The 61,174-nt window shown below is 33.6% G+C and overlaps 2 protein-coding genes and 1 long non-coding RNA gene across 3 annotated transcripts; 1 reads left to right on the plus strand and 2 right to left on the minus strand.

Moving 5' to 3' along the window:
* Window positions 1-39,168: 39,168 nt before the first annotated feature.
* Window positions 39,169-42,561, minus strand: LOC139527530 (E3 ubiquitin-protein ligase TRIM71-like). The gene is made up of 2 exons (XM_071323036.1): window positions 42,520-42,561; window positions 39,169-40,927 (listed from the first exon to the last, which is right to left on the minus strand). Exon 2 carries the CDS (start codon window positions 40,918-40,920, stop codon window positions 39,259-39,261), a length of 1,662 nt encoding a protein of 553 aa, XP_071179137.1. The 5' UTR covers window positions 40,921-40,927; window positions 42,520-42,561; the 3' UTR covers window positions 39,169-39,258.
* A 2,634-nt stretch (window positions 42,562-45,195) lies between these two features.
* On the plus strand, window positions 45,196-54,245 carry LOC139527531 (uncharacterized). The gene is made up of 5 exons (XM_071323037.1): window positions 45,196-45,251; window positions 47,336-47,585; window positions 48,789-48,933; window positions 52,398-52,572; window positions 52,953-54,245. Exons 2-5 carry the CDS (start codon window positions 47,342-47,344, stop codon window positions 53,442-53,444), a joined length of 1,056 nt encoding a protein of 351 aa, XP_071179138.1. The 5' UTR covers window positions 45,196-45,251; window positions 47,336-47,341; the 3' UTR covers window positions 53,445-54,245.
* Window positions 54,246-56,514: 2,269 nt separating this feature from the next.
* LOC139527532 (uncharacterized) lies at window positions 56,515-58,938 on the minus strand. The gene is made up of 2 exons (XR_011665374.1): window positions 58,884-58,938; window positions 56,515-56,822 (listed from the first exon to the last, which is right to left on the minus strand). It is a non-coding gene; the product is annotated as an uncharacterized lncRNA (long non-coding RNA).
* Window positions 58,939-61,174: the final 2,236 nt, after the last annotated feature.

Genomic DNA, 61,174 nt, shown 5'->3' on the forward strand with positions numbered 1-61,174 from the left:
GAACCAGTCCTAATTCTAGGTCACCTAATCAAGACAACAGGTATTCTGATTATTCGCCTAGACGTAATAATGGCAGCAGTCGTGGGCGAGGGAATAATTCAGGTGACAGGAGATATACCAGACATGATTATTATAATAACGAATGCTTTAATTGTCACCAGCAAGGTCATTATATTAAAGACTGTCCAGATCTATATGTACAAGATACAGGACAGTCAGTACACAAAGAGCCAACATCTCAACAAGTATCTTTTAATGAGAATAACAAAGATGATTTTTATGATTCCGAAGGAGTAGTGTCTGGAATCAGTACAGTGAGATCACTAGGAGCAGCCAAACTCTTTAGAGTTGAGGTAAAGATTGCAGGAAAGAAAGTACTTGCTCTAGTTGATTCAGGTTCTGAAGTAACTATTCTTAAGGACACAATTTTTGACACTTTGGAGCCTAAGCCCTATGTTATCAGGGAGACTACCATGCATGGTGCTGGTACCAACATGACAATGCCATGCAGGCTTTCTAGTCCTATAAAGTTTAAGATTGGAGATATACAGATCAATCAACAACTGTATGTAGCTCCAGTTTCATGTGATATGATACTGGGATGTGACTTTATCATGCATAATAGAGTTGTCATGAATATAAGAGAACTAACATTAACTGTACAGAATAGGAACATGTCACTATTACAAGGAGATGAAAATATAACTCATGAACCTAATGTCAACGTTGTTCATGGAAAGAACACTTCAGATTCATCGTCAGATAAGAAACCCAGAACAGAAGGGTCAACGCAAAGGTTCTCAGCCAGCAGGCAAAATGCTGAATTTCATCTTGAAACAGTCGTTCCTCAAGTAGATTCTAACCTAGCCATGAGGGCCTCAACATCTACACAGGGATCTGAGCCTGATCAATGTAGAGACAGTAGGGTTGACAAGGTAGAATCAAGAGAGAGCCTTGGGTTTTATACTTGTCCCAAAAGTGGAAAAAGGGAGAGGACTTGTGTTCAAAGTCGAACAGACCGTAAATGTCCTGTAAAGAACTGCCAAGTAGTGGTCGATAGAAGAGAAGTAAAACGACATTGTTTTGAAGAACATCTTTCTGATATCTTTCAGACCTATCATTCCAAAAGACTGATGGAGGAGAGAAGATTTCACCAACATAGAGCTTATGTGGTTATGCTCCTAGCAAAATGGTTAACCAGGCAGGAAACAGTGACTGCCAAAGAATTGGTGAACTTCCTTAATGAGAAGTCCTTTGTGCCCCGTTCTACACATGTTACAGGAATACAGATGCAAGTCCATCGTACAGTTTGTAAAGAGATGGGATGGACAGATTATTTCAGGTATAGTTTGAGACCAGTAAACAGCCCTGCTTGTTTACTCAATTGGAGAGTCCTAACTTCTGTTCTTCACTTTTTAACGCCTGAACAACAAGATATGGTAGCAGAAGGATTTAACTACAATTCTAGAAATCCTCCAGAAACGGAGGAACTTGCTCAGATGAATGCCAGTTTCTGGCCAGTGTTTGTAAATATAACTCATGCTGAGTCAGCAATCCTTCAAAAAGAAGGGGAGGAGGACAATTTTGTGTCTGAACAGGAAGGACGTTCCATAGTAATGGACGAAATAGAAGCAATTCACTATGAGAGTGAAAGTTTGAACACTGAAAAATCTAGCAAAAAGAGAAAATTGCAGTCCAATATTGCTGACAATGACACAAATGCACACCATACTCCGAAGAATGAAACCGCACTTCTCCTGGAACGCCAAGTTTCACAACTAGCTGAATCCCAGGTAGAGCACTCTTCTTCGCAGCTCAAGTTGAGTCAGAACCCTCAAGTTCCAACACTTGTGGTTATACAGTATGAAGGTTTGCAGTGTATGGCAAGAGTAAGTTCTATGACGGAACTGTACAAGGTAGTAAAAGACAGATTCCCTGAAAGTGGGAATGTTTCACTGATCTGTGAGGGAACAGTATTAGAAGATAGTGTATGTTTTGACCTGTTAGGTCACCGTCCTCACATTGAAGTGAGGCGCCTTCAGTAATAAAATTGTAAAAAAAAAAAAAAAAGAACAGTTTTCCCAGTTTGGGATTTAACGCCTTTGAAATTATGTTGAGTGTGAACCAGTTTTGTATTTTCTGTGATTTTTATTAGTTTCACACTCTCACATGTAAAGTGTACAAATATGTTGAATAGTTGAAACAGATATATAAGAGTGGTGTCATGACCCTGTTATTATGTAAATTTTGGTGATACTAACTATTAAAAGTAGTAAAATAGTTAAATGCATCCTTATATAGAGGCACTATATATGTGGTTTTTTTTTTGACAAGAGTCAAATTATTTATGATCATGTACATCCTTCCCAGTTTTGGGATTATAGACCTGTAGTATTTAGTCGGTTGTAAATTATGTATAAAGATATACATGTACATGTTAGTTAGTTTCATTTGGAAATTCAGGGTGGTATTAATCAGTCGGGGCACTTAGCGAACTCCATAATATTATGGAATTGGCTAAATTTGACTGTTTTATGAAAATCCATAATATTATGAGATTAAATAATATTTCCAGTTATATTATGCGTATCCATAATTTTGAATATTATTGAATTTCATAATTATGCATGAAAAAATTAAATTTGATGTGTCCGAAAAACAATGTTTTGGGTACTGCTAACAAGTTCCGTAATTTATTAATCTTAAAATGCTATTTTTATGATCATCTATTGATTATATTCATCCGACAATCGTCGCCTTTCTCGCGTCATATTTAAAATGCTTTCGTCTTCAATGTCTTTTATCTAGGACAGTATTTTGTACAAGGGAGACAAATCGTGTCGTCTTATAAGCCATATTTTTCTTAAATGTATTATCGTTCCTTAAACAATGAATAAATCGTGTTTTAGAAAATAAATGTAGAAAATAAGTGTGTCAGTTGACCTCGTTTTCAATACATTAGTTTTATGAAGGGGAAATGTTACAAAAAAATAGTACACATCCTTCAGACGTCTTTATAAATTATAAATGACTATGTACACACTAGGTATAGAAACACATTACTTTCACGTGTTTATATGTCTTGATTTGACGAAATTTAATTAATGGTCAGATCCACAAAAACTCATTACATGCAATTGTTATTGTTTCAAATTCAGTTTATGTTGCAGACCGTTTTAATGTTGCTTATGTGTATTTGTGTATATTGGGTAAGGTGGGTACATTAATTCGAATACACATGCATACAACGTATTTTTTCTGTCACCATCAAATTTGAAATGTTTCTTTTCAAATCCATTAAAATTAAAATTGTGTCTGTAAAAGAAAAGTCTCTTGTGTTGTCTTACATGTAAATAAAAATTACATCTTAGAATAAAAATCGAGACATCAAGACAGAATTTAAAAAAAAATCATAATCTATAAACATAGGCAGGTAGAAATTAGATATTCATTTTGATGTATTACCAATACATATTTATTTCGACGTCGGTCAATATTTGATGATAGATACACCTGAGTATTTAAAACAGCACTATGACATGTATGATTGTTATTTTCCTACATAACACGTTGCATATCAAAATTCAGTTATTGTCCATTTGACTTCTATATATCTGCAGAAAAAAATTCTTAAAAAATTAAGATAACATATTGGTTCTTGAGAACCACAAAATTAATTTATATACAAGTATAAAAACAGCAGAAGAAATAAATTGTAATTATTAAACTATTTCAAAGCGAAGCAAGGTCATGTAATACAATATTATTTAGTTCAGCAGTATGATTAATTGGTAAGAAACAGATGACATAATTTACGTTTGATATGAAAATTTATACACATTGCAGAATGAACTCATAATATTAATGCCTAGTTGAAATTATATCACAACGTACTAATGGGAGTGCAACCTGTCAAAATAATCTTTTGGGAATAAATATATAAGTACTGTATGAAATGTGGATGATGACTTATTAAAGACGACATTTATAATAGACTTTTATTTTTGTTTGTTAATATATAATATTAAAATCGAAAAAAAAAATTCTATTTCTATTTATCCAAATTTATTCGTTGACTTCTTTGCACATCATACTAGTCAAAACACGAAGTTTGTTAGTCAAAATATAATATAAATAAATATATTAAATATTTATAATATAGAGATTTGAACACTCCAAACAAATATCAATCACTACGTGTTAATCGCAATTCATTGAATGGTAAATCAGTTGATTCAAACAATAAAATATAATATAAAAGCTACGAGAAATGTTGTATAAAGGTTTAAAAATTGTTCTATTATCTCAGCTAATATTCTAAAACTACACTGAAAAAAATACCTAGTAATCTCTACTAGGTAAACTAGTAAACTTACTGTCCATGAGATTACTAGGCCAGAAGTATATTTACTAGCCTACTTAGTAACTATACTAGGCCATCAAAGTAAATTTACTAGGCTACTTAGTAATTACACTAGGAGTCCCTAGTAATTTTGCTAGACTGCTTGGTGACTTTACTAGTCTGAATAAGTAATTTTACTACCTTTTAGTAACATAACTAGGTCCTCCTAGTGGCAAATACATGGTAAGACTAGTGATTCTACTAGCTTCAAGTAATTCGACAAACATTTCCTAGTAGGAATACCTCCTTCGGCTAGTAACTTTACTAGCTATAAGTACTTGTACCAGGTCATCCTCGTGTCGTACTTTTTCATACCTACATGTAGCAATGTTACTGGATTAAGGATTCTTTTTTATTTTGTTTTGTATGCAGAGTTTCATAGCAGTGCAATTTCTTATAGCTATTTTTCTATTGTACTGGTACAAAGTTCAAATTTGATAAATCCAATTTTTTTAATAAGGGGGACTGCCATAAAAGGGGGCTCACTCAAGTCATAGTTCAATTTTTCACTGTATAATCAATTAAATTTTTTCCATGAAAGGTGCCTAAGGGCCCCTAAATCCATCACTCAGTAAAATCAACAGGAAGCTTCTAGGTAGTTATATGTGTTTGTGATCTTTCAATTCAGGAAACACAATGACAATAGTAATAATTGTGAAAGATAAATATGCAACAATGACCTGAAAAGACTAGCAAAAACATCAGCAATAGGTCACAATATCCTCAATATGAATTGACTTACAATGTATACTTTGGTTGCCAATGAATGCAGATAAAAATTTGTTGCATCTGTAGTGATAATTGGTCTTCAATGTCAATAAAAGACAAAACTATTTCTTTTCACTCCTTGTTCTTGTTGTTTTCTCTTTCACACATTCTCACTTAAATTTCACCATGTTAGGCCTGAAAGCTTTACAGTTACCTAACTAAATTTGTCAGTGTGTGAGGTTCAGCAAAAACAGTTTTAAGATAAATCCTACATATTTTATTTACATAAGATGCATAACATCAGAAATGTACTATACATTTGAGTAGACAATACAAAGTAGTTAATATCAATTATAGAAAAAGGTGTCCAACCAACAACAAACAAATAGGTAACATGTTATCAATTTACTTCGAAATAACCATTTAAATTCATGTTTCAAAACCATTAATAAGCTGTACCCTAATCAATATTAACAATATTTCATACATGTATTTAGAATATTCAGTTTACAATTCTAAAGTTATTTCGATGAAAAAAAATAAAACATCAGTTTAATCAATTATAACCCATCTAGTTATTGCACGGCCCCTGTTTAAATCAATCAGCTCTCCCTGCAAAACCAAAATGAATAAACTCTCCCTCGAATATATATTTAAAAAAAAAAGAACAAAGTAAGTCTTATCAGTTATTTTATGTCTTCCTACTTCAAAGTTTACATTTTAAAACACTTAGAAGTAAAAAATAAAATTGTCAGGAAGTAAGTATACAAATTGTACCTAACAGTTTATAACTTTATAAAGCATGATCACTTATCATTTTTTAAAGCACTGTAAATTTTAGTTCGAGCAAACAGATCCAACTCAATGTCACCCCTCTAGAGCACCAGGATCTAAATACATGTCACCCATCTCTTATTGCACTAGGATCTAAACCATTTTCACCGTTTGCTCCTACATTGATATTTTATATTATGAAACTTTGTTTTATTTTATTTTGACCTTAATAAACTTGAACAGGCCTTGGTAAAAACTGATTTTATAGTCTTAACCTATTGAATTCTAATATTAGCTTGTATCAGTTTTTAGACGAATGAATAAATTGACACAAAAGTTTGTTAACATTTTCACGGAACTGTCATGTATACAGATAACACTTTCTCAAAATTGCTTATACTATACATGTATGTCATAGATCACAACAAAAACAAATAATCATACTTGTACTGAAACATCAATAGATATATATATAAATGTTCATTAAATAAAACTTTTCATGCTATATGTATCTGCATTGTTACATCAAAGGTCCCAATTCTGGATTGAACTTGACGGGAGAGCGGACTCCTATTGACAGCCTTGGTGAGCTGTTTTGAAGCTCTCAACTGACTTGGCGCACACTACGTCTTCTTTCAATAAAGCACAGTTTTGACGAAGAATGTGTTTTAAATTGCTCGTTTTCACAGTTTGTTGTTTCAATAGCCTTAACCAAATTTATAAATTACCACTTTCAAAGTCTGCAAAGCGTGTCGGCTTGATGTTCCTTTTTGGTAAAGATTGCTTGTTACCAATAATTTGTCAGGTTTGGATAGCTGGGACCATACCCTCAACCACTTTGTACGGTAATACTAGTCTTTGGTTTGTTCTTTTGAATTGCAGGTTTTTCAAGTTCCAGTAAGTGTAGCATGTTGGTGGTCGATCCTTCTTGTCTAAATTTATCATCCCCTTTGATTTTTTCAGAACCTGAAATTATACAAAAATCCATAATAAACTACATGTAGTGTTGTCAATATTAATTAATATAGATTAACTAGAACTCTACTGTCAATTTCTACTAATACATTGTATTTAAAAAACTATATTTCACTTTGTTTCTTATGTGTGATAGGTGAGTCATCATGTCAGACATATATAAATACACACTGTACATTTATGTGCTTTTTTTTTAGCTTTTTAATGCAAAATTTTTCGTACAAGTATTTCAAGTAAGACATTAACGAGTGTAATATGTATGCATTAATATTAAATTTACAATTATACAGCTATACAGAGAGTTAAAATACTGGCAAAAACAATAATTATCCCACAGCCATGTTTAAAATATACTTTTATAAATATTTTCATATTTAATTAAAAAAACAGTTAAGGCATCACCATTTCTAATCCAGTGTTGGTAAATTATCCCAAAAAAAACATTAGTAAATTAGGAAAAATTCTGAATTCTAACACTTTCTACTTTCATCCTGAAGCTAAGAGACGGCTAGCTTTTTAGAAAAGCTATTACTTGTTTGAAATTAGAATGCATTTGTGCACTCAGAGTCAAGATGCAAGTGTACACCTACATGGTGCATGTTTGTCATCAAGTACATTCTGTGGTGCTTTCAAATGTTTCTCAATTTCATATTTGATGTGAAAATATTGAAGATATACCATGTATTGACTGTGTTAGTTTTGGCAGGTTAATATTTTTTCACTACATGGGCGCAGCCATATTAATTTCATAACGAGGCGCACTTTCATTATATAATCATAAAACGTTTCGGATTTAAGTTACGACTTTCTGTGGTGAAATAAAAGGATTATTAATTAGTTTTCGTATTAAAAAAGAAGAAAAGGTGTTAAAATTAGAATAACGAAATCTGCATCTTGTAAATCTTAACTTAAATAGATAAAGTTTATTCCACGTGTCACAAGCTTGACCATCTTCTGTAGTACATTTTATTTTACGTGAAAGGCGAGATGATGTGGTTCTTTTTTTTTTGTAAACAAGTTAAGACGATAAAATAAAACACAATTTAGTTAAAATACTTACAGCTTTTCAATGAATCAGGCAAAAAATCACTCAGGTTCTTTATTCGTTTGATTGCGGCCATCACTTCATGTACAACAGAACTTGGCCACGCGAATATGATATCGTCCGGCGGGAAATCCTGTTATCAGTTGCACAGCTGGTTCCTGGTAATACGATGCTTCCACGATAGTAAATATACTAGTCTAATTAGTTGTTTGATAATCTACTAGGGACTTTTAATGAAGTACTAGCCAAACTAGTAATATTTACTAGGTATTTTTTTCAGTGTATAACACCTGTATTCCTTAATTTCCGAATTAAGTAGTATTTTTTTATTGAGAGTAATGACTTATTGCTCCGGATTCACAATAATATGTCCGAGTAGGACGTCATGTCTAATTACATAAAATTGAGATCGAAATAGGGAATATATGTAAAAGAGACAACACTCCAGCCAGAGAGCAGACAACAGACTGACACTTTGTGAACTAGCAAGACTTGAATCCTGGTCAACATTTAAGACTAGTAAAAAGCCGGGTTGATATGGTATTATCGTGATTTGTCGTAAGGAAGCTGTTTTTCTCCAATTTAAGTTTAGAAAGGTAAATTCATATAAGATATATGACGTCCCATTGAATTGCTTTAAACTAATACAATAATATATTACATATATGAATGTTACTACCTATTAAGTTTACAAAAATGTCGCGCTTACAAAATACTAAAACAATATAACCACTCTCTGTGAAAGATGGGCGACAGATTCCAGAGGGACAGTCAAACTTATAGATCGAAAATAAACTGACAAGGCTATGGCTAAAAAAGAAAAGACAAACATTCAAATAATAGAACCCAATACACAACACAGAAAGGTAAAAACTGAGCAACACGAACCCCAACGAAAACTGTGGATGATATCAGGTGCTCCGGAAGGGTATGCTGATCCTGATCCACATGTGGCACCCGTCGTGTTGCTCATGTTATTACAAACCCGGTAAATACTTAATTCGGTATGTCATATACGTGAAAAGGAAAGGGGATTTTAGTTATGAAATAAGGAACATATCCGATATCATCTGTAAAACGGTTAATCCATAACTATCATTTATCATCTACAAAATACCACATTTAATAAACATACTCTATCGACACCATTCAAACTGTCGTTAATGGTCATCTTTGAAAAACTAAAGCTAATGATTGAAGAGTTTTGAAGAAGGCTTATTTTCTTTGGTAAAGTGCTAGTTACATTACACCATAACGAATATTATGGTACACCATAATTTAAGATATATTATAAAAATCAATAATATTATAAGCTAGCATAATGTGTGGATTAATATTATGAAATCAAATAATTTTGGAAATGCTTATAATGCATCAAGATATTAAAAAATCGATCATATTGTGATAACGATTTTATTGGAATATGTTTTTGTTTCGGTAGACATGTCTAACATTTGGTGCTTTCATAAGATAAACACTGGCAATGTTTTGAATTTGACATAGGTAACAATTTATTTAAAAATAAACCATTTATCCGCTATTTCTTTTACTTTAAAAAAATCATAACTAAAAAACAGGCAAAGGATACCCAGAGGACATAAAAACCCACAAGTCGAAAATAAACTGACTAAGCCATGGCTAAAAAAGAAAACAAAAAAAACACTCTGAAAACAGTAAACATTACAGAAGAATAAAAAAACGTAGACAATTTCATCTAACCTTTACAACATACCCAATTTAATAACCATACTCTATCGATGTACTCTTCGATTCTATTATATAAGTGCATTAATTTTAAAGCAATGTACTGATTCGTTCATTCAAATAAAGCAGTCAATATAAAAGTTTCGACACCATTCAAACTCTGGTTCATGGACATTTTTATAAAACTTAAGCTTATGATCGAAGAGATTTGCAGAAGGCTTATTCTCTTTGGTAAAGTGCTACCCAAAGTATTTTTTTCGTGAAAGCAGCATACCATCCGTATATACATTGGACATCCGTTCTGTCCGGACATCTTTTTTTTTTCATCCGTTAGGCGTCCGTTCGTGCTATCCGGTAAGGTGTGACCGAAGCACGAACGGACGTCTAACGAATGAAAATAAAAGTTGTCCGTTGACAGAATTGTTATCCGTTGGGAGTCCGTTGATGTACTGACCGAATACAGCGGACGTGTAACAGATGCCTTACGGACACATACCGGATATGCAAAGTACGAGAAACGGAAACGTACCGGACAGAACGGATGTCGAACGTACATCCAACGGAAGAGTACCGAATAAAACGCACACCTAACGGAAGCGTACCGGATAAAACGGATGAACAATATATACGGAAAAATAAAAGGCAACAATAATAATACATGTACATCGCATAAATATTCAAAATGTTTAGGTGTAACTGTTTTTGGTTTATTCTTCAAAATACCGCATAAGGTCAGCGTCTGAAATAAGAGCTGCTTGATTGTGAAGAATCGCCCTTACTTTAAGGTTGATTATGAATAATAAGAATTCATGAACCTTAAGAAACCTGACATACCAATAATTGGCATTTCTGACGTAAAAATTTCAATTGGCATATATCCGTTTCAGATCCGTTGATCATCCGTTTTATCCGTTATACGTCCGGTAAAAGTCCGATCTCATTCGTTCAACATCCGTTTTATCCGTTATACGTCCGGTAGAAGTCCGTTGGTGAGTTTATCATCCAGACCACCAACAGATGTATAACGGACACGTAACGTATACAAAATGGAAACGAAACGGACGAGTACCGTACAAAATGGACGCCTAACGGACGTTCAACGGACATTTTATCCGTTGGACGTCCGTTCAACGTTTTGAATATGCTCAAAATTTTCGACCGGACAGAACGGACGTCGACGGATAAAACGTACGCTTAACGGACATGCAACGGATATGGACGGACGTCTTACGAATAAGAACGGACGTCTAACGGACATGAACGGATTGAAAAAAAGGTTTTCCGTTAGGTGTGCGTTCGAGATATCCGGTAAGATGTGACCGAGGCTTTTCTTGCATCCTTATTTGCAACACACTATAAAACACGATTTTACATTTCTAGCGATAGACTTTACATCTACAGCGCTTGTATTTACATCTTCAGTGCTAGACTTTATACGGATTTGGCTATACTTTTTGGACCTTTTGTATTATAGCTCTTCATCTTTTTTTATAAGCTTTGGATTTCAAATATTTTGGCCACGAACATCACTGAAGAGACATGTATTGTCGAATTGCGCATCTGGTGCAAGAAAATTGATAACGTTAATTTTATTACTACCACTGGGTCGATACCTCTGGTGATGGACTATTAGTCCCCGAGGGTATCACTAGCCCAATAGCCAGTACTTCGGTACTGGCATGAAAATACGGATTTTTTTATGTGTTATTAAAATTTGCTATTACAAAATGATAGAAATTGTTATAAATTAAGGAATGTATCTCCCTCATGCAAAGCTCTGATTCCTTTCACAGATTTGGCTATAATTTTTGGACCTTTTGGGTTATAGCTCTTCATCTTTTTTATAAGCTTTGGATTTCAAATATTTTGGCCACGAGCATCACTGAAGAGACATGTATTGTCGAAATGCGCATCTGGTGCAAGAAAATTGATACCGTTAATTTTATTATATCTTCAGCGCTAGACCTTACATTTTCAGCGCTGGACTTTACATTTCCAGCGCTTGACTTTACATCTCAAGCGCTAGACTTTATATCTCCAGCGCTTGACTTTACATCTAGATCTCCAGCGCTTAACTTTACATCTCCAGCGCTTGATTTTACATCTTCAGCGCCAGACTTTACATCTCCAGCGCTTGATTTTACATCTCCAGCGCTTAACTTTACATCTTGAGCGCTAGACTTTGCATATCTCTAGCGCTAGATATTACACATCTCCAGCGCTAGACTTTACATCCCCAACGCTAGACTTTACATCTACAGCGCTTGACTTTACATATCCAGCTTTAGACTTTAGATCTCCAGCGCTGGACTTTACATCTCCAGCGCTGGAGTCTACATTTCCAGCGCTTGACTTTACATCTCCAGCGCTATACTTTATATCTCCAGCGCTTGACTTTACATCTAGATCTCCAGCGCTTGACTTTACATCTCAAGCGCTTGATAGTACATCTTCAGCGCTAGACTTTACATCTCCAGCGCTTGGTTTTACATCTGCAGCGCTTGACTTTACATCTCCAGCGCTAGACTTTGCATATCTCCAGCGCTAGATTTTACACATCTCCAGTGCTAGACTTTACATCCCCAGCGCTAGACTTTACATCTTCAGCGCTTGACTTTACATATTCAGCGCTAGACTTTAGATCTCCAGCGCTGGACTTTACATCTCCAGCGCTAGACATTACATCTTCAGCGCTGAACTTTACATATCCAGCGCTAGACTTTACATTTCTAGCGCTAGACTCTATATCTCCAGCGCTAGACTTTACACATCATCAGCGCAGGACTTTAAAAGACACTTTATAATCTGTGTGAGACAAAACAGGGCTTCGTACTTTAGAGCCTCTAGTTATTTATTATAAAGAAATCGCATGTATAGGCGCACCTGTATTCTGGTTGATATTCGCATGTGTTACGGAGAATATATCTCCCAATTGAAACTATATTCCGCGCTTGTATGACAGTTATGAATATTTTTATATTTTTCTCATAGTATTTGTTATATGATATATTTTATAACAATTGCATTAGGATTTTTTGTAATTTCACATTTAAATTTGCAAAAGTATCATCTCCTCTAAAGCAGTGACATCGAATGTTTTCTTATAACTAATATTTTTTATCCAATATTTACAACATTAATTATAATTTCACAACATTGTTTTCGCTGTAATAAAAGCGAACTGTTTACGTCTGCAACATTAGACAGAAAATTTCACACTAAGTTAACCTGATTCCCAGAGATTATAAAAACAATGTAATTAAATATCCACCAGCTGCATTTGCAGACGACTATTATTTGAACTCTTAATGACTAGACTGACCTACTGAAGGTGTCATAACATTTAGGAATCCCGTAAAGATTAACGTTCAACTTTCTACACTGTAATAAACTATTTAAAAAATACTGTTATTTTTAAAAGAAATTGTAACTTTGTTTCAACATAATTCATATTGAACTGAAAAATAACGATTAGATTAATTTAACTTGCAAAATTATAAGTAAAACTATAAAAACGAGTTCTACTCTACTTAAATTCAATCATACTCCTTAAAACTATTTAAAACTATTAACTATTGTTTTTCAATAATTTAAAACTATTTAAGTTAAGATATCTAATCGGGTCCTACTAAAAAGCGTCGGGAGCGCCCGGATGAAGAAAAAGCGCCCGGGGAAAAAATTAGCGCCCGGGGAAAATATATAGAGATGAATGTTTCAATTTTAACAATAATAGATAAATACTATTTCGAAAAGCTAATAATGGATCACAGTTTATGCTGAAGATTCATAAATCGTTAAACACCGACAGATACGTTTCTCAAATTTCCCAGATAAATATTAATTTTATAAAATTAAAAGAGTTGCACATTATTTAAGAACGGTAAAAGTAATTGAACAAGTGTTCACCATGCAGTTGCGAATATTAGACCTCGGGCACTGAATTTTTTTAAACTAACTAAATATACGTTTTCATCGAGGACAATATCGTTCATGATTCTTCTATATACTTATATTTACCAACTTATATACAATTTTTAAATCTAAAATGTAAAAGTGCAACAACTCTATCTAAACACTTTAGATTTAGCATCGTTAATATCCCTATTTACACGGGTGAAACACGCAATGGTTTTTTTTCATTCAGGAAATCACTTATTCTCCCGGGCCTTTTTTTCTTCCTCGGGCGCTTTTTCTTTTCTCGGGCGCTCTCGGGCGTTCCCAAGCGCTTTTTAGTAGGACAGATCTTATCGTATTATTTATTTATCGTAGGACATGTAGAAAAATATCCGTCCTTTCGGATAAGTAGTTTTATACATATCACCCCAAGGTTATCCTAGTAACGTGTCGAGTAACGAGTAGCAGCATGAAAACAAATAAATGGTGGTGTCAAACTGTCAAATCCAATGTATCTGTGTTTTCCCCCAAAATGTTTTTATACGGAGCACTCAGGGGAGGACAAGATAACTTCTTTAACACCGAAAAATATATTAGAAAAAAAAAAATGAATAAATGATATGTTTTAGAAATTGTAATCACAATTACTGACATGCTTGAAATCCTAAATTGGATGCGCAGTTGCTTATTATTTTCTTTTCTTCAATTTTACCCCACCCCCTTTTTTTTAAGAAATGAATATATTTCATAGATTAGACTACATCCATTTTTTTTGGGTAAAATATGGGTCTTTAACTCCCAACATTGGTAGAGCCTTCAAACATCAAACCCTGGATCAGTGCATTTAGTCTGTTATGATTATGGCAGAAGACATGCAAAGAAATGACTAATGACCAGTGCATTATAGGATTTACATTTTTCCTTTTGGTCAATCATCTTGCAGGGTCCAAACGAGTTCACCTGTATGTGTGCCATTTGTTTTCTTAATTTCTTTATCAGCTATTGACTTGGTATCTTCTTATCAAATAATGTGTGTGAAATTGAAATCTCATTTAGATGTACATGTTAGTTTCTTACCCTTTTTACTTTAAAAAAAGCCATTTGCCAATGTAATAAAAAGAATAACGAATCAAAGAATTCAAATACGCTGCGCGCATTAGCAAATTCATGTGTTGTTCGGTCACTCGTTGAATATTTTTCTTTTTGGATTCTTCGATAATCTATTCTATAAATCTCATTTTAATTTCAATTGTACGTACACGTACTTATGTATATATGTTTGTTAACTGGAAAATATTTCTCGGTCTTAAAATCAATTATACGTCGTATACTTTTCTATGTTAAACTTATATAGTTAGGCACTTTTGTTGTATGTTTATATCATTCGGTTTTTTTAGACATTTATTTCTTCCATTAGTTCACTGTTGTAGCCTAAACATATATTCAAAAGGCTAAGTCTAAGAAATCAAGTTGAACCCCATCATGAGTTGAAACATCAATATATATAGTCTTAGGTCTCTACTTTTTATATTTTGTTGTAAGAGATGTATAAATACTCTGTCACGTCCGGTCTATGTTTTAGTTAGTTTTTTTTTCTGTTTGTATCGATCTGATGAGACAAGCCATTTTCAACTGGCTTCTATAGTTTGTTCATATGTTAGGCTGAGCGCTCACAAACATGTTTAAACCCGCCACATTATGTATGCGCCTGTCTTTTGTATAGAACCTGCAATTTAGTGGTTGTAATGGTTCATGTCATTAATTTTTGTTTTTCCCAATTGATTTGTGAATTATGCCGTTATTTTTCTCAATTAATTTGTTTCACTTTTTATTTATGTCGTGGCCTTTCATAATCGACTTTAAGGTATCGGCTTTTGTCATTGTTGAAGGTCGTACCGTTACCTCTTATTGCTAACATCTACTTAATATGAACTTTGGTGGAAAGTTGTCTCATTGGCAATCATACAACATCGCCTTATATTTATAATCTTAGGAAAGGTATAGGAAATAGTAAGGAAATTGGAAATATATATGCACGCCATTTAATAAAATTCATGCTAGTGCTTTATTACAGAAAATAACATGCAAAACATTAAACGTTTGAAGTTGTAAATTGTGTTAAAGCTTGCGGAAGAATATCTCAAAAACGTTTTACGACACTCCCGGTAAGGACCGGTAACTCTGTATTTTTTTGCGGGAAAATATGAATGGCTTCTCATATCTAATCTTTCAGAAAAATCGATTTCTTACTAAAGAGTGTCCACCATGCACTTACACTGCACTATTAAAAGCATAGTAGAATATATTGATATACAAATGGATGAAATATAAAAAAAAGAAGATGTGCATGGTATGATTGCCAATGAGACAACTATCCACAAAAGACCAAAATGACACAAACATTAACAACTATAGGTCACCGTAAGGCCTTCAACAATGAGCAAAGCCCATACCGCGTAGTCAGCTATAAAAGGCCCCGATAAGACAATGTAAAACAATTCAAACGAGAAAACTAACGGCCTTATTTATGTTTAAAAAATGAACGAAAAACAAAGAGGTAGGGACAATTTGTCGGCAATTTGTTTCATTCGATAAGATAGGTAAATCATGTTTTAAATAGCCCGATAGATGCTATTTATAGTACATAAAAATACGTCACATCATTTATTTTCATACCTTGAACAGGTATTCCTACAAAAACAAGGCCATGACTATTGATTTTTTAATATTGATTTTATTTTATTATTAACATCCTTTATGCAAGGTGCCATACCATGTAACTTCTCAAGGAGCCAAGTTATATCGAACTAATTCAAATCGTGATTTTCTCATTCTGAATATGTATATCTGTTACACAGTATTTGTCCTGGTCTTTTAAGGCTTTATCGTCTATAAGATTAGACAAGAAAATACATGTACATGTATATATTTTAACCGGAGAACATCTTACATCAGTTGGTCATAGATCACCCTGTGTTACTACTTCATGTTGTATTGCCTTTTCTGTAATTTTAACAAATCGGCCCTTCGTTGTGATACAGATGCAACAGCTTCTTGATGTTTTACCTACAATCACGATTTGTAGTGTAATTGATTTGTTCTGTTATGTTGTTTTATTTTTCTGATGAGTTATGTACCCGTGTATAGACGGTGGTAAAAATTTCAGTACTAGTATCTTTACAGTTTGTGATTTGGCGACAAAATTGTTGTTAACTGCATTTGTTACATATAATACCATGTTCAAAAAAGGTTTCGACGAAATGTGTTTTGTTGTTATGAAAATTGTATACAATGGCCTTATTTTAAGTTATGTGTATATTACACCCGCAACATGTAGGCTTAATTTCTATAGAATTAATTCTCGTGTTATTGGTTATGTACAGGCACCTACATCAGCTTGACGGCAGTTGTCCCTTGGATATATGTAATAACGTAAACACATGAATAGAAAGTAATTCAAGAGTATGGACAGTCATAGGATTGCACACAATAAGCGATACATTGTTTTTTCTTTGATACACGTAAAATTATTTACTAGTACACTAACTGAATAGTCAAAATGAACCAAAATGACTCTATGAATCAAGCAAACAACCGAAAACATATGATAGAAACTTTAAAATTTAATATAACAACACAAAAAAATGCAAAAGTTCTGAGCGAGGTTCGAACCCTTTCTTCAAAACCTTCATTTATTAGTAGTACTGTGCTCTACTGGTGGAGCCACGGCGATTCTTATCATTATTAATCTTAATATTTAGAAGCTATATTGGTACAATTTATCGATGTTACAATTTTTTCTTTAAAAAGTTGTTTTTTATGTAATAAGGACACACTAAACCAATTTCATTTTTGAAGTAAAAAGTAGTATGAATAACAACAGTCATAAAAAGCATAACTTTTCTTTGGTTTGAAATGTCCTTCTTGGGGGATTCCCTGTTTTTTCCACAGAAAAACATCCGAAAATCCGGATATTGGACTTTAATCCTTTTTTAGGGTTAAATTAACTATTGATTACACATATCATACTGTATGTAAATCGAGATATTGATCAAAAAGCATTTTTATTTTTGGTTTTTATAGGAAATTTTACTCTGTTGGCACTTTTTGAAATTGGCCCTTCTGTGGAAAAAATCCTCTGCATATTAGCCCTACCTCTTTGTAACACTTGAACAAACGACAACCACTGAATTACAGGCTCCGGACCTGGGACAGGCATATACATAAATAATGTGGAAATTATATATACAGCCTTTGGATGGTGTTAACTTTCCAAAAAAAAAATTGTATAGTGTACTGGTGTAATGGTGTAATGGTGTAAGGTGTATGGTGCTGTGGTGTATGTTGTAAGGGGAATGGTGTAATGGTGTTTGAGGAATGGTGTGATTGTGTAACTAGCGATCGGGAATGGTGTGAATGATGGTGTACGACATCTCATTGGTTGAAACGAATTTCTTTTTATTTTATTTTTTTGAGTTGTAAACATACACAATAATAATAATCTTGATATTTGAATTTTAATTGCATTATGGGTAATTTCGGATCGTGTAGATAGAATGGGGAATGGTGCATGGTGTAATGTGTAAGGTGTATGGTGCAAAGGTGTAACGTGTATGGTGTAATGGTACAAGGTGTATGGTGTAATGCTGTACTTAAAGGTGTATGGTGTAATGGTGTATGGTGTTAGTGGGAAGTTTACACCATCCAAGGACTGTACATGTAACTGTTATATTAATAATAAAATAACAACAAACCAGTACATACTCTGTGACGTTTATTATAATATGAGGCAGGCATTACCTGTAAATGGGGACGAAGTCTGTATGAATTATTATTTTGTAACTTAAATATTTGTTCAAAAAAAAAGAAACGGAAATACCGTAACGTTTCCGCTTTTGGTTCTGTTGTTAGGGATTTTAGTTATGACGTTATTTAAATTATGACGTCATATACAATGTAAACAAAGAAACGCTATCATCAGGTAACGTTTTTTCATATCAAGGAATTATGTAAAATGAAATTGGTATTGCGCGTTCCTTCCTATTTTTATACTAGACTGATAATTATATATTTTACTCAAAGATTCATGCAAACGAGACCGGAAAAAGGAAGTACATAGTACATTTCTGCGCAGGTCCGGGATTTCAAAACACGACAAAAAAAATTTTAAACGATTTTGAGTTCATTAGTACAATGAAAAATTCGGGAAATTTTCCCGTATTTTTTTTTTTTTTTTTGAATTTTCTACTGTTATTGGGGACTACGTCCTCATATTAGTATAATAGTCCCAAGTAAACTGATTTGTATCTCAACAATATCATAGTTATTACGGTGCGGTTGAATTTCCTGTCATTTATTCATCATCCACGCAAGACCTTGTCTCAGAAAAAAATATACTCTGTACATTAAACTCAGTTTCAGGTATAGCAAATGTACAGAGGTGTGATCTTTTTCTGTGACATCTGCTTTTGACCATCCACAAGAACTTGAGTCATCCGATGTTCAGTACTTCAGTACTTTGATTAAGTTGGAAGTTTTCAGTTCAAAATCGATTCATGAATTTTTTTGGTGAAAATAAGATTTTTGAAATATCAATTATTGCAACAACAGAAATCGCGTATTTGTCTTCAATAGTTTTAATAAGAACATAACACTTTGTAAATATAGGACCAATTGGCCTATTATTTTCCTTATTACAGTGTATTCAATTTAATGATATACATTGCCTTGTATTGTTTCTTGTGTTCGTCCGGAACCATTCATGAACTATTTGCCACTGGAGTCCAATCAAATCGTTTCCTTTGTTGACTATTATATATAAATCGATTGAAGCTTGTTTATATCAAGTGACTAATTACATGTAATATTTTTTTTTATAAACTGTAGTATCAACGCTACTCTATGCACACAAGACGTAATTTATTATTAATTATGAACTTCTTCCAGTAGTTATTTTATATCTATGTTAATCTTTGGTACACCATTCTTACATGTGATCAGTCCTCTCCCACCATAACACCACTCGATTTTGGTTAATAAGTTGAAAAGTTGAATTTCGTTTATTGTAAGTGTAATGTATCAAGAAAACAAAGACGGGTTCAAACAGAAAGGTTTTGAAATCAAAGATAACTGTGCACCTTAAGATCAGCATGGGTTTATTAGTCGTCAATACGTGTACTTAAAGTCCAGTCTAAAAATAAGCATACTAGGTACTTTGATTCAAGGACGAAACCACGATGTCTAGTCTTACTAAAAAATATAATCAATATTCAAACTCTACTTATGAAGATTAGAACAGATTATACCCATGTCATATCCTTAACCAATTCAATTCAAATATTTATTGTCATATGAACTCTGAACAATAAGTTTGTGACAAATAATATAAACATACACAAAATACATTTAACAAACAAAACCATGAAAACAAAAAAAGCAAAAAAGCAAAACAATCTATCTATATGATATATAAATATATATTTTATAAATAAATCAAGAGTCCCCTGTCCTCATTTCTAATGCCTGTTTAAAATAGGACCCTAAGCTTTCTACTTCTTTTGAGGTTGATGGACAAAGAAGATATGTATTTTTTTTCATTTTCTTGCCAGGACATAAAATCTGGCATATGTTTAATTACATTTCCTATAAAGTTCTCTCTTAGTTTAGCAATTTTTTTGCAGTATAAAATAAAATGGGCTTCATCCTCCATTGTATTACAGGATGTGCATAGTCTTTTTTCTCTAGGTATTTTTAAATGTCTGCATTTTTCTATCATTAAATTATGATCGCTAATTCTCATTTTTGTTATGTTACTTCTCTTTTCAAAAGATTTACAGTTTAAGTAGTTTTCCATTTCTAAATTTTGCTTTAAACTTTTATATAAATACAATTTACTTTTTTTATTTATTTTTTCAAATTTTTGTTCAAATATATTTGTGTAGAAATTTAAGAATTGATGTTTTAAGGTTTTTTTTAACAACTTTACCACTTAATCATAAAAGAATCGCGTCTTGTCATTGCCAGTGGCGATCTATGATAGGGCGTGTGCAAGATGTTCACCCCCCTCCTTTCATCGAAATAGACAGAAAATAGTATGGTTCTCACAGTTATATGTATCTAAAGGATAAAGTAGTCCTTCACCTAGCTCCTCTCGCCAGTATGAATTGCCTTTTTGGGATTTACACTCCCTTTTCACATTTCATGGATTCTCCCTGATTGTACTATAACTATTGTACAGAAATGAGTTAAATCAGTCTAGAAAATACTTAAGGTGGTATGGGAGTCTAAATAAAAATGATAGAATTTGTTCGTTACTTTGCCAAAACGTAGTATCTATTGATACATGTCGAAAAATATAATAAAAATGATAAGTCAACGCGCATTTTCTCAAGCTACAGGACGGGACAAAATGACACATTTTGTATGGATTATACAGGAAAAAACACCATTTTGTGATTAGAAACTAAACAAAATGATAGAATTATTAAATACTTCAGGAACATATAGATTTCGACACTGCTTTGAGAATATCAAAAGAAAAGATAGGGTCACCGTACTTTTTTCCGGCTAAAATACAAAATAGGAAAATTCCATGAATCCTTCAGAAAATGCACTGTTTTAGAGATACCTCCCCCTAAAATGCCAATTAAAAAAACCTAAAAACAAGCCAAAATAGTTAACATTTGCAATAATATTAATATTTATAAGTTCTATTCTTATAAATTGGCTCTTATAAATGAAAATTCACATTAAATATCTGCATGCCTGCATCAAATTTTGCTATCTTGATGGAAAATCTAGATCTTTGGTTCTCTGTTTTTTACAATCCAAGATGGAGGAAGACACTAATACCACCTTAAGACTAGATCATCTTTTATTTAAATTTTCTCAACTTGTAATTTTTTAAGAAAAATATGTATTAGGTTTTCAATCAATATATATATCTATAGATGAAGGCTAGTCATTGGGGAACCGTCGTGTAATGCATTAAATTTTTGCTCGCGTAATTAACATAATTTAAAGAAAGATGTGATATTGTAATCAATAAGTCAATTTTTCACAACAGACCAAGTGACTCAAAAATTAACAACTTAAGGTCACCGTACGACCTTCACTAATAAAAAAAATACCGAACTGCAAAATCAGTTACAAAGACTCGAAATGATAGGTAAAACAATACAAACAAGTTAACAAACAGCCTGACTTATGGTTTAATTGGTGAACGACAAAAAATGAATTATACTTCATATGAAAATGCAATATTTTGATGGCTGATACGAGGGTGTTTATTTACTCTATCACATGGCCGAGAGAGTGACAATTTTTTTTTAATGTTACCTTTTCGTCTAGAAAATCGATAGTTTAAAGGACAATGGGTTGACTATACATCAAGTAAATAAAAACAAGGCTAAAGTTCCGCTACGTTTTGACTCAGATTTTATCATTTGACTGTCAATCCCCCCCCACCCACCCCCCAAAAAAACCAAGACCGTTCCTGTTTGTATATGGTTTAACACTAGTATTGTTTAGGACACTTTATAGCTTGTTGTCCGGTGTTAGCTAAGGCTCCGTGTTGAAGGCTGTACCTTGACCTATAATGGTTTACTTTTATAAATTGATAATTGGATAGAGAGTTGTCTCATTGGCACTAGCACATGCCACATCTTCCTATATATATGTATACTATATAAATAGAAAAACTGATTACCAAAAACAAGATGAATAAAAAATATCAAACAAGAATTACAAATACATCATTTAGTGAAATATTCCATGTGGAACACCTAATAAAATTATTATTTAGCGAAACAATATTGGGAGGAACATATATAAATTTGCATATAGGAAAACACATCAACTTAACATTGAATACAATGTTTCTTTGAGGATTTTATATTAAATGGTCTTCAAGTGAAATATGCCAATTTTCACCATTGAAGTGTTCTGTTAGGGGAACATACAAATATTACACTAAGAACACATTTACATTGTACAAGTTACAGTTTGGTAAATAATTATCTAGGGAACCCACACACCTTTTAAAAGACACATATTTATGGTAAACACATACATGTATCACTTAAAAATGAAGCGATCCCACATAACCCGTTATTTCCTGAGAGACGGACAGAGATAAAGGAACATGGGAAGGGAAGCGGGGGTTAGCGGGCGGGCAGTTGGGGTCAAGGGATTAGGAACTGGATGAAGAGAAGAGGTAAAAGATGTGATATTCTGGTGAAAATGATTTGACGGATTTTCGTATAGGGGTTAAGAAAATTGAAAGTAGGAATCATCCCTCTTTTCTGTAACGCCAAACGTATTTTTTATAAATAATGTAACGACCGAAAATAGCAGATTTTATATAAACATGTACATACATGTATGTTATAAACATAAACATGTTTACCCCCGCCACATTTTTGCGCCTGACCCAAGTCAGCTGCCTCTGGCCTTTGTTAGTCTTGTATTATTTTTAATTTTAGTTTCTTGTGTACAATTTGGAGTTTAGTATGGTGTTCATTATCACTGAACTAGTATATAATAGGGACCAGGACCAGGACCAGGTGCGGGAATTTCTCGCTACGTTGAAGACATGTTGGTGACCTTCTGCTGTTGTCTTTTCCATGGTCGGGTAGTTGTCTCTTTGACAAATTCCCCATTTCCTTTCTCAATTTTATGACTTCCTCAAGTTTTATAAACAAAATGGAAAACAATTTTCATGCAAGTAACTTTTGTAGATTTGTAAATTAAAATTTTACTACAGTTTGGGGATTCCGGAGTGGAGGTGGTGAGGTTCTAGGGGTTGAACCCCCCCCCTTTTTTTTTCTTAACTATTATTGCATTTGAATTGGGACATATGTTGGACCCCCCTTTTTTTAAATGGCTGGATCCGCCTCTCAAGTATACGTCATGTTAGGTTTCATTGCAAATTTGTTGTGTAGCATTTTAAAACAACATATTTTATACAACCTTGAAAATATATATCAAAGTTCACCAATATTTACCGCAGATAGAAAAAGGCGCGTTGTTGAAACAATCAAATGTGATTATCAAACAAGATAGGAATGTTAAAGTTAGGCTTGTTGCTAATTAGAATAAACAGGCTGGGAGTTCCGATAATAAATCTCAGACAAACGCTCCAACTAAACTGTCAACAATTGAGATTTCCTGTCGAAATAATTATCCGCTATATAAAGAAGAAATGCATGTGTTGGACGTTATAAAATGCGAGTTTCATTTTAGTATTATAATACTAGTGTAGCCAAGTGTAGGGTGAGGCTGTATAAAGAACTAGCTTTATACATTTTTTTTCTAAAACATTATTATATTACTACATATTACTCTGACCATTTAGATATTGACAAATATAATGTCTATCAATATTAGAATAGTATAAAGCATGACATTATTCTCATTGGAAACTTTAGAACTTAAATTTGGGAATGAAAATTGGGAATGTGTCAAAGAGACAGTAACCCGTCCAAAGAGCAGAAAACAGCACAGGGCCACCAATTGTTCGACACAGTGAGGAAATCCCACAAGTGAGGTTTTGCTTGCATCTAAACAGTATGTTTGTATCCAAGTTCAGCAAATATGAAATTTAATAAAAAAAAAAAATCTCCGAAACATATAAAGGAACCGAAATAAGTAGTAAAAAAAACCCATACTAAACTAACATAGGCCAGAGAATCCCGACTTAGAATAGCCGCACAAATGCGGCATGTATATATATAATGGCAGTCAGCAGGGTTAAAGAACATCAGTTGTTCGACCTGTTAGTCAAATGCGTTTTGTTTAAATATACTTTTTCACTATTTTGGTCTTTTGGAAAATGTTGTTTGTGCTGTTTTTAGACCCTTCTACAACGAAATTTGGTTTACATGCACGAGTATAATAATTACGGTTTTTATCCAACGCAATCATAGGTTTGAACGTAGTTTTCAATTTAGACTCGTATAAATATATATAATTATATATATAAAACTCGTCTTAACATCAACCCAACAATGTTAGATCTGTAAACTTGCTTTCGCAAATTTTTTGTTCTTCCCTCGCCGGGACACCCAATCGCCTGCACTGTTGCCGTCCTGCTAGACCTCAATTTATATATAACTTGTTTAGTGAAATCTTACCCCCCCCCCCTCCTCTCCCCCCCCCCCATGTATACATCTATCCTATGTGGAATCAACAAACACACGGCAATATGCAAAGTAAAAAGAAGTCCGGAACCGATCTTAGAATAGGTAACACAAGAATATTTTAAGACACGTTCGAAAGGCGGCTATTGTGATTGTGTCAGTTCGACAGGGACACATTCAAATGTCTGAATGTTGCAAAACTGCACGAAAAACGTATCGCTATGTAACACACCCACGAAGAGGCTGCCCAACGGAAATGAACCCTAGTACTGAAATGTTGCAAAACTACAAAAAGACAAAGAGTACACAAAACAACCTTAAATACTGAGTAACAAAACACCTACAAAACAAACAACAGAAAAGTAAACAGATGAATACATCTCTCACAAAAAATTAATTGTTTAGCTCTACCAAGATTTATTCTGAAAGTTATAGATTTTTTTGGGGAAAAAAGATCGTGGATTAAGACTTGTGCCTGATCAAACATATAAATTTAAAATCAGTATTTGCTGCTTGACAGGTGTAAAAGAAAATCTTGTCTGCCAGGAGTCAGAATAATGTATTCGAGTAGAAACTCTGCAATTTCGAACTTTATTCGATCGTCACTGACGAAACACACGAAACGCGCGTCTGGCTCAAATACAAAATTTAAATCCTTGTATCTACGATGAGTTTATTAGGCTTACTGTGAGTACTCTCATATTTGTACTTAGTGTCTATTTGGTTTTGTTTGGGATGTACAAGTACCCGGACACGTCCACGTGTAATTTCATGTAGTATTTGTATCTTTAATCATCTGTCGAGTTAAGACTTTCAACTGATTTTTATAGATCGTTCTTATGTTGTACTATTACACCACTGTTTCGTGTAAGGGAGTGGGTTGCGATCACGCAAACATGTTTGACCCCGCCACATCCAGTATGTATGTGTCTCTCCCAAATCTGGAGCCTGTAATTCAGTGGCTGTCGTTTGTTTCTGTTACATATTTGTTTTTCGTTCATTTTTTGGTACATAAATTAGGCCGTTATTTTTCTCGTTTAAATTGTTTTATATTATCATTTTGGGGTCTTTTATAGCTGACTTTGCGGTATGTTGACCTATAGTTATTAATTTCTGTGCCATTTTTGGTCGTTTGTGAAGAGTTGATGCATTGGCAATCATACCATTTCTTCTTTTTTCTATATTTGCCTTGTGAACTAGCACGCTTAATATCCTATGTGTGTTTGTTAACACACGTTAAAAAAGTGCGTCATTGTAGTACAAAGTTTTGAAAATTTTCAAACCTCATATATCAATTTCCGTCATACGACGGCATGCTGGACTCAGTCGTATCTTGGACTGTTCGCATTCGGGATGCAATCTGGACTCAATCGGCAAAAAAAACAGCAATGGTAAATCTTTCTAGATCATGCCCGTTCCACATGACACTGTCCAGAAAATAGTTATCAAAGACACAAGGATTATAGTTTTTTAAGGCAGACGCGCGTTTCGTCTACATAAGACTGATCAGTGACGTTAAGTTCCAAAATAGTTATTAAGCCAAACAAGTACAAAAAAGAAGAGCATTGAGGACCAACAATTCCAAAAAGTTATGCCAAATACGGCTAAGGTGATCAATTTCTGGGATAATGAAATTCTTAGTCACAGATCATTGTTACGATTTTGATCATCGCGATACTAGAGAATTTGTCACGACATAATAACGATTGTAATTCGACTAGACAAAATTGATTGAGACTTCCCGAATGTTAAGGGACGCACCTTACTGTCGGGGTGCTTGTCCAAATTCTCCGATCCGTAATAATCCGAGTGTTACGAACGTATACTACAGCGTTCAGGCAATACCAGGACATTCCATATCATTGAGGATAGTAATCCGACTTTTTAACTTTTCGAGTCTTAGCGCAGTCTGATCTCAAACGGGAGCAATAATCGCCCTGTGTAAACCCCGCTTTAAAGATCATAGAACGATTCTAGCACGCTCATGCCGTCCTAATCACGCACGTCTTACGACCTTACTACGTTCATATTACGACCATTTTTACTTATAGCCATGCTCGGGCTCATTCTCATTGTCAAATAAAGCATGTAAAAGCTCTCCAGGTTTTATTCGTCTGTATATAATTTGGACCTAATGTCGTTAGTCTCCAACAGCTCAGCCATGCTTGACACATACGTATCATCCCACCATTAATTGTTCAATAAAATATCTTCATTTGATCTTGATAGATCAGCAATATACGTTGTGATAGGTTAATCCGACATCTCATCTGGATCAGGATTCGTATCAGAGGCCCCACTGACTCTACCTCTATCTATATCATGCACAAATACAAAATATTGTAGATTTTGGTGGCCTGTCTGTGTTGTTATCGAGAAATTTACGTATAAATGAAAATAAGGAGGAATGGAACAGTATTTATATTGACTCCGACAACATGATATTGACGTTATTATATTACCGAGAGCGTAGTAAAATCGCCATATGAACATGGTAAGATCGTAGAATGATCGTGATAAAATCGTTCTTTAATCGCAGAAGAAACGTGCTAAGATCGTTTTTTAATCGGATAAAGTGTGATATAATCGTAGTAAGAACGTGATGAGCGTAGCAAGATCGTGATTATCGTAGTGAGGTCGCAGAACAAGCGTGGTGAAAACAGGGTATACTCTTGGCGGAATCGTTGTAGAAAAGTAATGAGGTCGTAGTAGCATCGTGAACTCATCCAAAATTTACATTTTCATGCCGCCCATACCGCGACCTCAACACGATCTGAATACTTTTTAGATCGTGCTGAGCGTGGTGCGATCGTGGTCTAGTGTGACTTGTTCATAAGATAACAGCGGGCAAGCTGAAGAGATGCCGTGCATTTACATTGATACATGTATACATTGTATACTAGTATTTAGTATTGACCATTTACTAAAATAACTATCTATTCTGTCTTTTTGGAACATTACCATTGAACTTTCATTGTAATTCTTTTGCACTATTGAGGAAGTTATATAATATAAAACATCGTAAAGCTTAACTTATAGCTGTTTTGATTTTAGCCAGTGGCTTTATCTCCGAAATCTAAAAATAACAGGAAAGACGAAAACACCTGTTATATTTACCTGAATGTGTGATCTTGGATTGGGTTTTAAATAAAAAGACACTTTTCTATTATTACTGTTACTATTACAAAATAGAAAAGAAATGAATTTCATCTTCAAATTGGTTGCAGTTAATCTTTCTTCTATATATATTGGCATTCTACATTTCTAAGATATCTTCCTTTTTCTATTAATAAATTATGATCTCTTATTCTAGTTTTGTTATTAGTTTTCTAAATTAAAATTTTGAGTAAGTTAAATATTTTTCATTTGTATTATTTAGTCTTACAAGATTATAAATAGTGAGTTTGCTGTTATCCTTCATATCTTATCATTTACTCTCTTTTCATAAAAATCCTTCAATTTTAATTTTATTTGTCCTCTAATAGTTTTATTTATCTTATGAGAGGAATATTTCTTGAAAGTGTCTAAATCCATACCAGTTTCTTCTGATACATGTTTTACAAATGAGAACCAACTGAAGAATAAATTCGCACAGAGTCTAAGCTTTGAGACAAAAAAAAAATGATTCCTTTACAAGAGGATAAATGGCATGAGAATATAAACGTATACCATACAATATAGATTGAAATTTAATATGTAGTTCCAGGAGAAGTCTCTCAAGACCAGCTCTTAGATATAGGAAGATGTGGTGTGCAGTGCCAATGAGACAACTCTCCATCCAAATAACAATTTAAAAAAAAAGTAAACCATTATAGGTCAATGTACGGCCTTCAACACGGAGCCTTGGCTCACACCGATCAACAAGCTATAAAGGGCTCCAAAATTACTAGTGTAAAACCATTCAAACGGGAAAACCAACGGTATAAATTTGATGAAACTATGCTTAAGCCACGTGTATATTTACAAAATTGTAAGTGTGACTTTTTAAAAGGTGGTTTGACATGAAGTGAATCAAATTATCAAAGGGTATCAAATAGTTGCAGGGGCGGATCCAGCCATTTTAAAAAAGGGGGAGGGGGTCCTAACCCAGGACAAAAGGGGGGGGGGGTCCAATTACATGTCCCCATTCAAATGCATTGTTCGTCCAACAAACCCCCGGACCCCCTCCCCCCTCTGGATCCGCGCCTGAGTTGCCACTGACACATTGAGTCTTTTTAGTTTCATGCTCTCTTAATCAACTCAAGATCCAGAAAACTAGTAAATGGTACATATAAGACTGTACTTTGACCTTCAATGGTTTATCTTTAAAAATTATGACTTTAATGGAGAGTTGTCTCATTGGCAATCAGATGTTATCTCCTTATATCTATAAAGGTCATGATACGACTTTCAACTATGAGTAAAATTCGTGCAGCATAGTCTGCTATATGAAAGGCCCCGAAATTACAAATGATAAAACAATTCAAACGAGATGCAATTATGATTAGTTTTTTTTTCAATCCAAGAAAATATTTATAACTGTGTATATAAAATTTACAAATTGCCAATATCTCCTTTTAAGCTCACCAGGCCAAAAGTGACAAAGTGAGATTATTTATTAAACTTTTCTCATCAATTGTCGTCCTTCGTCCGTCGTTGTCGTCTGATAGCTTTTACAAAGATATTCCACTCTGAATCTGCTGGGCCAAATAAAACCAATTTCGGCCTAAATCATTATTAGGGTATGTAGATAAAAAATTCATTCCGATGCATATGACCACGCTTGTGCACCGAGATGGCAGTCATCGCTAAAAACAGAACATCGGGGTAAAATGCAGTTTTTTGGCGTATAAATCTCTGAAACTAAAGCATTTATAGCAAATCTTATGTTCGTTCAGTCAAAAGTTATCTGCCAATGCAGTAGACAACCCGTTGTTGTGTTGTTTCCCCTTGAACTGATAGTTGAAAGAAAATTTTGCAGTTTTTGGCTATCATCCTGAATATTACCATGCATGAAGAAAAACTGTTGACAGCAAACTTTTTCAGCAAAACAAGGTCTACAAAAAGTAGTTATTGCCTTTTACAGTTAATTTCCCACAATTTGTCTTACATTTCGGTAATCCTTTGCCAAAAAATTCTCCTCTGAAACTACTTGTCCAAATTAAAACAAACTTTGCATAAACAATTCCTAGGGTATCTAGTTCAAAAAAATGTATCCATTGACCAAACATCAACCAAGATGGCAGAATGGCTAAATAGTAAATAAGCGGGGATGCAGTGTTTGATTTATATCTCTGAAACTTAAGCATTTAGTCCTAAATAAGATATAAATGAGAGAAACTGAACAGACTTAAATGACCGCCAATATAAGATAAAAAAAACATATCTGTTTTTGTCATTAATACTTTTCTCGTCTACAATGTTGAAGTGTGTCTTTGTCTAATATGATATAGACCAAGATGAGCAACACAGGCTATTTTGAGCCTCCTGTTGTTATTAAACTGGCGTTTTTTTTGTGTTGTTTTAACTCGCACAATATTCCGGGACAGTAGTGAAAATAGAGGTAATTCGAATTTTTCATTACAGTGCAGACAATGAATGAATAAATAAAATTGAAAGACTTTGTCTAGCTGCAATATTCCTTTTTTCCTCTTTCAGTATGCAATGCTAAAAACTCGACATGAAATATTAGTTAGGACTTCGATATGGGGAAAATATCACTCACCTCAAGTTCAAGAAAAACAATTTTCACTGTGTAAGTGATTCTTGATGTTGAAAGATTTCAGAAATTATGAACTAAACTTTATCTTATAAAAAATATGTTGTATGATTGCCAATGAGACAACTCTCCACAAGAGACCAAATGACATAGAAACTAACAATTATAGGTCACCGTACGGTCTTCAACAATGAGCAAAACCCATACCACATAGTCAGCTATAATAGGTTCCGAAACGACAAATATAAAACAATGCAAACCTAAATTACGTACAAAAATGAACGAAAAACAAATATGTAATACATCAACAAACGACAACCACTGAATTACATGATCCTGACTTGGGACAGCTTGTTTGTAGTTTGTGTGATGAATGCAATAATATTGAAGGTCGACTTGTTACTCATTTTTGTCCTGCAGGAAATATTAATTCTCTACCGTATTATTAGAATGAAATTAAGCAAAAACTCCTAGAAAAGTTTAATAAATTAATTGAACATATGAACAATACTGCTTATGTTAAAAGAAAGATTACAATACATGTATTGCAATATAATTAAATGTGTCATGTCATGTTCAAACCGACCCGTCAGTTTCGTGCTGGCATAGACATCTTTCGTATGAGTGATATTTTTCGAGGCAATTAATAAGAACTATTACATTAGCGGATCCAGGGGGAGGGGGTCCGAGTGTTTGAACCCTCCTCTTTTTGGCCGATCAATGCATTTGAATGGGAACATATAGTTGGACCCCCCCCCCTTTTGTTCTGAGTTGGGACCCCCCTTAAAGCTTTTAATATGGCTATATCCGCCCCTGTATTATATGTCAGAGGAAAGACTGTGGTGCTCGCGGAGTCATATTAAGTTTTGTTGACTATTTAAATCTACATGTACATTAGCACGTAAACAAAATACAGCGCTGCTTCCCAGTTTAGTTGAATATGCCATAACATTAGTCATATAATTCAAACAAACGCGAGAAGAAAAGAGTTCTAGTATTTCACAAGCTTTTAGCATTGATTATAAATTTAATTTAAATTCCAGCAGCCTTTCACGTTGAAGTCCGTGAAAGTTAGAACATACGAAAAAAAAAAAAATCAAACGAATTTAACATTCAAACAAACTCATAAATTTGTTGCGAGTGTTTTTCTATTATATAGACTTTTTCAAATGATTAATTTAGTTTTATTTTATTTTGTGTCGTCGATTAGTTTGTTTTCCTTCAGAAGCATATTAACAATTAAAGTTAAAACAAAAATAATAATTTATAACTAATATCTACGCTTGTGTATTATGATGCGTTGTCTGTTTTCAAAGTTGGCGATTATAAATCTCTAAACTTTTATCACAAAATATTATATATTAAAGTGGCAAGTGCAATTTGAGGGATCAGCGTACCAATGTGACCTCTAGCTTAAGAGAAATGTCTAATCGTTGAACTATCATTAGTTATAATGAGGTTTCCTGATGCACTTGAGCCATTAAAAATCAAATACCTTGTTACTGTAGCTTACAGTACACAGATGCATTAGTATCGTATTTCACTTCATTGATAAAACACAATATTTTATAGCTTAGACGATTTATAATTACACAGTTTATATATCTCTGCAGATTATAATGTATTTATAGCACACATATGGAAACAGATACGCATACGTCAATGTGATTGCATCAACAATTTGTCAATAGTTGTATTTATGTCCTGCAATTATACTATCTAATATTTTTCGATAATTAAAATACGAATCGAATATTTCCGCTTAGCTCTCATTTAAAATTCTCCCAAACAGAGGTCAGTAGCACTATTTTGCGGGTTGCGGGCTGCGGGTTGCGGGCTGCGGGCTGCGGGCTGCGGGTTGCGGGCTACTCATTTTTCTCTATCTTGAATTTTCTCAACAAACATACTCATTAATTTTTAATCTGACAATGATAAATCCATAGCTTAATATACTAGCTTTTTATAACAGTTTTGTTAATAATGATAAATTGACTTTATTCAGCATAACGAAAACTTTTACTTTGGAAGACAAAGTCAGTTCAAAGTATCAACAAACATATCTACATTTTAATAATACGGTACAACTACATTCATGTATCTCTTAGTTTGTCTTGATAGTATTAGTATTTGACTTGCAATAAAATATTCAGAACCTACAATGTTTGTTCTTCAAATACATATGGGAATATGAAAATGAAAAGAATGCAGAGAATGTTTCTTGTCCATTCAAGTGCGCAAATTGCAAACATTTATCAGTAAAGTAATATACAAGGATGCGTCTGATGAAATGACATACTAGTATACAAAATCAAACACACACTAAAGTTCAATTCCTAAATTTGTGAGATAATGCCTGTGCTCTTCTGACAATGTTTGTCTTAGTTCATTTGTGATAATTATATCACCAGCCTTAAAATTTGGATGCACTTTTTGCACACAGTCAGTCTGTAAATGATAATAAGCGTTTGACTTTTTTTTATTTGCTGAAATGTACCACTCCTTTTTGTCTTTATTGAAACGAGGACGTACTTCCAAATGTTTTATTATTACATCAAATGGGGTTTTTCTGTTTATATCTGTGTATTTTTTATCACAACCATAGCATTTAGAGATAATGACATGAAGATAGGTCAGTTCAAAAGGGTCACTTGCAGTTAAATGCCAATATCTGTTTTTTAAATCTGAATAATTAGATGTTGAAGGAATGTTCAGTTTTAACAAGTTTGGTTCTAAGTCAAATGCATCAAGTCTGTTTACTATATCCCCCACTTCAGTTAGAGAGTAGCTATACTGTTTTATCATGTTGCAGGTTTGTGAAAAGTCCAAGCAAATCAGTATAAAGAGTCTGTGTTTACATGCCACTTTCCTCAATTTTTCAGTACTCTGAAGTTTGGAAAATGGACACGAACAAGTAGCCTTCTGGTCAAAATAAACTGAATATGTTTCTCCTTCGGGTGAAACAAGGCTCACAGTAGCTTGCATTGGCGAATGAATATTTACCTCAATGCACCTATAATCTCCCATTGCCCTAGCTTTTTCTATTCTGAGGTTAAACTCTTGAATTGTTAGTCCTTGTTTTTCCTATTGGTCGTTTGTCTTTATCAGAACTTTTGTCTGCCCTGTGCGATGCACTTGGTTCAGCCATGAAAGCTGAATTTTTCGGTAATTGTGGAGCCTTACCACCTTTGAACTGACCATCTAGCTCATGTAAAAGACTTTCTGCGCGATTATCGGCCCTTTGCTCCAAAATCATTTGTTTTCGCTGGTATGATGGACCAGATCCAGCTTTTACTACACCCGAAAAGTAACCTTTCACAGCCTGTGCGTACTTAAAGCAATCTGATATATCAAAAACTTCTGTTTGTATTAAATTAAGATTGGAACCACCACAATGGGTTGTAGATGCATGTGACACCTCGGCTAAGTTGGTATTAGGAGCTGAAACATCCCTATACGCATCCATAACATGGTTTCGCCTTTTGTCCCACCATTGTAGCCATTTAAGTAGAGACGATTTATTGTTTTCCGTGATAAATCTTTTAACCTCATTGTACTGTGAATTGTACTGATTAACAGTTGTTGAATGCACCATGTCATTTATCTTCTTAATTCAACTATTTTCTGTTCTTTGTCATCATTTCCTATAAAAACAGAAGATGTGTGTCTATTTCTGCACATGTTAAATGTAGTTGGAAGGTAACAACTTTGTCCTGACAGTAAATTGCTCCATATTTGGTTACCAGTGCTGAATGGAGACCACCTCCTTCATCCATCATCCACCCTGAGGCAGGTCTATATTCATTTATGTTTTGATCGGAATATGCCATGAACAAGATCAGTTTTCAAAATCTTACACTTTAAGCTAATCTAAGTCATTCCCTCTCCATTTATACCGTCAGAGCATATATTTTCATCAGCAGGACTGTTAGTTACAAATAAAGTTGAGAATTAGCCTCATCCCAGGCACAGTTGTCAAGATACTACTTTTAGATCAGACAAATTCAATGCACCTTATGTCGATCCTCAGAAAATGATTAAAGTCATCAGTGATCATCAGTTAGTTCAAACATCACCCCTTTGTTGATTATTTTAAAAACATGTGTTTTTTACGGTCCCTTAATACTGTTGTTTGAGTAATAATTTTTCTATAGATATCACTTTATTACTGGATTAGATAATTGTCAGTTTACATAATAAAATAAGAACATGTATGTCATGTATTAAATAAGCTTTTAATTATGATTTATATGGTATATAATTCATATTATCTAGTCCATTGTTATAATGTTGAGGGTTTTACGTTTATAAGTCCTTAAATTCTTTATTGAAAAGCACTTTACGCCCATATGAGCCAATGTCTTAAAACATTATACATAATATACAGTTTACATATATATAAAACAATGAAAAGACAACGACCCACAACACATAAAATGGATATAATTTTGTGTTTCCATTTTGTAAATGTTTTACCGAGCGAGTACTCTTCACCGAGGTAACATCCCTTCATGTTATTATATATTTTTTTCCATTGTAGTTAAGAAAACAATAAATAGATTTCATTTGTCTCCCTTGTTTTTTTTTAGAGAATCAGTTTCAAAATATAGTTATCTCCCATCTTAAATTTAGCCTGTTAGTCAAAGGGAGACAACTTTAATTTTCCACAAAAATTACGGAATTCCATAATATTATGGAGTTCGCTAAGTGCCCCGACTGTTAATGAACTTGTCATTTAGACATTGAGATAGTTTTATTTTTTGAAGTATGATTTTTGTCAGTTAAGGTCTGAACAGTTGATACATGTATATGTATGTGAACATTACACAGAGTCAGGGTTTTTAGACGTGTTGAGCACGCAGTTTATTGTCTTGTAATGAGACCCATGTCCAGGACTGTATAAGTTGGAATAGCATATGGCTATGGTCGACCTGGAGTTCGGCTGTTATTTGTCCTGAAGAACCTGTTGAGGTTGGCACCCTGTGGCAACTCTGGTGTGTAAATTGTTGGGAGTTTGGTACTCCATAGATAAGATAGCTGTTCAGAGCTCGATTTTCATATGTTTATTTTTACATGGGTAATTAAATTATTTTTTTTTCCTTGGGAAATATTAAGTTTTGTCAATTTTCCCCTTATCCAGGATTAAGGGGGGTGGATACTTAGGATACCCTGTGTCATGGTTTAATTAGTAAAAGACGTTGCCAGTCTTCCCCTTGTGAGTTTTAGTAAGATATACAGTCGTTTTTGTCGGAACTGTAGTTCCTCCTTTTTAAGATGGAGGGGGGTGTAGTGTAATTGCCCCGTAGTTCAAGGGGGTTTCCCCAACCTGTCACAAAGGTACTGGTACATCACCGAGGGATCCGAAGGGACACATGACATGACGTAACAGTTGGGTACTTCCAGCCTCTTCCTCGATGACATCGCTCTCTGACCATGGAACGAGCAAGGCAATGCGCCTGATATCTGGGGCTAGACGAGGTTAGCTGGGACTGACACCTTGTAGGAAGGTAAGGGCACTCTTACACTAAGCATAGCTTGTATCAACCCCTCGGGTAACCATTGAGCTCAGCGAGACAGGCCAAATAACACTTTAGTAGTTTGCCGCTGTACTCTTGTCTCCTTTCTTGAAAAGGGGCACCACATGTGCCATGCGCCAGTCATCTGCGACTTTTTCTACATTAATTGATAGTTGAAAGATGTGTGCAAGAGCAGGCGCTAATTCCGATGATAACTTCTTTAGGAGGCGAGATGATATCGAGTCTGGTCCTGTAGCCTTGTGTGGGTTTAAGTTTTTAAGAAGCTTGGCGACGCCTGAGGTTCCAATGATAATCTGTGCCATTTGTCGATAGGATAGGGACTAAGTCCCTTATCTGGCCTTGTGTTAGTATCCTCCTCAGTGAAGACCGATTTAAATTGGTTGTTGAGGATATTGGCTTTTGTCTTCGGGTAGCTGTGGATCAATCCATCAGTTTTTTCTTAGTGGAGCCACACCTGAGGCTTCCTGTTTCCCACTTTTTACGAAGGACCAAAACTTTTTGGGGTTCTGCTTCGCTTCCGGGCTAATGATGTCTTTCACATATTTGCTGTGAGCCTGTCTGATGTTGTGTTGACATTCTGCTTTCAGATGTTTATAACTGCGAACGTCTCTAGTGCTCTTTATGGCTTTTGCTTTCTTAAAAGCACGGTCCTTGCGTCGTGCAAGTCGGCGTGTTTCTGTGTTCATCCATGTTTTTGTGTGTCGTAAGCGAGTGAGTTTATGTGGGATGTGTCTGTCCATCAGGGTTACGACTTTGTCCCGGAATGAAGTCCAACAAGTATCTATGTTATGAAGTGGCTGTGAGACAAAGTAAAATACAAATAGGGTGATATCTGCTTTCAGAGATGGAAGGTTGGCTTAATCCCATAAGTATATTTTCCTTTTGGTAGGCTTTACACGTTGTGGTTTATCTATATAATAACAAGTTTAACAGAATGTGTCCATTTTCTATGTTCAGTGGACCGTGAAAATTTGGCATTACAATTAGAAAGATTATATCATAAGGAACATGTGTACTAAGTTTCAAGTTGATTGGACTTCAACTTCATCAAAAACTACCTTGACCAAATACTTTAACCTACCTCGATCAAAAACTTTAACCTGAAGTGGGACGAACGGACGGACAGACGGACGGACAGACGAACGAACAGACGGACACACAGACCAGAAAACATAATGCAAAAACTTATCTAAAATCATAGACACATCCTTCAAACGCCAAATTTGCCAAATTTACCTGAGGGAGTTGAAACAGATTCTTTACAATTATAAATATCATAAATGGGTAAATTTAGAAAGGTTTTTAATTAATCATGTCAATATATATGCACTAGCTACTGAGCATATGATACCCTAGGGCACTGATAGTCGATTAGCAGATGTTTTGACCTGGTGTTGTTAAAAAATGAAAACAACACATGTGGATTTAATGCGTCTGAAGCGCTTCTGAGACTGCCGTTATCAAGGTACATGGTTTTATTTATTTATAACACAGTTGTAACGTTCAGAGGATGAGATTTTAAACAGACAATTGACATTCCCAAAGAAACCCTCTGTGTTTCTCTTCTCGCCGTTGTGTTCCTTTATTCTTCGAGGTTTTTTAAGGCGAAAAATTAACTATCATTATCCTTTGACTTCATATTGATGATGTCCCCTAACTAAATACTTCAAAATTGTTTGGTGACTACATTGAACGCATCTATTTTATCAAACTTGAAAATAACGATATTAGATACACTTATGTCTGCTCAATATCTTATGATGGACACAAGATGTTTGGTTGAACTTTACGACAAAAGACAGGATTACAGCCTCCCAATTGTGAACTGTCCGACAGCACCTGTACATTGACATTATTGAGTGTGTACTTCCCAGTTGCTGCTCACTGTGAAGCTACTAGCTAAACAGTGCCAAGTGGTTTAGTTGGAATTATCGCTACGAAAATTTTCGGACGCCATCCCGAGTTGGATAAAATATCTGTTCCAAAGATGGCTCCACTTTTTTGTAACTATCTGATTTTTTCCCTTGATTGTGACATACATAATTAGACTTAACCTAGGTTTTACACGATCAAATTACGGGTACAATATGTGTATCAGGATGAGATAACCCTTATCGGGAATTTAGCTTGTCACTGGTCATATATTCCTTATTCAATCCATTGTACTACTAATACATTTTAACTATGCGTTTCAATAGATGTTTTATTGTGTCCACTTCATGATCCGATATTCCTAACCGGTTAGAGCTAAACCAGAAACAAAACAATTATAAACAGTCCCTTGTTGTATGGTTCATTGTCTTGCAATTAGATTAAGACAATTAAATACACCTCCATCTCCGATCAGAATACGAATGTTCTTGTAAGGACAGTGCAAACCGTTTTCTACGCAAAATACACACTTATTTTAAAATCATATTTGTTTTTCGTTAATTATTTTGTAGATTATTCCGTCTGATGAATTGTTTTTATCTGTCATTTTGGGGTACTTTATATCGGTATGGATTTATCCATTGATGATATTCATACGATGATCTATAGTATATATTTTGTTTGTGATTTTATTCTCAGAGCTTTGGGCAGAGTTGTGTCATTGGCAATCATACCACAAGTTCTACTTTTTATATTGATACAAATCGTTGAAATGTCGACAAGTAACCTTTTTCAAGTCAACGCTTTACGTTTACATAAAGTATTTTTTTTGTTTTCATTGTTTAACATTTTTAATGACGAACTTGAATTCATTATTTCCAATAATATATGCCTTTTTACTAGACTAATTATTTGTAAAAGTTTTCGTGGAAAATACTAACATGAGGTGTTCTTAACGTGTACTGTTTTTAATATGCATGAAATATTTGTCACGTGACATTATTATTATATCCCTTACACAGTGTATTTTCATTACCTGAATAAGTTATAATAACAATAATTATTTACTACAAGTTTTTGGGCCATGGATTTGATATAATGCAATAGATGAAAGAACAATAAATTGACGGCTCAAATCTTTCTTTTTAGTAATACCTACTAGTTTACAATAAACACAACAGCTTTCCCTCAAAGAGATGTGTACGGTAAAATGTTACAATAATGTATCTCCTGTTTTTACTCAAAGTACTTAAATAATAATTTGAAAATTGTTTTATACAAAATTTCTGATTTATAAAAGATCTCTGCCAATTTAGCTTTCACTCTTAGCAAATTTCTTCTTTACCATGTTTATATTGCGGTTTAGGTTTTTGTTGCGAAATTTGTTTCTATTTTTTCTTTTGAACAAATTGAAAAACATAATAAACCTATTAAAACTTTTATTAATTGTAAATACAAATTCAATCACAATTGTTTGGTAGTTCTGTTTATAACTGCTTTTATAATACAAAAACCTATTTGCAATCGTAAATCTGCACCAACCCAGAGGTATTTGCAACAACGAATTTGGTATAACTCTCATTAAAGGTAATAGCATATGGTTTTTCTATACCGTCGTTTCCCGTCAAAACAACATCACAGAATCGTCCATCTGGTTGTAAGCGATGTATTTCACTTTTATTATATTCACTCACGTACACATTACCTTGTGCATCAACTGCTAGACCTGCTTTTCCTGTCACATCATACTGATATATAACGGTCCCATCTAATTGAATACGACGAAGTTGTCCACTTTTGCAATGAATTATGCTGTCATCGTGATGATTGAAGAGAAGGGAAGACACAATGAAAAACATGTTATCGCTTAACACAATTGTTTTTATAATTTCTCCGTTTTGTTTTAATATTCTGATTTCATCTGTTTTACCGACTGCAAAACAATCTTTACTAGTTGTGATACCATACCAACCTTTACCTACTTCGATGGTTTTATCAAGTTTCAGATTTTTTGTGTTAACAAATTGTACATAAGACTCGTATGGTAATGTAATAACTGCTTTTGTTGTTCCCATTAAAATAGAAATACCAAATGGTGCACTTTTGAGACTTAATGAAGCGTGGTATGATAGATTGTCTTCTTTGATGTTGTAGACATATACTTTACGCCCGTCGATCTCAAAACTGCAAAGGAATACTTTATTGTCTGTAGTAACAGCTATATCTGTTACTGATAGACCAGTTCTGTTTAAATTCAACTGTTTTGTTATTTTTTTCGTGAAGGTCGTCAAAGTAACTCTTCCTGGCTGAACCTGAGCTTGTTGAAATTTAACTGGACTATGTTGAACGCCACACTCCTCCCTTGTTACTAATATTGATCCAATAGATTTAATATCCATATCACCGGCTTTTTCAAATTTCAACGCTACCTCCTTGTATAACAATGTCATTTCTTCAACTTGTTTAACAACATTCTGAACTCCTTTTCCTTGTTCTCGTAGCGTAAGATACAATTGATTATTTGATCCGTGCTCCTTTAGAAATTCTAATTCCTGCTTTTTTTTCTGCACAACATCATTTAATTTTGATATTTCAGAGTTGTCTTTTCTTAATTGATCTATGTTCTTCTTTTTGGCATTTGAGAGATCTGTCTTTAGTTTTTCCTCCAAAGTGTTTATTTGTTTAATAAGATCGTTTTTCCATTTGCTTATCTCTACTAATATAGCTGATTCGACCTTTTCCATTTCATCTACATTATTCTTTCGATCCTGTTTTAAATTATCTAAAGTTTTTCCAATATTTTGCCATTCTTTTAGCGTATCTTCAAATAACGAAGACTTTTTAATGTGTTTAGAAGCAATCTCAAGTGGGTGGACCTCTTTACAGGACTGATGACTTGAGGGTATGCATGCTCTACAACATACTATATCGTGTTGTGTGCAGTAAAAATCAAGCGGTATATCTAGATGTACCTCGCAAAAATTCTTTGTCTTCGGTATGTTGAGTTGGCCAATTGACGTCAAGTCCATCAAATGGTGTGACTTTGTGGCTTTAAATTTTTTATGATATTCTACACAGTCTTTACAAAGACGCTCTTCGCAATCTGAACAAAACCGTATTGCTATTAATGATTTTCCTTCTCCAGAACAAGGGTCACAATAAGAATCGGAATCCATCTTGAAGCTACAAAATAAGAATATTTCTATAAAACTGATTTTTTTATTTGGTGAAAAGTGATTGTTTTTGGTGCATGTAATGTAAATGTCTTAAGATTTTACATTTCTTCTTTATTCTGACATTGTAATTGTAATTAAAATCTTATAACGGACTGAAACTTTCCATAAGTGCTTGAGGACAGACTTATGTCCAGGAATAGATTACCTTAGCTGTACTAGGCAAAACGTTAATGAATTTTTGGTCCTTTATGCACTTCAACTTCGTACTTGGCCTTTTTGATTCGAGTGTCACTGATGAGTCTCTCGCAAGTACTAGTATTACTATGCAATTTCGAATAATCAAAACGTTATATTTATCATGTATCAAGTATGAAATTGTAAAGTTCATTGTCCATATGGTACGAATTGATAGATCATTTTTTTCATTTCGTACGAAATTGTTTTTCATGGTACCAAATGATTTTTGGTCATGGTACGAATTGGCAAACTCATGGTACGAAACTGTAGTTTTGGGTACAAAAAAAGCAATGGTACGAAATAGTTATGCATGGTACGAAATGACTAGATACTGTTATGCGCCCTCCCCTTGTTATATAAATTCTGGATTTTGTAATATATATCACTTATTGTTCGATCAACGGATGTTACAATATAACGATATAATATGTGTTGTCTTTAGCTCAGGAAAACTCCAACAGAAAGAAATAACGGGATATTCGATAGGTTCAGGGGTATATACAAGGAACGGAAATGTAAGACAACATGTAAGAGATTAACGAATGTGTACATTTTTTGAAATTCTTATTTTTGAAATCCCGGAACTCATCTAATTTCACACGGTTACATGTGGAGTTAACCTTCTTGAGCTGAAGACCACAGAGATGTCGCTGTATTGTTTGATAATAAGGGGAATAGACTCAGGGGAGGGGTGCTGGCTCAAACCAGGATCCTGTCCTCCAGCTCCTCACCTTCGCTAGCCAAGGGTAACAATCCACTCCCCAGTTCAGAAATACGTTTTAGTCCACATCTTCTTGCTAGACAAAGGATGACTAGCTTGGTGATACCCTGGATGTTATTTCTTACTATTTTTTATATTCAATTTAGCGTATTTATCAGTTTATATATATTTGAGACCAAACTTGGTATGTATTAAATGTGCAGATGAATCAACATGAAGAATATGTTCATCTGTCACGCTATTTTACATTTTCTGTGAAGTTAAAAATAGATTAAATTTTATGACATCTTCAGCCTTCTTTATTACTTAAAAAAAACCTCTTTGGCAATCGATGTTTCAAAGTACATCTACATGATGTAAAATGTCACATGTTTTGTGAGTTTAGGTTGCCTTTGATTGATATGAATATTATACAAAGTAACATATTCATAGGCAACATGTTATTTACAAATCTTATTAATTCATTAAAAAGATTGTACTTTGGTTTTTGGTTATTTGTCAAAGGACAGTGTGTCATTACCAATAATGACTACATTAAATCAACTAATTATGTGAAAATCAGTTATTTTAAACAAAAACAAAACAGATCTCATCAGATATCGATACTGTTTGTGCAGTGCTGAAAGAGAGATATATCTTACCGGATAAATATTGTTGTACATCTGACTGAAGTTTAAAGTCACATGACAATCTGATAAGATATTGTGTATGGTAGCCTGGCAAAGACATTTACTGGTACAAAATGCTTCCTCTTTTGCTCGTAGATAAAATAAGGTTTAACCCATAGCATCTTACTCTGTATTATAATCCTGTAACGTGCAAAACGAAAAATAAAAGAAACGAAAAATTGAACAACCAAACAAACAGAAATGAAAGTCAGCCAACTAGAATAATAAAATGATCTAAGATGCATATTTCGTCCATGGTCCGGATATATGTTTTTCATTCATTGTGTTTTCATTAGATGGGGGAACAATCAAAAATGTTTTTCATGTGCCTTCTTTGGCCAATAAGGCAAGTTTTGATGAGTATTTGCCGTAAAAAATTTAAATAAAATATTTTACATTTGATGCTTTCGAAGCACAATTCTTGTTTTAAATTCATCAGGAACACTCAAAGTCAAAATTTTAAAGCCTAGGATGTACAAAATAATACTTCACCCAAAGCAGCTGAATCGGCTTTATAACAAGAAAACAAGAAAGCATCAAAACTAATAGCAAACTTTGTCTGAGGGAGTAAAAACCTTGGTTTCTTTGTAATATTTTCCCTATACGGACAAGATGTGTGATGCAAGTATCTCAGATCGATGGCACTTTTTGTTAGATCACCAAATAGTAACATTCTGAACGACAATTTTGTGACCAGTCTTAAATCGCTTGCGGTTTTCCGCACTGCATGTGTTGTCGTTTTTCTAAACAATTTTCATGAAATGCACGAAGTTGCAAGTGGTAAATGTCAAGGACTTTAACGGAAAAGAAAGATTTTTTTGGTTTTTCATTAGTTTACATAAATGTTTGAAAATATGATGCACTCTTTTCCAGCTGTCAAATGCCGCGATTTTTGAACAGTTAACCAAAAAGTTGACTGGGGTAAAGAAATAGAAATAGTAATTCCTTGACTACTTGCATGCGGCAGTATAATATCTATGTTATAGTAGGGGTTCCGTTTGTCTAAATGTAATGGATAAATACACTGCCACCTCCAGTCGAAATAGAGACGTTCCATTCAATGCCTCATAAAAGGGCGAGTCCCATCCTCTGTTTGAGAGTATCCCAGTCGATCTACTTCGCGGAACAAACACAAATGCCACTTAAGTTCATTTAATAAGTATATTTCTAATTAATATTGTTTTGCAATAGTAAATAGTAAAAATATTAAAGTAAATTTTGTTTTCTCGTCTTGAATATGCATGACATATTTGCCACTGAACGTTAAGCAAGATTAAATGTTAAGGAAATAACGTAACCTGTTTAAATATTTGTTCGACGTAAACGTTTAAACTGAATAACCGATGATAACGAAAATAATAATATTATTTTTTTACAATTCTACATGTGTGTGAAGAAGGTTATACATGTACGCTGGACAGCTATGAAACCCACTTTTAATTTTAAATATTGCGTGATTGCAAACAATATATTAGATTTAATTAATTCTCTTTTTTTAATTTTTACCTACGCATTTCTCAACACTGTAAATATTTAAATGCACAGCTTTTCAATATATTTGTAATTTGTTTTACTTATATTGAATAAATTCAAAGGCAGAATATTAAATGTTTAAAGTTCTGACAAAACTGTGTTGATTCAAATGATCAAATTGAAGAATACCTGTATATAGGAGTACACGAAAGTTATTTACAATGACATTGACTTTTATGTGTATTGAAAACTGTATTTATGGTTATAGTATTGAACTATCATATAGAGGCACGATAGGGATTCTTTTCTGCATGGGATCCGTGATGGAAAATGAAAATGAAAAGCGATATTTGTGTTCTTGGTTTTCTTTGTATATTTTTAATTTAGTTCCATTTTATTTTATAAAAGATAAGGAGGTGTGGTATAATTGCAAAAAGGGATAACTATCCACAAAATATATTTGTATGTTTGTCTGTTTCTTTTTTTAGCCATGACGTTGTCAGTTTATTTTTGTTCAATATTTTTGACTGTCCCTCTTCTCGTATCATCTATCGCCTCTCTTTTAAGCTATGTAGATGTGAGTATAACTGTATATTTCCTAAAGTCTACAACCAGAGCCAAATCGAGGCCAAACCAATCGAGTTAGTGTTTTTTATATCAATTGTTTAACTCTGGCTAGAAAAAAAGGAAAATTTCATATTCATCGTAATGAAATAATAAAAAAAGCATTGTAGGTTTTCAACACAGATACGCATTTATTTTTGCCGGAACTATAAATTTAGGAACGTTTAATTATGACAGCGGTGTTCTACCCTCTATTAAACACAGCATAGTTATCAATTTATATATATAATTATAAAGTGAGGGCTCGTAAAAAAAAACATATATAAGAATTAGGAAAAGCTATAGGGGATACTTTAATTAGACAAGAACAAATACCACGCCAACATACAATGTGAAAATTGATGTCCACTCAAAACAAATTTTTCAAGTGAATCCTATTTGACAATATGTGCATACATTCCATAACATATACTTGAGATGAAAAAACAATAAGTATCTTTAAATAATCGATAGAAATACCCTTAAGCTGGTCCCCATCAATTATCATATGCTAACACCCGGATTTTCTTTTTCAATTCATAGGTATGTCAATAGATGATTTAAATTTAATGAGTTTTCAGTTCATTTACATATAAAATCATGGACTAGAGAAATAATTTCGATACAAGGTAGGATAAAATAAAAAAAAGAACTCAAGATAACTGATACACAAAAATGTAATTTGAATATATAATTCATGTGTTTCAATTCGATCTCCGTGTTGCTTTCACGAAAAAATCCATTCTTAATAAATAATTGATTGATCTGCTTTGAAAAGGTATGACGAATTTCTATTCAAACTTCAACGTTAAATTTTCCATTAAATGTGTACTGTGTAGAACATGAATGTTATTCAATTGTTTCTTATGAATCAATATTGGAAAATGAAAATAGATGTACTTATTAAATCAAAAAGCCTTAGTTACGTTTTTATGGATCCTTATACCCAAACATTTATGAACTTGTTTTAAACTCTTTTTCTCTGTGTGTATCTTATTCAGTTCGTCCATTATCAATGGTCTGTCTCGGTCACCTTTCTGTGCAACATCTAACCCTTACAAAGAATGTGAGATCACTGACGGGTTTTTTTTTTATGTGGTTTCTGTTATTCAGTGTTTTTGTAGTGTTTTATAGGCTATTTTTGTCTTGTTTTTTTTTTCTTTCTCTCTGTTAACCATGACCTTGTATGTCTTTCATTAACTTGCATGCATTGCTTTGATAAACCTTGAATCATTTTTTTATTCAGGTTTCAATTCGTTGTCTGTCTGTGGATTGTTGGGATTGTTGTCAGTAACAGTAAACATTCATTCCTTTAGTTTGATTTACTATTGTTTATTTTCAATTTGTATTTTTTATTTGTATATCGGTATTGTATACAATCTATCAAACTTAACAGATTTGTGTAACACATCCTTAATGTTTCTTTTGATACTACTCTGATACAGAACTAGGGGGAGGGTTGAGTAGCTTTTTACATGGCTATTGCATGCTTGAAATTACTTCTACGAGTAAGCGCCGTGAAAAAAGTATATTTAAACATGAGGTATTTTTGCACTGTTTACTTGGAGATTTTATTTTAGATCATATTTAAATTATTTGACTGCAGATATGTCCTATTGCAAAAGATATGGCTGTTTTTGAAATATTATAACTAGCCATCTCTTACAATGTCTATGATCATAATTGCATGTAAATGGTACTCGTTAGTTGGCTTTCAACAATAAGTTAAACCCATATCGCAGGCAGCAACAAAAGGCCCCAAAATGACAATTTTAAAATAATTCAACGAGAAAAATACCAGCCTGATTTATGTACAAAATAAGGAACAAAAACAAGTACACGTATGATATACAGCAATAAACGACAACCAAAGAATTACAGGCCCCTGACTTTGAACAGGCAAATACAGAATGTGGCAGGGTTCAACTAGTTTGAATTAAGACACCATCCCCCCCCCCTAACCTTAGACATTGGTGTAACAGTAAAACATAGGAACACACTTTTAAAAAAAAAGGTCAAAAGAGCTTATTATAAGTCATCAGATAGATACAAAGCGGGAAAAATGTCTAACAAAACACAAATTGGACGTGTAAGACGATGGAACGTGATTCAGATAGGATACTCTCGTGTCTACCAGATATATAACTTGTATTATATACATGTGATATTAGCCTATGACTTAAATTTGGATTTCATTTACAGTTGTGATGTGATTATCAATTTGCGAAGAATCTCGCTCAAATCGGTTATAGAAGTCGTCTAAAACTTGCAGTGTGCTGAGAATTTGTTTGCTCAGTGTTGAAGTCTTCACTTTGAAGAACATCATTTAAACGCTATTCTTTTGATTTTTATGTTTTTTGTTGTGTACACATATATATATATATACTGATTGTGTGTCAAGGATGTGTAACCGATATCCTTTCATTTCTATCATATGTGTCATCGCCTATTATAAACTGTCTCCTATCATCAGTACAAAAAAATTACGTCTGAAGAGTCTAATGCGCAATTAATTCTTTCATAAATAACGTCAGTAGCGAACCATATAACTTATAATATAGACTAAACATAATTAAAGGTCTTATAAAATCACATAAATGCAAACAATTTTATGTCCTATTTGCTTCCGTATCATCTTTCACATTAAAATAGAACTCACAGTGACACTTATGGACACTTTCTCCTCTACTTATAAATTATATTTTTCTTGCAGCACAATATGTTATTTCGAATCTTGCTTCTGGCACTTAGTCCGTCTCTGACTATAGCACAGTATAGCACATGTACGGACGCATCCCTTGATTACCAAGGCTACACATATAATGTCGACGCAGTTACTTCAGAGAAGATTTGGTCGCATTGCAAGTTCCCTAACCCTAAGTTTGACCATGCACGATGTGGGCTAACATCTACCGCTGGCCACCATTGGGTGTGTGACCCTGATTATCTTATCTCATCACAAGGTAAGTAGCCATTCACGAGGGAAGCCACGGGGTATTGTGTCTGCTGATTACCAGTTGATCATTGGTACTAAAAGACTAAACAAGACTTAAATACTCTTGAAAATACATAAATAGGGAGATGTGTTATATATACTTATTTTATACTATAAACTTAATAGCGTAGTGTCTAAGATTTTAGCCAGTGGTTTCTGATTATGCATAGATTTTACCATATTTTCTTCAAGTGTTATCAATCTATCAGCTACTGGTGACAATCAGCAACCAAAGTACAATCAATCTATCAGCTACCGATTGACTATCAGCCATCGAGGTATAATCAGTATAGTAGCTATACTGAATGATTATCATCCACCAGAGTACAATCTGTATAGTAGATACTTGTGGAGTACCATAGGCCAGCCATCAGAGTACAATCTATAAATTACAAAAAATGCTCAAATTGCGTCGCGCAGACGTTGCTTGGTATTTAACATAAATAAGATTGAATAATCCAACAACAAAGAAAGTTTCATCTGGATAAAGTACTATAAATTTTGATAAGAAACTTAGGTTTCAACTCCCTCAAGCAAGGGTCTTAGTAGATAGATTTCGCTATTTTTAAGGTGTGGGTTTTTTTTTTGGTGATACATGACGTGTATGTATGTAGATTTTCAATTATTTTCAATTATTTCGGTTCTCATAAATCATTGGTTTTCAAATATTTAGTTTTGAGCGTTCTTGATTACGGAAACATAATCCCAAAATAATCGTTTAGGATGCAGGAAATTTATAAAACGTGTTCTGTTGTTTTTATTTGTTCTCTATATAGTTTGTCAACTTTTCTCAGATGATGACTTTTCAAAAGTAGCTTTAGCCACCTGTTATCTCCTAGTTAAAAATGTACAAAATACTAATATTTCACATTTTCATTTTTCTGATATTAAGTGCGAAGATCAATATTCAACAAGCTTTTAAAATTTTATATTTTTGTCAAATTGTCAAAAGTTAATTTACTCCTCAATTTTTTATGAAAACTAAACGAATAAAATTTATTTGAGGCCAGGTGCTTGGCACCGCCTTAAGATTCAAATCTTCACATACTGTTTATATGTCGAAATCAATATTGTCCTAGTTTGCTGATTTGTGTTACTACATATCATTGACGTAAATCTTCACCTCCTTTAAAGTTTATTCATTATTATAATATCTTTGCTGTAATTACAGTTGATGCTGTAGATCTGGCCTTGGCTATGATTCAGACCAACACATCTACACAATGTAGTGGACCCGATGGGGAAGATCAGAGCTATATTGTTGCGGTGGCCCTAATAAATAGGATACGGATCCCAGACTTACAAGACAGTACAACGTTAGTATTGTAGTTTGACATTTAAGGATGTTTGTTTGTCATGTTTTGGAATTTTGTCAGATTTTCGAAACCCTTTGGTTTTATCCATTTGAAAGCCTTAAAAAAAATTGCCCATGGACCCCCATTTTTCTTTTAATAAATCTTTTACATGTATAATTATAATTCATTTGTAAAAGTCTTATAAAATCTTATTCAGTTTTTAATAGTTTTTGGGAACTTCAACTGGTCAATGATAAAGCTATGAAAAATCAAGAGAAAACATTTTCCCGCCAACATTCCAATGGCTAATATCTCGAAAACAAGCAAATTGCCCACTATTTTTTTTTTTTTTTTTGCTTTTTTGATTCCTCAATTAATCCCCTATCAATATATACTAGTGTTATGGAATTCTATTAATTGTTTGAACTGAGCAGCGAGCTTCCTTAAGTTTAGGGACGACCATTTGATATTCTGGGGCGGGGGGGGGGGGGGGGGGCAGGAGGATTTTGAAAATAGATAGCTCAGCCATGATAATCATAAAAATAAATGGTTTGTTTTGTGGTAGTTTGAAAATAAATTACCTGACTGGCAATGTATTGAAAATAAATAACTCAGCAGGTCTAATCGAAAGTATGAGATGGCACCAGATTCTTCGTAAATTCATCTTTCCCCCCAAAAAAATCGCGAAACACTTTCCAAATTTTTTTAATAATAAAAGTATAAATATTATTTAAATATTCTTGATATGTCTGAAAATTGGTTTTATTCAACTTGAGGTATCTTGTCTCATGAAACCTTACCTCACTTTTATGATAACATATTTTAAATGCTTCATGTAGGAAATTTCAAACTAAACACTTGTCTCCATATCAAATTGTGTTCACAGCGAGTGCCCTGCAAGAAGCAAATTCTGTTTTCCCTCAGACGTAGCCCTGATTTTTCGGGATCAATATTTCTTATTTATTTGTCTTTTGTTCATTGATTGCCCTTCTGTATTTTGTTAGTGTTGCATTCCTTTTGTAATCTAGTAATTTTGTTATGAACTTGATCATGAGTTTAAAAAAAAAAACGGCAGCCACAGACTTTACTATGTGAATTCCAATTTTATACGCCCGTCAAAATTTTGTTACACGCCCGTCAAAATTTTGACGGGACGGATTATGGTATACCAATGGACGGTGTCCGTCCGTCTGTCTGTCCGTCCGTCTATCCGTCTGTCCGGCGTAAACATGTCGCACCGTAACTTGAGAACGACTTATCCAAATTTCCTGAAACTTACTATAGTTGTTTCTCATGATGGTCAAATGATCTGTATACTTTTTGGTGAAAATAAGATTTAAACTTTTTGAGTTACGGCACTTTAAAACTAAAACAGGGGTGTGTTTTTTTTTCACATGTCGCACTGTATCTCAAAAACGATTCTTGATTATGACTTAAAATTTTAAAAACTTCTTAGTTATATTAATCTCAATATCTGTATACTTTTTGGTGATGATTCAAAATTTCATTTTTGAGTTATTGAGTATTTTGTAAAAAAGGGGGAGGTTTTTTTCACATGTCGCGCCATATCTCAAAAACTATTTATGATTATTGCTTAAAACTTTACACATGTCTTTGTTATATTAATCTAAAGATCTGTATACTTTTTGGTGATGATTCAAAATTTCATTTTTGAGTTATAAGTATTTTGTAAAAAAGGGGGAGGGTTTTTTTACATGTCGCGCCATATCTCAAAAACTATTTATGATTATTGCTTAAAACTTTACACATGTCTTTGTTATATTAATCTAAAGATCTGTATACTTTTTGGTGATTATTCAAAATTTTATTTTTGAGTTATTGAGTATTTTGTAAAACAGGGTGGGGGGTTTCACATGTCTCGCCGTGTCTCTAAAACAATATATGATTATTGCTTAAAACTTTCTCAGAAACTATTTATGATTATTGCATAAGACTTCCACATAAGACGTCGGGCGTATCATGCGCTCATGGCGCAGCTGTTTATTACTTTATCGTGCACATTGGTCTTTTGATGTTGTTCCTAGAAACTTAAGTCTTCCACTGAATTTATACATTTTGCTTTGAGACCAAAATATTGTCAAAAAGTTATTAATACAAAACTTGCATTTTCAAATTATGAAAGGGTCTTCGGAACACTCAGAAAGCATAATTTTGCATCATTTGTTCTATAGCTTCTTGGGCCTTCAGTGACTCCAAAACCCTTTAAAAAATTTGCCTCGCTCCGCTCGGCGAAATATGTTTGCCAATACTTTTAAAAGAGGCCTTAATTACAACCAAACATATTTCGCCGAGCGGAGCGAGGCAAATTTTTTAAAGGGTTTTGGAGCCACTGAAGGCCCAAGAAGCTAAAGAACAAATGATGCAAAATTATGCTTTCTGAGTGTTCCGAAGACCCTTTCATAATTTGAAAATGCAAGTTTTGTATTAATAGCCAATACTTTTAAAAGAGGCCTTAATTACAACCAAACTTTAATACTATGAATGTATGCAATACATGTATATGCAGTTGGGAATATAAAAGATTCATTTCTGCATAGGATGATGATTAATTCTGATTAAAATGGTACATATTAATGTCTTGACTATACATGTATTATTTATAATAAACAAATCATTTAAAAATTGTATGTTTTTGAATATCATAAATATAGTAATAAGTTGTGAAAATGAATAATCAGTCCCTTGCTTTAATGAAAATGAAAAATCTTGCTTCAATAGTGCAGAAAATGAATAGTCTGTCCTCTTAGTTTACAAAAATAAATAACCGATCAAAAACAAATCCTCCTGCCCCCCCCCCCCCCCCCCCCCCCCAGAATATCAAATGGTCGCCCCCTTATGTGTCGAGAGTTGAAAGTAGTTCCACTACTGTATCACTAACCTGTCAACATTGAAGTTGTGAGTTTGAATCTTGCACATGATAGGTGTGATTGGCTCCAATCTTAAGCATTTCATGTTAAATAAGTGACTAGGATGATCAGTTTTCTTGCAGAAAATGGACAGCTCTTTTCGGTCAGCGTCTTCCTTCACGAAGAAAATATGAACGCTACGAAATATTCAACAGTGTCAAGGACGTATATTAGAAGGATAGGAAACTTGTTAGTTATACGTCCTTGACAGTGTTGAAACTGCAGTTAAAGCACCAAACAATCAATCAATGATTAATTCACAGTGCAAAGTCAATTAAGGGCAAAATGAAGCATACTTTTAATATTTTGCTCATAGGTTCATTTTGAAACAGTCAACAAACGTGTCGTTATGGAACAAAGGTCATGAAAATTTATCACAGAGAGGGACATACAATATGGTATCTTTGAAACCAGATTTCCAGCCGATAATTTTTTTGTTTTTCAAATTATAATGAGTCTCTGACATAAAAGAAAACTCGTGTGTTTGCTTGCCATTCTTCAAGTATGTTTCTAACAATATTTGCCTGATAATAGAACAGTCATGATTCAATATTTCAGATGCATAAACGATTGTGGAGAAATTCAGCCAACTTTAAACACAACTGCTAGGAGTGCAACTTCTGGGGAGCTGGACGCTATTATGGAAAACTTTGCCGATCAGTTGCGCAGTGGTTGGGGACTTGGTAGTTGCGGAAATGACGTTATTATCTTGTATGCACAGGATATAGATAAGGTGAGTACTATAAAGTGCCCAAATTAAAATTTTTGTGGAAAGAAGATGAATTAAAAGGACGGAGGAAACCAAAGGGATATTCAAAAGTTTAATTAAGGAAACATACAATTTAGAGTACAAAAAACAACGAAATGAAAAAACAGGTCTACAAAATACTAGTATATTATATAGAAAACTTAAACAAAAGTTAACCCTTAAATCAGGGGTGATTTCAGGTATTCCACTGTGTTACTTGTCGTGTTAAAATCTCGTTTAAGAATGTATACTTCTGTTTCATATTAGATAACAAAGTTAATCGATCATTATTTCTGCTGGTCTAAAATGGTATTTTACTCTCGTTGTAAATTACCATTTATTACGTTATTTTCTTATTTCTACAGATCCATGTTTCTGTTGGTTACAAGGCATCTTCCTTAGTTACTGATAGTGTCGTATCAAAAATCGAATCAACGTTTAGAGAGTACAACAATCAGGGCAGATTAGCTGACGGACTACTCAAAGTAGCAGACGACCTGCGCAAAACACTGCGCGCTATAACACCAGCCCACATAGTCCTCATCATGAATATGATAGTTTTGGTGGCATTGGGAGTATTCTTGGTATTCTTCCTACATTTAAGATCAGTCGAACTTAACGTATGGGGAGCAGAAAAACTTTGGAAGATTCCAGAATATCTCATTTATTTCTTCTCCGGAGTTTGGTTGATCGATGCAACTATATTTGGAGTGCTGTTCATTTCAAACCGAGCGCCGTTTTGGGCAATCCTAATTGGAGTTCTTATGGGAGTCACGTGTTTCTTGATATATTCATTCGATGACGAACTTTTTGGAAGCAGTACAAATAGTGGAAAGTTGAACTTCACGTCAGCTTGAGACTTATATTTATTTCACAAACCTAATATAGGCAATACTGTTTAATTTCTTGATACATTTTCCGGAAATTTCTATTGAATTATGAATTTATATTTGCTTTGTAAGGCGTCTTAAAAACTTGTATTTTTAAAGAGTAACTTGTTGATTTTTATGTTTAAAGAAATGGGAATAATATCTATGAACGTGAGAACTAGAAGAAACAAATTAAAACCTGTTCCATGAGTATGTATTCACAAGTCAAACTGTATACACAATTAGGACGTTTGGGGTATTTTTGCTTCTTTTCAGTTACACGTGAGTTATTTTTTTGTTATTAATTTGAGTCAGTCAGATGCTTTTAAATTTTTAAACATCGTCTTCTCTGCGTCGAGATCTAAAAAGATTTTATCCAGCCTTGTTATGCATACCGATATTTCAAGGAACATCAGAGGCGGATTTAGGGGGGCTGGGGCCCGGGCCCCCCCTTTTTGGGAAAAAAATTGGTAACTTATATAGGGAATCACTGAAGCGTGACTGGAGCGGGCCCCCTCTTTGGTCAGTCAGTGGGCCCCCAACTGCAATTGAATAAATATTGATAAATTTAGAATTAAAAAATATCTGCGTTTGTTTTTGCATTGCAATTTTATACTAGAAGTTTCCTATATTATTTGTGTATGATTATTTACTTACAAAGTATACTCTGACTCGGTGCTGGGCGCCATGAAAGTAGATTTATTTAATAATATGATCTAAATATGTTTTGATTATTCTTTTATGTTTTAGTGCAGGTCACATTTGTTGAATAAAATGAGATAAAATGTATTTGCCATTAATTTTATAGTAAAAATCTACGAAGAAAATAGTAAATTGAAATAAAAAGATGTAGTATGCATGCCAATGAGACAACTCTCCATTCAAATCACAGTGTGTAAAAAATAAACAACAATTGTATACATGTTGGTCAAAGCCCGGACTTTATGCAGTAGCTTACATCAAACATCAAGTTATAAAGGACCCCAAGTCTGATTTATATTATGAAATTCACAAGTGTTATTTCAGAATAGTTTTCAATTTATTTTTTTTTTAAAATCCATCTTTGATCAAAGTAAAAAACTTTTCAAATATCAAAGTTCCTAAAAAAAAATTAAGCAACCTTTAGGAATACTAAACTAAATATACAGATTTTATCATTTCGCTTTTTGGAAGTTTGATTTTTTTTTAATATATTTTTTTTTAATCAAGGAAAGGAGGAAAGAACTTAAAAGCAAATAGCTGTTACAAGTAAGAAACGGAACATGGATGGAAATGAAATCTGCCAAAACAAATCAAAACGAAAACAAAATTTCAATCGACTAACACATATGTGGAAATTCAGGGCTAACACCATATTATATATGTAATTCCTCTCAAAATTAGCTCAACAATGTTAAATTTGTTGTGTCCCTCATCGGGATTCGAACCCTTGCTACTGTGAAATGGCCAGTGGCAACATCCCCTACATCGTGTCAAGCGACATAGACCATTGGACCACCGAGGCTACATAATAGTATGACTTTTGTTAGTAAACATTTGTTTAGCGTGCATTTTACGAATTAGCGTATTCAATGCACAGCTTTGATTTCATCACATATGAAATGATATGATAAGCATGGCAAATATGAATTGGCGATGACCAATGAAAAACCTACAGATCCAGAATGCAATACGTTTATTTGGTAATAGCGTGGGCAGAAATTGTTTTCAGTAGTGATCTGCATTTTAAATGCATTGCATAGATATTGTAACCGTGAGACATGTTTATAAAGTTACACAGATTCTAGAGTGTGCAGATGCATGCAAAGTCCTGTTCGATGTAATCCATGATTTGAAACTAAAAGGACGTGTAATTTCAATAGAGTTGTCATAAAATGGAAACATTGTTTTAAATCCACTCTTCCTTTCAAAACAACACGAAATCGATATAATATTTGGTGCTTGTTGATTGCGTAAATGTCCAGTGACAAATATTTAAAACATGTTCATTTCACGGAGACATAGCATTTGAAAAGTGTATAACATAACTGAACATAGAGTAACATATATGTAAGGAATATTTTTTTTATTCTGACACTGATAAAAGAATAGCTACTCAACCAGAAAAGGACGGCTTAAAAAGAGAGGCAAATACAAACAACAGTCTGTAAAACCTAGTCTGTTTCCCGGCCGTTATTGAAATTCTTGACAATACCGTCCGGTATGGGCTAATTTTACTATTTGAAATGAACGATCTCGAGCATGCGCAGTTACGCATTGTTGTTCCTCTTTGCCGCTTCGAAGATGGTAGTGGGTTACAGAAAGCCACGATAATATTTGTATATTCCGAAGGCATACTGAATGTTTTACGGAGGGGACCAACCTAGTAAAACCCAACATATAAAACTAAACATCGAGCCATACGAACACTACCAAACCCGGATATCATCAGTGCTTTTTTTTCCACGGTCGAGTTTGTAGAATTCAGTAACAAACCTCACGACAACAAATTCATCACGTGAATCTTAAATCCAGATCCCTTCCAAAAGCAGCTTCTGCATTACATGTATAGGTATTATGCAATGCATGCGTGCAATTATAAACTTGCGTAATTTTTAAAGCACATTATGTTTTCATTGGTTAGTGTTTAACCATGGACAAGGGTCATCGCCAGTTAATATTACAAACCATATATAAAAGCGCCTTGCTTTATAATGAACATATTTTAAAATAAAATATGTGCCTTAAAATATAAATTTTCGGATTCATGTATGTCACAAATAATGGTGGCGGTGATTCTACAAAGGATACACAAATCTTAATTCTCTAAATTCGTGCGTATTACAAAAAGAGAGAAAATGGGTTTGGAACAAATAGCACTTATTTTTCAAATACGATTAATTGATCATTGTTTAGGCATATTCAGTTCCCCTATCTTCCCATATTCAAATTGCTTATGAAAAAGTTTGTTTTTTTTTAAAACAGGGTTTATTGTACGACTCTACCTGTCTATATACAGAAGTCAAGTTTTATTTGGAAAGGAAAAAATAGCCATAATATGAAATGAGTTTTATCTAACTAAGTTCACAAAGTATTTTTATTTGAATAAATAAAACTTCCCTTTTACATTGTATAAGATATCTTAACATTTGCTTTTACAATGTTCATACATATCGTTGTTACATAGTTTAAAGCATTTAATCATATAAGTACGGTCCTTGATATGCATGCACGCCTGATAGCATGCTACTTTTTTGTCTTCACATTTGCACAAGCATGGGTTACTTGGATCGCTGCAACCTAAGCACGTCTGGACAATGCAGGAAAGGACAATTCCTAATATTATTTTGTGGTTCATTTTCCAACAACTGAAGTTAACGATAACTGCTGAAAAACAGAAAAATGCGTTATTTAAATGCTAATTCTAGTAAAAAGTAACATTTCTCTAAATCTGTAGACTTAAGTACTTTTCCATATGTGTTTTACTTTATTGGAATGTGTGTGTGTGTGTGTGTGTGTATGATGAGGTTGACGTGTTGAGAAAAGGATGTTGTCTCAACGACGGTGTAAGGTTAAATCGCTTGATGGTGCATACTATTTAACTCTTGGTTTACAATGAGTTACATCCTCGTCGTTTGGTGGGTAGTTGACTCGTAGGCAGTCAAGCCACATCACAATATATCTTTCATAAATCCAAGAATATACCTAAAATTTCTTGCAAAAATAACTAAAATAAATCTGTCTCGCCAATCAAGTTATGATAGTTAGGTACATTTGTATTTGTATATTGCGTATCAAAATGATATTGTTTTTTCATCAAGTTACACCGGTATTGACATATCCGTTTCCGAGGTCAACTGGTTGTTTGTCGTTTTTTTGTTTTGTATCTTGTAATTATATTATTTGTGAACTCATACATTCAAAGTTATCATTTATTACTATAACGCATTTTTATGCACATCTGCTTTATAATTGCCTGGAACAACAAACCATAAAAAAATTAAAATCGAAAGCGAGTCTTAATTCACCAATACCACCAACAGTGTAAATTTGTAATACAGTACTAGTATACGAGATCTATTGCATGACATGTAAACTGAGGCCCCTCATGGTGGCGTGAGACATGCTACGTTGTATTTTGAAATATATAAATAAATATAATCTAATATAAAAGAATATAGGATCGCCTCCTATAAGATGTTGTTTCGTCCGATAGGGACCTATCATAAATGATTTCAGGCAATATAGGTTTCAATTTACTTACTATTTAAAAAAAAAGTTTTTTTCCCTATTAAATTAGGATGTAAGGGAAAGCCGGTTAGTCATAATTTTTATTTCTGCAACACATCAGCACAAAATGATTGTCTCTTAATTGTCTTTTGTGGTAATTTTCAAAACCATTGTTTTCTCATTTCAAAGAAGACAATTATCACATACTGGTTTATTCAGATTAAAGACAAAATCGCTACTTTTGAAAATCAACAAGAAGATTTATGTCATTTCATACTTGAACATCCCATTCTTATCAAAATATTAATTTTAAATCTCAGATTTCTGAAATATACTTTTAAATAATTAATAGATAGAAATACTATAAGTATAAGATTCAAATGTCATTTCAAACATTTTAGTAGTATACACGATTTGTACACGTTTCACCTTTTAAAAGTGAAATTACAAAAAATACTAAACTCCGAGGTAAATACGAAACGGAAAGTCCCTAATTAAATGGCAAAATCAAAAGCTCAACACATCAAACGAATGAATAGCAACTGTCATATTACTGATTTTGGTACATGCATAAAAAAACAGAAATGTAACAAAGAGGCACAAAAAGGCATACATATCAAATGTCTCAACCTCATTCATTGCTTTTTTATTATACGATTTTATTTATCTATGTAATGTTCACCCATTGAGGATTGAACCATTTAAAGTACTGTCAGAACCCTAAACCCTGAAAGGCACATGACTAGGTTAACATTTACTCGAACTTAGAATAAATCGCGCGTTTGACATACATCAGTTGATCAGCATGTAAATTCATGAAACTTAAAGTTTAAAACGTAATTGAAACTATCCCCCCAAAAAAAGAAGAATGTTGCAATCATACCCTAAGGAAACCCGTATTTATAGGGGATTCAAACATATTTTTACTGTTTAGATTTATTTTGATAAAAATACAGTTTTTCTGTAAAAAATATTGATTGTTGTCAGCTTAACGTCCAGTGAAAAATAGTCCATGCTTCAGAAAATGATGATGAAAATGAAGTTTTTAAATAAAGTTAGTATTAAAATCAGATATGAATATAATAAAAAAACAAAATAAAAACAATCAGTAAATAATCGAAAAGGAATAAAAGACGAATCATAAAGTAGTATTACTAAAAAAAAAGTATCTAGAAAATATCTTATCCAAATTAAAATATCAAATCATTAAAAACTTACATTGCGATTTCCTGTATAAAAAAATGTGATAAACTAAATACACACTATATGTTTCATCTTTATATACATTGTATAACCAATCAGATTTAAGAGCAAATTAAAAAAAAAAGAATCAAGTTTATTTTTTGTATGATAGAATTTGATAAAAGAGGGACAAAAGATACTAGAGGGAGAGACAAACTATCGAAAATAAACTGACAACGCCATGGCTAAAAATGAAAAGGACAAACAGAAAAACAAAAGTAGACATGACACAACATAGAAAATTAAAGAATAAGCAACACAAACCCCACCAAAAACTGGGGGTGATCTCAGGTGCTCCGGAAGTGTCAGCAGATCCTGCTCCATATGTGGCACCCGTCATGTTGCTCATCCGTTAAATAGTCTAATTCGGTAGGTCACATTCGTGTCAAAACTGTAACCAACATACAATAAACTAGTGGACAATCAACAGTCCAGAGTTAATTAAAAGGTAAACAGTATCTATCAATACAACACAACACACTAAATTTGTTGCATTTGATCCGGGAGGATAAATATATTTTGTTCCATCAGTGATGCCCATAGTCTCCGTCATGTCGAAATCCGAGAATACTGTTAAATTGTGCCTTAGCGTGTATGTATATCTGGACTTGTCTAGCCTTAGATACTATCAAATTCATCTTATTAGTACATGTAATTACCGCAACCATGACATGTTACCAAATGCAAAAGCTAAATAGGAAAATATGATTTTTTTTATTGCTAAAAAATGGATAAGAGCATGTCTGATATATACCATACAGACTTGATAATTGCAACATAACAAACGCAATACAGTAATTTTATGGTAAAGCAACATGAAACACACAAAGAATCTGTGTATGAATTCAGTAACTCCTGAAGGCTAGACAGTTCATATTTTACACGTGGTATTCGTCGTGTTGCCCATGACAAAAATCAAACCGGTAATATGTCACATTCGATGATAAGTCATTTCAAACGACTCTTTTATACGAACTTCTTGTAATAGGGATATTCTCCTTGCAACTGGCCACTTTTAAACCACCGATTTTATGTGCATGCTTACTAATAGAGCAGCATTAACTGTAATGGCAAAGTACCTGTTAGGACTAGAGTGAAGGATGTCAGGAGTTCGATCCTCCTCAGCAGGGACATATCAAGGATTTGTATAGTAAGAAGGATTAAAGATTTTAAAAAATGGCTACCGATAGTGGTGGAGGTGTAATTTCTCAGAGAGACAAAAATGGTGATTTGTGTGATTTAAACATGGATCCAGCTCCTGTGCTTCAGCACGATCAATGTATTATTGGTAATGGTTCCCTAAATGAGACATTTGGAGAGTATTCGCCCCAAAACTCAGACTTTGTTCGTGTTTTTACCGAAGTCGGTACCCCAAGTCAACAAAAGATAAACAATGTCACAAACAATGGCCACGAAGACGACGAGTTCTCGTGTACCCAGCCCTCGCAAGAGTCCGCCTATGTTCCCCAACAAGAATTTATTGCAAAACTAGACTACGATCTTGCTGATCTACCAAAAGAAACATACATATCAAAACTTATTGAAAAGACAAATAACTCTGACGATTGCCTAACATGGTACCGAAGTACTCTAGCAGGTAGAGCAAAATCTATACAGGGGTGTCCCACAGGGAAACTTTTCAACAGAAAATCTACAACGAAAAGTACTTCTACGTCTAAATATGCTAGAGATTGCTATATCATACATATGTTCCTACAAGGTGATAAAACACAAATCGATGAAGTCTTTAGAAAAGATGAAAATAAATTAAGTGTGGTTGACCATACCAACGATGTAGTATCTAATGAAATTATCGAGATGCGTGCAAATATTCATATTTTATTAGAAAGAGTGTCCGACCTTGAAAAATCAGACCAGAAAAATGAAAAAGTTATTAAAATCTTACAAACTGAAAACAGCAAACTTCGTACGCAATATTTAGATTTAAATGAACAACTCGTTAGTCATCTAAGAGACTACGAAAGAAAATCAACACAAAACGATGCCAAGTTTAAAGTGCTGTCCCAGTCGACAAAAACATTAGATGATTTTGACCTGAATAACTTTCAGCAAGATATAAAGACCATGCATATTGAACTAGAAAGACATAACAAATTACAATCGGTTATGCAGAAGTCATTAAATGAACTTAAATTAATTGTTAAACCGTCTTATGCATCAATAACTTCTCCCGTAAGAACCTCTGGTGAGTTAAATGTCAGCAAGCCGTTACACTCTGCGGACACGAAAAAGTCTCAGATCAATGA

The sequence above is a fragment of the Mytilus edulis genome, chromosome 6 (genome assembly GCF_963676685.1).
Source record: "Mytilus edulis chromosome 6, xbMytEdul2.2, whole genome shotgun sequence".
In the NCBI taxonomy this organism is placed as follows: domain Eukaryota; kingdom Metazoa; phylum Mollusca; class Bivalvia; order Mytilida; family Mytilidae; genus Mytilus; species Mytilus edulis.

Excerpts from the sequence above, each read along its gene's own strand:
- LOC139527530 (XM_071323036.1), bottom strand. The coding sequence starts at position 40,920 with ATGGATTCCGATTCTTATTGTGACCCTTGTTCTGGAGAAGGAAAATCA.
- LOC139527531 (XM_071323037.1), top strand. The coding sequence starts at position 47,342 with ATGTTATTTCGAATCTTGCTTCTGGCACTTAGTCCGTCTCTGACTATA. Across the intron at positions 48,934-52,397 it reads GACTTACAAGACAGTACAAC|ATGCATAAACGATTGTGGAG; the intron begins GTTAGTATTGTA and ends TCAATATTTCAG. Across the intron at positions 52,573-52,952 it reads ATGCACAGGATATAGATAAG|ATCCATGTTTCTGTTGGTTA; the intron begins GTGAGTACTATA and ends TTATTTCTACAG.